Genomic DNA, 72089 nt, shown 5'->3' on the forward strand with positions numbered 1-72089 from the left:
CTCGGAATGATTTCGATTTTTTTGAATTTATCAAGTTTAGATTTATGGCCCAGGATGTGATCTATCCTGGAGAATGTTCCATGAGCACTTGAGAAAAAGGTGAAATTCATTGTTTTGGGATGAAATGTCCTATAGATATCAATTAGGTCTAACTGGTCTAATGTATCATTTAAAGTTTGCATTTCTTTGTTGATTTTCTGTTTAGTTGATCTGTCCTTAGGTGTGAGTGGGGTATTAAAGTCTCCCACTATTATTGTGTTATTGTTGATTTCCCCTTTCATGCTTGTTAGCATTTGTCTTACATATTGCGGTGTTCCTATATTGGGTGCATATATATTTATAATTGTTATATCTTCTTCTTGGATTGATCCTTTCATCATTATGTAGTGGCCTTCTTTGTCTCTTTTCACAGTCTTTGTTTTAAAGTCTATTTTATCGGATATGAGTATTGCCACTCCTGCTTTCTTTTGGTCTCTATTTGCATGGTATATCTTTTTCCAGGCCTTCACTTTCAGTCTGTATGTGTCCCTTGTTTTGAGGTGGGTCTCTTGTAAGCAGCATATAGAGGGGTCTTGTTTTTGCATCCATTCGGCCAGTCTTTGCCTTTTGGTTGGGGCATTCAACCCATTTACGTTTAAGGTAATTATTGATAAGTATGATCCTGTTACCATTTACTTTATTGTTTGGGGTTCGGGTTTATGCACCCTTTTTGTGTTTCCTGTCTAGAGAATATCCTTTAGAATTTGTTGGAGAGCTGGTTTGGTGGTGCTGAATTCTCTCAGCTTTTGCTTGTCTGTAAAGCTTTTGATTTCTCCTTCGTATTTGAATGAGATCCTTGCTGGGTACAGTAATCTGGGCTGTAGGTTATTTTCTTTCATCACTTTAAGTATGTCTTGCCATTCCCTCCTGGCCTGAAGAGTTTCTATTGAAAGATCAGCTGTTATCCTTATGGGAATCCCCTTGTGTGTTATTTGTTGTTTTTCCCTTGCTGCTTTTAATATTTGTTCTTTGTGTTTGATCTTTGTTAATTTGATTAATATGTGTCTTGGGGTGTTTCGCCTTGGGTTTATCCTATTTGGAACTCTCTGTGTTTCTTGGACTTGGGTGATTATTTCTTTCCCCATTTTAGGGAAGTTTTCAACTATTATCTCTTCAAGGATTTTCTCATGGTCTTTCTTTTTGTCTTCTTCTTCTGGGACTCCTATAATTCAAATGTTGGAGCATTTTATATCGTCCTGGAGGTCTCTGAGATTGTCCTCATTTCTTTTAATTCGTTTTTCTTGTTTCCTCTCTGATTCATTTATTTCTACCATTCTATCTTCTATTTCACTAATCCTATCTTCTGCCTCCATTATTCTGCTTTTGTTGCCTCCAGAGTGTTTCTGATCTCATTTATTGCATTATTCATTATATATTGACTCTTTTTTATTTCTTCTAGGTCCTTGTTAAACCTTTCTTGCATCTTCTCAATCCTTGTCTCTAGGCTATTTATCTGTGATTCCATTTTGATTTTAAGATTTTGGATCATTTTCACTATCAATATTCAGAATTCTTTTTCAGGTAGATTCCCTATGTCTTCCTCTTTTGGTGGGCAACTCTCCTGTTCCTTTACCTGCTGAGTATTCCTCTGTCTCTTCATCTTGATTATATTGCTGCGTTTGGGGTGGCCTTTTTATATTCTGGTAATTTGTGGAGTTCTCTTTATTATGGAGCTTCCTCACTGTGGGTGGGGTTGTATCAGTGGCTTGTCTAGGTTTCCTGGTTAGGGAGGCTTGTGTTGGAGTTCTGGTGGGTGGAGCTGGGTTTCTTCTCTCTGGAGTGCAGTGGAGTGACCAGTAATGGGTTATGAGACGTCAAAGGTTTTGGAGTAACTTGAACTACCTGTATATTGAAGCTCAGGGGTGTGTTCCTGTGTTGCTGGAGAATTTGCGTGGTATGTCTTGTTCTACAACTTGCTGGTCCTAGGGTGGAGCTTGGTTTCAGTGTAGGTATGGAGGCATTTGATGAGCTCCTATTGCTTAATGTTCCCTGAATTCAGGAGTTCTCTGATGTTTTCAGGATTTGGACTTAAGCCTCCTGCTTCTGGTTTTCAGTTTTATTTTTATAGTAGCCTCTAGACTTCTCCATCTATACAGCACCAATGACAAAACATCTAGGTTAGAGATGAAAAGTTTCTCCACATTGAGGGACACTCAGAGAGGTTCACTGAGTTACAAGGAGAAGAGAAGGGGGGGGGAAGTTAGAGGTGACTGGAATGAGATGCGGTGAGATCAAAAGAGGAGAGAGCAAACTAGCCAGTAGTCACTTCCTTATGTGCGTTCCATAGTCTGGACCGCTCAGAGGTATTCACGGAGTTATACAGGGAAGAGTAGAGGGAGGAAGTAGACAGAGGTGGCCAGGAGGATAAGAGAGAGGAATGAGAAGGAGAGAGACAAATCCTGTCAGTAACCAGTTCCTTAGGTGTTCTCCACCATCTGGAACACACAGAGATTCACAGAGTTGGATAGAGAAGAGATGGGGGAGAAAAGAGACAGAGGCCACCTGGTGGAGAAAAAGGAGAGTCCAAAGGAGGAGAGAGTGGTCAAGCCAGTAATCTCGCTCTCAGGTAAAATTGGGTAGTGAAGTTTGGGTTTTTCAATGTACAAAATTGACAACAAAAACCAAAGAGCAAAGATTAAAAATCTAGAGTAGAGGTTGGATTTTCAAAAATACAATATTAAAGAAAAGAAGCAGAAGGAAAAAGGAAAAAAGAAAAAAAAAAGCCACAAGAATTATCAAAAAAAAAAAAGCAAAAAAAAAAAAAAAAAAACCCACCAATAACCACCCAAAGACTATATATGGTGTTTGCCTTAAAAAAAAAAAAAAAAAAAAAAAGAGTCGGTTTTTTTTTTTTTGAATAGTAATAATAGGTTATAGAAATAAAAATTAGAGGAGAAATAGAAGACTTAACTATTTAAAAAAAAGTTAGGAAAAAAAAAAACAAGGAATGATTTTAAAAATAGTAAAAATATATCTGGCCCTTCTCTGATGTTGTGGGCAGTGTGGGGTCACTTTCAAGGTGGTTCCCTCTGTTTAACTTCTTCCGTTTGCTGGTTTTTTAGGCTCACTAGTTCAGTCGCGCTGTGGGGAGGGGGGATGCTGCAAACAAATAGCACTGTAGTGTACACACAGTGTCTCAGCCCCGCTGGACCTGTCCCTTCCCGCGGCGTACAAACCGCTCTGGCTCTAGGATGCTCAGCCAGGAACCGTCTGGGGCCAGCCCTAGTCTGCGTGCACTTCCCTGATCTAAGTCGCTCAGGTTCAGCGCTCAGGTAGCCCTCAGAGGCTCAGATTCGCTTGGGACTGAGTTTTGTGCCCTTCCCAGGTCCGAGTAGCTCAGGAGTTTGGCGAGCGCGATAGCTGCGACTTGTCGCCTTTTCTGCCTCTGCTGCTCAGTTTTCTGGGTGGACCGCTGGCACCCCTTGAAAAGCAGATGGTGACTGTCCAGCACCCCCAGAAGTCTTAGCAAAGAAGCCTGCTTGCAGTTTGGTAAGTAAAGTCTCTCCGGATCTGCAATTGCCCCTGTCCAGCCCTTACGGCTCTGGCTACCTGTCCCCGGCGGGGGATGGTCTGCAGCCGGCTTTTTCCATTCTGTCCTTTGTTCTGTGCTCGGTCCTGGCGGTGTCTTATGTTCAAGCTTTTCACATGGTAGCTATCCCACAATCTGGTTTGCTAGCCCAAGTTAGATCATTCTGGTTGCGCGTGGGGCGTTCCTGCCCAATTCTTACAAAGCACTGCAGCCCGCGCCTCCCGCGCGTCCCTGCCCTGCCCCCACTTCCTAGTGGCGGATGCAGGCATCTGTGCTGCTTTTCCGCTGGGGGAGTTACTGTTGGGCTTGTAATCTCTTGGTTTTAATTATTTATTTATTTTTCCCTTCCTGTTATGTTGCCCTCTGTTTCCAAGGCTCGCCACAGACTCGGCAGGGAGAGTGTTTCCTGGTGTTTGGAAACCTCTCTTCTTAAAATTCCCTTCCTGGGACGGGCTTCCCTTCCCGGGACGGAGCTCCCTCCCCACCTCCTTTGTCTCCTTTTTCGCCTTTTATATTTTTCCCTACCTGTTTTTGAAGATAATGGTCTGCTTTTCTGGTTGCCTGATGTCCTCTGCCAGCCTACAGAAGTTGTTTTGTGGAGTTTTCTCAGCGTTGAAATGTTCTTTTGAGGAATTTGTGAGGGAGAAAGTGGTCTTCCCATCCTATTCCTCCGCCATCTTAGGACCGCCCCTGCACTTCATTTTAGAATAATGCATTTTCATCTAGACTGAATGTGATGTCCTCCCTAATTTTGTATTGTGTTGAAACCTAATCCCCAATGTCAGGGTATATATGGAAGGGGGACTTTTGAGAGGTCATTAGCTCATGAAGACAGAGCCCTCATAAGTGGGACAGATTGTCATTATTAAAAAGACCCCAGAGTGATACCTTCTACCATGTGAGGACACAAAGAAAAGGCAAAACTGACTATAAGCCAAGAAGAATAGGCCCTCATTAGACACCAAATCTGCCAGAAACTTGATTTTGTATTTCCCAGCCTCCATAACCATGAGAGATAAAATTACGTTTTTTGTAAGCCACCCAGTCTATGGTATTTTTGTAGTAGCCTAAATAGTCTAAAACACATTTCAATGAAATATTACATAAACAAATAGAACTTGGTGTGCAAAAACTTGGAGTTTTAAAGGAAAATCAAATTGAGAGCTTTTTTTAAAGCAGGATACATTTACATCACTGAAAGTGCCATCAAATTAGGTAAAAAATGAGCTTGATTAACCTGAGAAGGATGTATATATCTAAAAAATATCCTGCACAGATTTTTAAAAATGTCTTTACATATTTTCTCCATTCTGAAGGAACTGAAGTTGAAAGATGATAGGCAATAAACAATAGGTGTGGTTTATACTAGAAGGAGGACACATTTACACATCAAAGGGGGACTAACTGACCACTGAACAACAGATTCATTAATATGATTTCATGTTTAAAGTTGAAATAACCTTACCTTTAATGTGTCTATTTTCCTTTTATTTATTTATTTAAATCAATATTTGCTTCAGTGGTCTATTATAGGTTTTGATTGTATTAACAAGATTTTTTTATTTTTTAAAGCTGAAAAAATAATTCTTGTTCTGCTGTTCTTTGGTTTACACTGTTAGAGAAATTTTATTTTCTATCAAAGTTTGCTAGCTTTCTTGTCTCAAAAGAATGCAGCTTATACTTAAGAATTGGTTTCTATTACATCAATATGATTATAAGTCTCCATGTGACAAGATGGTGGCAAGTCTGTGGGAATGATCATCGCATCACTGTGGATTCTGATACTTTCTTTGCCAAATTGCCATGAGATTCAACTTTTATTCCTTTGCTTTCTGCCAAAGTAACTCTAATTTTACTTAATTATTTTGGCTCCCATCAAAAATAAATTTATTAGGAAGAATTAAGTTTAATCAGAAAATGAAACTATAGAATTCATAATTCAATTTGTACATAAATTGGATAACCATATGATTTTTCCTTACAATGGAATAAATAATTTTATTGGATATATCAAAAACAGAAACTAAAAGGACATTTATAGTAGAAGTGGAGGCTCATATATACTGAGTTTATAAGGAGTGACTTGTATAAATAGAGTTTACTTGGTCAGCATAAAGTTTTGTACAAATTACTCTTTGATAGTATAGAGGTACAACCTTTAGTTTAATGGTAATTTTAGAGTCCCCTTCTATAGATACACTCTTACTTGTGTACAAGTTTTTAAGGACATTTTGCTGTAGAAAGAACCCATGACTTTTTTATATCTTGCTGTTAATTGTCAGATCTCTGAGCTAAAATAAGATGCAGCCTTAAAACTATATTTAAGGAAGAGATGTTCTCTTTTGTTAGATGGGGATAAATTTAGTGCAAACTTCACCTTCTTTTAGCTAAAGTGGAGTAGGTAAGGCCAATTTTAGAAATCTGGCTTGAGAATATCAGAATGTCTAAGAAAACCAAGATTTCAGGGCTAAGTCTGAAAGAGGGCATAAGACTTCATTCAAGTGAACCCTTCTTTTGCCCCTAGGGCTTTTGATGATTTTTGACACAGGGCAAGAAGTCAAGACTCAAGAAAAATAATTTTGGCTGAACAAAAAAATTCTACATTACTTTTAGTAAACTGATGGGCTTAACAAGGAAAAAAAAAATGGAATTTGAACTCCCAAGTCTATCAGGAGAGAAGAGATTAGGTTATAGAGAAGTTTAAGTTAAATAATATAGTGGATCACAGATTTAAGAAATGTTGTTTCTTTAGAAATACACTTTTAAAAGTATGTTTCTTCTGGAGGCTTCTAATATAAAAATGCATCTGGGTTTGAAACCTTGGAGAATCTGGGAAATTGGAAATGGTAACTCTATATATATATTGCTTTGAAATTTTGAACAAATCTGGGTCCTGACAGAGAGAATAAGAGTTTACATGGATGAGTGCAAGGTATGATGAGTACTATACTAGGCTTCTTGTCCTTTAGCTTACAGTTTTAGAGAATATTATGTAAGTTTAAGAAGTTAGTTAGGCTCAACCCTAATAATTCTGCCTATACGCATAGAAGCTGTTTACCACAGGAAATCTGACACATTTGTGATTTCACTTGGGCTTGATTTAAACCAGTTTTGGTAAATTATGGCTTAAGGGTCAAATTCAGGAGGCTGTCTTTTTTGGTTAATAGCTTTATTGGGGGGAAAAAAGTCTCTATAGTCAAAGCTATGATTATTCCTGTAGTCATGTACCAATGTGAGAGTTAGACCATAAAGAAGGCTGAGCGTGGAAGAATTGATGCTTTTGAACCATGATGTTGGAGAAGACTTAAAAGTCCCTTGGACAGCAAGAAGATCAAATCAGTCTGTCCTAAAATAAATCAACCCTGAATACTCATTGAAGGAGTGGTGCTAAAGGACTGAAACTTTGGCCAACTCATTGGAAAATACCCTGATGCTGGGAAAGATTGAAGGCAAAAGGAGAAGGCAGAGAATGAAATGGTTACATAGCCTCACCAACTCAATGGACATGAATTTGACCAATCTCCAGGAGATAGAGGACAGGGAACCCTGGCGTGCTGCAGTCCACAGGATTTCAAAGAGTCAGATACAACTTAAAACATTAAAAACATTTTTACTGGAAAACAACCATATTCATTCATACATTATTTGTGGCCTTGTCCACACTACAAAGTCCGAATTAAGTCATATTTACATAGATCTTATGGGGCTTCTTGGCAATGTCAAAGAATGCTCAAACTACCGCACAATTGCACTCATCTTACATACTAGTAAAGTAATGCTCAAAATTCTCCAAGCCAGGCTTCAGCAATACCTGAACTGTGAATTTCCTGATGTTAAAGCTGGTTTTAGAAAAGGCAGAGGAATCAGAGATCAAATTGCCAACATCTGTTTGACCATGGAAAAAGCAAGAGAGTTCCAGAAAAACATCTATTTCTGCTTTATTGACTCTGCCAAAGCCTTTGGCTGGTTGGATCACAATAAACTGTGGAAAATTCTGAAAGAGATGGGAATACCAGACCACCTGACCTGCCTCTTGAGAAATCTGTATGCAGGTCAGGAAGCAACAGTTAGAACTGGACATGGAACAACAGATTGGTTCCAAATAGGAAAAGGAGTACATCAAGGCTATATATTGTCACCCTGCTTATTTAACTTATATTCAGATTACATCATGAGGAATGATGGACTGGATGAAGCACAAGCTGGAACCAAGATTGCCGGGAGAAATATCAATAACTTCAGATATGCAGATGACACCACCCTTATGGCAGAAAATGAAGAGGAACTAAAAAGCCTCTTGATGAAAGTGAAAGAGGAGAGCGAAAAAGTTGGCTTAAAGCTCAACATTCAGAAAACCAAGATCATGGCATCTGGCCCCATCACTTCATGGGAAATAGATGGAGAAACAGTAGAAACAGTGTCAGACTTTATTTTTGGGGGCTCCAAAATCACTGCAGATGGTGATTGCAGCCATGAAATTAAAAGATGTTTACTCCTTGGAAGAAAAGTTATGACCAACCTAGATAGTATATTCAAAAGCAGAGACATTACTTTGCCAACAAATGTCCATCTAGTCAAGGCTATGGTTTTTCTGGTGGTCATGTATGGATGTGAGAGTTGGACTGTGGAGAAGGCTGAGAGCCAAAGAATTGGTGCTTTTGAACTGTGGTGTTGGAGAAGACTCTTGAGAGTCCCTTGGACTGCAAGGAGATCCAACCAGTCCATTCTGAAGGAGATCAGCCCTGGGATTTCTTTGGAAGGAATGATGCTAAAGCTGAAACTCCAGTACTTTGGCCACCTCATGTAAAGTGTTGACTCATTGGAAAAGACTCTGATGCTGGGAGGGATTGGGGGCAGGAGGAGAAGGGGACGACAGAGAATGAGATGGCTGGATGGCATCACGGACTCGATGAACGTGAGTCTGCGCGAACTCCGGGATTTGGTGATGGACAGGGAGGCCTGGCGTGCTGCAATTCATGGGGTCGCAAAGAGGCGGGCACGACTGAATGACTGAACTGAATTGAAATGAACTGAACCGAACTATGGGGCTTCTATAGTGGCTCAGTGGTAAAGAATTTGCCTGAAAAGCAGGAGCCGCAGGTAACAGGGACTCAATCCTTGGGTCAGGAAGATTCCCTGAAAGAGGAAATGGCAACCCATTACAGTATTCTTGCCAGGATAATCCATGGGTAAAGGAGTCTGTTGGGCTACTGTCTATGGAATCTCAAAGAGTCAGACAGGGCTGAAGTGATTAAGCATGCATGCACATAGATCTTACAGCCCACAGATTTTTTTTTGGGCCCTTTGCAGAAAAGTTGCTGATCCTTACAAGAATAATAGGAAGACTTTATTGACTCAAATTAACTACTGAATTTTTAAAGAACTGTGAGTTTGAAATGCTTTCCCACTTAAATATTTTCAAGTTTAAGAAAAATAAAAGGTAAAAACAAAACAATTGAAGAGTAAAAAGTAATTCTGATTTTTACAATTAATTGCCAGGGAGATTATAGCTGAATTTCTTTGAGAGAAGGGAAGATTTGCAAGATGACAGTCCTTCTTTAAAAAGGGAATTTTAGAGCTGATCTTTATTAGAAATACAAATTGAATTTATTTTCTTTACATTAAGATTGAATAGACAGAAGAACTGTTATCACATTTATTAATATTCTCTAACACTGTCTGGATGGATCATTTTGGTGGACTTCTGCATAATATTTGATAAACCTCGGAGTGTTAAGAGATTATCATTATTATAGGAAGCACTTATCATCCACTGACTTACTGTAAATACAGTTTTTTTCACTAAACTGATTTATGCCATTACTTAAAATTACATATATTTTTAATGTGAATATTTATTAGGTCCTATTAGTCACCTGTCAGGGGATGTTTGACTTTAAGGAATCCAATATGTTGCCATTTCTCAAGGATTCTCTGTTCCTTATCAGTTCCTATTCTGGGAATGAGTGAAACAGCAGGCTTTTCCCAGGACTGAGGTCATGGTATGAGACATGTATGAATCCCCTTCAGCTACTCTTTTCAGTGTCAGCAGCCTTGTATGTATTAGAATATCCATATTGTGGCTATTGATAAAATTTCATCTTGTGTAATAGCTGAGTAATCATCATACTAAAGATATATAAGCCTGCATTTCTGCTAATAAAGCACCCTTGCTCCATCAGGACTTGGGTCCCCATGTCTTTCTTTCTTTCTCTCTCTCTTTCTCTCTCTCTCTCCCCCTCCCTCCCTCCATCTCTCTCTTTCACTTTCTTATTGTCAACTCCGGACCACCAGGTTCCAGTCCATTAAAGTACCCTAACAAGTGGCACCCGAACAGGGACCTGGTATACGTGGCATTTCGGGCGAAATGACTCAGGGCCAACTGAGGTCAATAAGTACTAAAACAAGGGTTAAAAGGATGAAAAGCCCCATCATTTCTCTACTTTACTTCACCATTTGTTTAAAGCTCAGGGACTTTTGGTTTTGCACCAACGAATAGAAGCTTACCTTCAAACAGTAGTTGAGCATAATCCCTGGTTCCCTGATAAAGGCAGTTTTGACTTAGACATTTGGCACCAGGTCAAAGAAAATGTTGAATGAGCTGCCAGATTGGGGAAAAAAAAAATTCGAATTGATTTCTGGCCCCTATGGGCTCTCATCAAAGCTGTAATTCTGCCATTTCAAGGTAATTCTAGCCCTCCTGACATAGACAACAGACAAAACATGAATATAAATTAAATGATGAAACTTTACAAAAGGCCCAATTAAAATAAAATATTTCAAAATTTTCCTACTAATCCTACCCCAGCTTCTCCAAATACTCCTCTTCTTCCAGCAGGCACAAATCCAAAAGTCTCTCCTTTGCTAGACTTGCTCACTCTCCTTGGAATTTCCCCATTTTTTGTTATAAGAAAGAAATCTAACAAATGACATCTCTTAACAGACTTTAAAAAGGTTAATGAAAGGCAATCCTAATTTAAATATCCCTCATTCACTTTCTCAAGAAACACAAGAGAAGCTCTATTTAGTGCAAAATACATTACAAAAACAGTTTCTTACTTGCATCAGATTGGACTCACCTCTAAAATTATTTGTACTCCCCTCTCTTCATTCTCCCATGGGACTTCCTGACCCAACAGCTCCAATCTTGGTATAACAAAAACATGCCTAAGCAAAAGCCTATAATTAACTTATCACTTTATTGAAAGAGACAACCCACTTTGACTGAGATGTCATCCTTAGACAGATTAATACAACTTCAAGCCAAAAAAAAGGGGGGGCAGCAAAAAGACCTTTTAAATATTAAAGCAGAGAATCATGAGATCTCTGTCTGTCTGGATATATATGTATGTCTCAATGTATGTCTTTGTCTCTAGATAATATTGCTGAGGTTAATTTATGAATGAGCTAAAAAACAGTTCATGGTTTCTAAAAGAAAGTAAGATGCATGTTTTCTGTAAAAGGAGTATAAGAAATGGTATTACATTTTATTAAGAGAAAAAGGAAGTATGGCTTCTAGATGGCTATTCTATGAATAGACAAATAAAGTGATGAATACAGAAAGTGTAAAAAAGGTTTATGAAAAGTGAGACCCAAAAAGAAAGTTCTATGTGTAGTACATTTTGTTAAGAGAAAAAGAAGGAAATATGGCTTAATGATGACTATTCTATGAATGGACAAATAAAGTGATGAGTACAGAAAATGTAAAAAAAAAAAATTTATGGAAAGTGAAACCCAAGAAGAAAGTTCTGTATGTGGTTCATTTTATTAAGAGAAAAAGAAGTATGACTTACAGATGAGTACAGAAAGTATAAAAAAAGGTTGATGGCAAGTAGAAGAGAGTTTTATACATGAAACAAGTTTCTTAAGACTTATGACTTTACTAATAACTGCTAGCTATAGCTATATTATTTTCTATGTCACTTGTTTCAGAAGAATTTCTTACACTAACAAGTGTGTGGCTGAGCCTACTTTATAATGCTGATATACAGTTCCATATGAGATCAATGATTGTAATAATGTAACTCTATATATGGGAAGAAACAACAAGAGGAAACATTTTCCTGGACCAAGAGGCTAGTAAGCAGTGGTCGAGAGACTTTTGCTACTTGCAAGGCCTGGTCCAATAACAGCACACTGAGTGGCCTATCAATGGACTCTTCCCTAGAGCTGAGAATGAGCCTTCCCAGCACCATGAGACACAATGTCCATAAAATGTCTCCCAAATTTGGTCAATATGTGGCTATGAAGGGACCCTGCTGACTGGAAGTTAGCACTTACAAGCTGCCTCTACAAAGAGTACATCATGACCACTGCAAGCTGCTGACTTTCAACACCCCGTGAAAGGAGTTCAGGATGGAAATAAAAAATAAGGCACTCTGTGCTCTGGGAAAAACCCAGAAGAACCAGCCTTCAGACAGTCAGATGTTTTCAAGTAAAGATTTTATGAGCTCTAATTCTTGCATCTTATCATACCTAGAAAAACACTAATGTCATGAACCAATGTCTGTCCTAGTTCTCCTGGTAGCCCCTGAACAGCTTTTCTACTTCTATTAATCTTTGGGCCATATACCTTTAACTTTCTTGTTAAGTACATTTCTTCCAGAATACAACAAATCTCCAAATGGTAGTATGGCAAGAATATTCCCTGACCAACACTTAGACAATGCTGAAACAAGTCACCTTATCATTCCATGGACACTCATCTACCTCTGTTAATGCACCCTGACAGAGAGCAAAGGGAAGCCAAAACCCCACGATGCCCCTGTACAGCCTGAAGAAGCCAGAGCGGTCATCGCCCCTTATCCCCTGAGACTGGGTTCCCAAATGCCTGGGAAGGGAAATAGGTAAATAGTTAGACATGAACAGGGTATCAAAAGGGATCAAAATCCAAAATCAGGATTTCCAAAATCAGAAAAATTAATGTTTATGGCCAATCATACAATCGACAATTGGGGACCCCATGATATATGGTTATCTAACTGCCCAGATTATATTAATAGTTCTATATATAATTATATTACTCAAGTGGCATAAGAGATTACCAACAGTTCAATAAAACACTTCCATGAAAAGGACTCCTTGGCTTGCTTGACAGTGAAATGGCACCTTCTTGTCCTCAAATCTTCCTCAATAAATGACTTGAGCCTAAACAATGAAACATCTGTAAACTTGCTACAAATACTGGAAAGCTTGAAACTTGGACTGGATATTTCACAGAGACCAATTATAATCATAGTAACTATTCCTTTCATTATAATCAATCATATTTCATACAAGTTTGTGTTCCTTTTCCTTTTGTTACAATTATATGTGCTGTTTACCGTTGCCTTTATGCAAAAATTATTAAAACTAAACAAACCTATTTGGTCAGGACCTTTTTCACTAAAGTATCTACAGTCACCCCCAATTATGAAAAATAAAAAAAAAGGAGGAATGAGAAATGATGGGCTTTCAGCTGCTTAACCCATGTCTTAGTACTTATCAACCTCAGTTGGCCCTGAGTCATTCCGCCTGAAATGCCACATATACCAGGTCCCTGTTCTGGGCGCCACTTGTTGGGGTCCTTTAATGGACCAGAACCTGGTGGTCCAGAGTCGACAATAAGAAAGTGAAAGAGAGAGCCAGAGGTAGGGAGGGGGAGAAAGAGAGTGAGAGAAAGAGAGAGAGAAAGAAAGACGTTGGGACCCAAGCTTTGATGGAGCAAGGGTGCTTTATTAGCAGAAATGCAGGCTTATATATCTTTAGTATGATGATTACTCAGCTATTACACAGGATGAAATTTTATCAATAGCCACAATATGGATAATCTAATACATACAAGGCTGCTGACGCTGAAAAGAGTAGCTGAAGGGGATTCATACATGTCTCATACTATGACCTCAGTCCTGGGAAAAGCCTGCTGTTTCACTCATTCCCAGAATAGGAACTGATAAGGAACAGAGAATCCTTGAGAAATGGCAACATATTGGATTCCTTAAAGTCAAACATCCCCTGACAGTCACCATTGTATATTTTTAGCAACCACTGTACATTTTCAATTTAAAATTTATCAAGCTAAAATTAATTAAATTTTCTCTTCAATAAAATAAATAAATGACAACTAGCCAGATTTTTAAAAAAAAATCCATCTGTCTATAAATTGAGGGATTTTTATGTGCCAGGTACAAAACTATACATATGCCATATTTAATTATTAAGCATACATACAATCTAGTAGATGTTGTTTTGCTCTTTTACAGATGAAAAAATTGAGACTTAAAGAGATTATATGAGGTATACCAAGTTAAATAGTGGATCACTGGTAGGTCTGAGATTCAGATATAAGCAGCTCAACCCCAAAGGTCCTTAACAATCAGTTTTACTGTCTTCCAAGCAAATTTAGAATGAGGTAATCTTATTTAGGGAAGAAAAAATTAAAAGGTTTTAAAAAAATAATCCAAGGGTGCCAATGAACAAGTGTGAAATAAAAAGGATGATTTTACTGACAAAAATGAGAAGGGTAAAGAAAACAAAAACCAAAATAACCAGTTTATGCATTTGTAACATGACTAACAATTTTACCCTGAGATCCTCCTCTTTCTTAATGCTGAATCAGTGAAAGATTATGGGTAGAATCTTACTGTGTTAGGAATCATAAGCTGAACACAGTCCTACTCATTAAGGGTGGGTGGGTGAGTTGTGGGTGTGTGGGTATATGGGTGTGTGTGTAGGACACAGGGAAAGAAGAAAAGGCTGACAGGAGATTTCTATTTTCACTCTAGCATTCTAGAAATAGGAGTCAAGAATTCACACTTGATTAACAGGACACAGGTTAAATAAAATTGCAAACCAGAGTCTGATCATAACAAGTTTCTGTTTCAAAGATGCGGTTAGAATTTAGGGACATCTTGTACACAGACACCGTGGTCTTTTTTTTTTTTTTTTCCCAAAGAATATACACAATTTTCAATAAATAGCTATGTCACATTTACAAAAAAAGTATGACAGACTTATTTAGTTTAATGGACTTCCAGTTAATTAGCAGGACAAGTAGTATATGCATGCATGCTAAATCACTTCAGTCATATCCAACTCTTTGCGATCCTATGGACTGTAGCCCAACAGGCTTCTCTGTCTATGGGATTCTCCAGGCAAGAATACTAGAGTGGGTTGCCAAGCCCTCCTTCAGGGGATCTTCCCAACCCAAAAAATGAAACTGTGTCTCCTGCATTGGCAGCTAAGTTCTATAGCAGTAGCACCACCTGAGAAGTGACGAACTACCCTAAAAATCACTTTTCTAAAATAAAAACTAAAGTTTAGCAAAAGTCTGGCGGACAGAATAAAATTAATTCCCTTCTTACGTATCCTCAAAGTGGCTCCAGTCTGTCTCCTTGATTCTCAACAATGACAGAAAAATGGTATCTAAACATGTGATCTATCTAAACTAAAAGGCATGTGTTTATGCATGCAGTAATATAGGCATTTTTTTTTACTTCATTTTATCATACAAAAAAAAAAGTAGAACCATGTATAACTTCAGTCCTAGCCAAAATATTTTTGGAGTATTGAATTTGTGTGTGGATAGATTATTAGAGGGGTATGGATTAGAGTTGTGTGCCAAGGCTTCCCAGATGGGAATAGTGAGATGACCAGAAGTCAAATCTAATGTAGAAAAGAAAGGGACGATAGAGGTCAACTAGAAGGAATAGGAGGAGACCTGTGTTCAGCTGTGGATGATTTGTCAAAAGAAAAAGAGGTATTCTTTATCTTATAACACTAGATTATGGAGCTTTAAATAAAATAATTACAGAACAATGTATTTTGAAAATATAAAGCACACTGTTAAACAGAATTATGCTTTATTAACAGTTCAGTTCAGTTCAGTCGCTCAGTTGTGTCCAACTCTTTGCAACCCAATGAATTGCAGCACGCCAGGCCTCCCTGTTCACCACCATCTCCCGGAGTTCACTCAGATTCACGTTCATCGAGTCCATGATGCCATCCAGCCATCTCATCCTCTGTCGTCCCCTTCTCCTCTGCCCCCAATCCCTCCCAGCATCAGAGTGTCTTCCAGTGAGTAAACTCTTCTCATGAGGTGGCCAAAGTACTGGAGTTTCAGCTTTAGCCTCATTCCTTCCAAAGATATCCCAGGGTTGATCTTCAGAATGGACTGGTTGGATCTCCTTGCAGTCCAAGGGACTCTCAAGAGTCTTCTCCAACATCACAGTTCAAAAGCATCAATTCTTCGGCTCTCAGCCTTCTTCACAGTCAAACTCTCACATCCATACGTGACCACTGGAAAAACCATAGCCTTGACTAGATGGACCTTAGTCGCCAAAGTAATGTCTCTGCTTTTTTATATACTATCTAGGTTGGTCACAATTTTTCTTCCAAGGAGTAAGCATCTTTTAATTTCATGGCTGCAGTCACCATCTGCAGTGATTTTGGAGTCCCAAAAAATAAAGTCTGACACTGTTTCCACTGTTTCCCCATCTATTTCCCATGAAGTGATGGGACCAGATGCCATGATCTTCGTTTTCTGAATGTTGAGCTTTAAGCCAACTTTTTCACTCTCCTCTTTCACTTTCATCAAGAGGCTTTTTAGCTCCTCTTTACTTTTTGCCATAAGGGTGGTGTCATCTGCATATCTGAGGTTATTGATATTTCTCCTGGCAATCTTGATTCCAGCTTGTGTTTCTTCCAGTCCAGCATTTCTCATGATGTACTCTGCATATAAGTCAAATAAGCGGGGTGACAATATACAGTCTTGATGTACTCCTTCTCCTATTTGGAACCAGTCTGTTGTTCCATGTCCAGTTCTAACTGTTGCTTCCTGACCTGCATACACATTTCTCAAGAGGCAGGTCAGGTGGTCTGGTGTTCCCATCTCTTGAAGAATTTTCCACAGTTTATTGTGATCCAACCAGTCAAAGGCTTTAGCATAGTCAATAAAGCAGAAATAGATGTTTTTCTGGAACTCTTTTGCTTCAATATCACAATCATCCAAGTCTGTGCCCCAACCAGTAACACTGAAGAAGCTGAAGTGAACGGTTTTATGAAGACCTACAAGACCTTTTAGAACTAACACCCAAAAAAGATGTCCTTTTCATTATAGGGGACTGGAATGCAAAAGTAACAGGCAAATTTGGCCTTGGAATGCGGAATGAAGCAGGGCAAAGACTAATAGAGTTTTGCCAAGAAAATGCACTGGTCATAGCAAACACCCTCTCCCAACAACACAAGAGAAGACTCTACACATGGACATCACCAGATGGTCAACACCAAAATCAGATTGATTATATTCTTTGCAGCCAAAGACAGAGAAATTCTATACAGTCAGCATAAACAAGACCAGGAGCTGACTGTGGCTCAGATCATGAACTCCTTATTATCAAATTCAGACTTAAATTGAAGAAAGTAGGGAAAACCGCTAGACCATTCAGGTATGACCTAAATCAAATTCCTTATGATTATATAGTGGAAGTGAGAAATAGATTTAAGGGCCTAGATCTGATAGATAGAGTGCCTGATGAACTATGGAATGAGGTTCATGACATTGTACAGGAGACAGGGATCAAGACCATCCCCATGGAAAAGAAATGCAAAAAAGCAAAATGGCTATCTGGGGAGGCCTTACAAATAGCTGTGAAAAGAAGAGAGGCAAAAAGCAAAGGAGAAAAGGAAAGATATAAGCATCTGAATGCAGAGTTCCAAAGAATAGCAAGAAGAGATAAGAAAGCCTTCTTCAGTGATCAATGCAAAGAAATAGAGGAAAACAACAGAATGGGAAAGACTAGAGATCTCTCCAAGAAAATTAGAGATACCAAGGGAACATTTCACGCAAAGATGGGCTCGATAAAGGACAGAAATGGTATGGACCTAACAGAAGCAGATAATCTTAAGAAGAGGTGGCAAGAATACACGGAAGAACTGTACAAAAAAGATCCTCAGGACCCAGATAATCATGATGATGTGATCACTAATCTAGAGCCAGACATCTTGGAATGTGAAGTCAAGTGGGCCTTAGAAAGCATCACTATGAACAAAGCTAGTGGAGGTGATGGAATTCCAGTGGAGCTGTTTCAAATCCTGAAATATGATGCTGTGAAAGTGCTGCATTCAATATGCCAGCAAATTTGGAAAACTCAGCAGTGGCCACAGGACTGGAAAAGGTCAGTTTTCGTTCCAATCCCAAAGAAAGGCAATGCCAAAGAATGCTCAAACTACCACGCAATTGCACTCATCTCACATGCTAGTAAAGTAATGCTCAAAATTCTGCAAGCCAGGCTTCAGCAATATGTGAACTGTGAATTTCCTGATGTTCAAGCTGGTTTTAGAAAAGGCAGAGGAACCAGAGATCAAATGGCCAACATCCGCTGGATCATGGAAAAAGCAAGGGAGTTCCAGAAAAACATTTATTTCTGCTTTATTGACCATTAACAGTTAGTGAATGCCTTTTCACTAAACACATTTGCTGCTGCTAACTCACTTCAGTCGTGTCCGACTCTTAGCGACCCCATGAACTGCAGCCTATCAGGATCCTCCATCCATGGGATTTTCCAGGCAAGAGTACTAGAGTGGGTTGCCATTGCCTCCTCCGAGAAAAAACATCTACTTCTGCTTTATTGACTATGCCAAACCCTTTGACTGTGTGGATCACAACAAGCTGAAAATTCTTCAAGAGATGGGAATACCAGACCACCTTACCTGCCTTCTGAGACATCTGTATGCAGATCAAGAAGCAATAGTTAGAACTGGACATTGAAAAGAGTCATTTCCTAGGCAGGTTGATAAGAAGTCTAGGGGTCCCCAAGGAGAGAGGGGTCTGTAATTCTCAAGGAGGAAGAAAGGACAAAATTTTTTTCCCTCTACATTCCTTAGGATTATGTATCCTGCCTGAGGACAGTCCGTGGATTAAACCTTCTGGCTAAAGTTGTTACCTTAAAATGTAAATTATGGGAGTAGGTCTGGTCTTTACAAGGACTATATAACAATGTATCCTGCCTGAGAACAGTCTCTGGATTAAACCTTCTGGCTAATTCTGTTATCTTAAAATGTAAATTATGGGAGTAGGTCTGGTGAGGTTTTTAAAACCTTCAGACATTCTTTGGATTCATTGGAGAGTATATAACTCCATTGTTAACACTAGCAAGGGGGTACTTGTTTAGTTACATGTAAACACATGTTTACATAATGCTATGTTGTATGGTAACTTAGTTTGTACTCTTGAGTTTGAAAATTGGAGTACAGGAGTTGTTTTTCCTTCTAAGTTTAAGTATCTCAATAAATTAGGCTAAAATACTGTCCCTATGAATATACAGTAATTATGAACATGACATGGTAACTTGGAAATATTGCATTTTTTAAATTTAGATTTGGTAGTCAGTCTATTCTCCTAATCAATGAAGCTGTATCACACAGACATTAAGTGGACAAATTTTGTAGTCAGCCTCATCAGTGATTAAATGATAACTCATACAAGCTGTGTGTTCTTAGGAAAATTACAAAATTTTCCTGAACCTGTGTTGCCTACACTTTAACAATTTTAAAGGACTTTTGAGAATTAAAAATGATGGTGAATCAGAATCATGGCACAGAATAAAAGTGTAACAAATATAGCTACTTGGCCATATGCATTTAAGTGCATACTGCTAGCTGTTACATGATGATTCAGTAGCCAAGACACAGAAGTGGAGTAATTGTATATTCTGTCATATGCAAACACAAAAATGAGAGCACAGACTCATTTTGTTTCCAAGACACAAACTTATGGAGATTATATCCATCATAATATCATGGCAATAATGTTTAAACTACATTCTGACCTGAATATTTTTACTAGAAAAATCACAGAACCTAACTTTATTTTCCTCATTAATTCACAGTCTAACATGCCACAGATATTTACTTAGAAACTACTACCTATATTTGAAAACAAATACAAACAAATAAATTAGATAAGGATCTGAATTTATAATATAGTGTGTACTTCTTTTATTAAAATGAGTTAGTTATTAGAATCATATGTTATTTGCTTCAGTTTTCACTTTAAATCCTCAATGCAATTTTCCAAATGTAACACCAGTTTTTTGGAAGAAAAAATTCCAAGTTGCACATCCCAATTTTCCACTTTTAACAATATAGATATGAAAATATATAGGGATTTGAATGAAATAATTCTTTAAAAAACAACAGATGAAATACCTGAGTGATTATTAGATAGGGAAATATAAATCAATAAAAATATAATTTATACATTAAAAATCTTTAGATTGGGAATTATTTGGGGGCAGTGTGGCATTAGAAACCAACCTCAGAAACATCCTAGGTGGTTGTTAAATAGAAAATTTTTATGGCCAATTCTAGACTGTCATATCAGGATATCTTTTGTATGTATAAGACTTTATACTTAGAAGAAGAAACTAGAGAAGTTCTTACATGCTAATTCTGGAGTATTCATGTTTTATGGTAAGTGAGAAAAGTTTTCTCAATCTAACTTCAATTTCTTGGTTTTATTTGATTCTTTTAAAATTTAAGTATATTTGACTTGCAATATTGTGTTAGTTTTAGGTATATAGCATAGTGATTGTTATTTTTGTTATATTCCATTATAATTTATTGGAGACTTCTGAATATAATTCTCTAAACAGTTAATCCTTGTTACTTTTGTATTTATTTTATGTAATTTGTATCAGTCAATCTCATACTCCTAATTTGTTCCCCTTTCTCTCTCCTTTGGAAACTATAAATTTCTTTTCTATATCTGTATCTGTGAGTCTGTTTCTGTTTTTATATAGATTCATTACCATTATTTGTTAATTTCCACATATGACTGATATCATATGTGACTGATATCACCGTATTTGTCAGTTTTCATCTTACAAAGTATAATGTTGTCTAGGTCCATCTATGTTGCTGCAATGATAATATTTCATCCTTTCTATGCTGAGTAATATCCCATTGTGTGTATGTATATGTAGTGTATGTGTATATAACATCTTCTTAAGCCATATGTCTGTTGATGGGCACTAGGTTTTTTCCATGTCTTGGTTATGTGAGAAGTGTTGATGAACAATGGAACATATACATTTTTTCAAATAAGAATTTTTGTTTTCTCCTGAATATATATCTAGCAATGGGATTGCTGAATTATACGCTAGCTCTATTTTTAGGATACAGAGTTTTGTTTCCTCCACACCCTTACCAGTATCTATTAGTTGTAGACTTAGGTTATACCTCATTGTGGTTTTTATTTGGATATATCTAAAATAATTAGTGATATTGAGCATCTTTGCATGTACTTGGTGACCATCTGTATGTCTTCACGGAAAAATATCTGTTTAGGTCTTCTGTCCATTTTATTTGTATTGAGTCATTTGCTTATTTGATATTGAATTGTATGAGATCTTTGTGTATTTTGGATATTAATCCCTTGTTGGTGGTATTGTTTTCAAATATTTTCTTGCATTGCATAGGTTGTTTTTTCATTCTGTCAATGGTTCTCTTTCCCATACAAAAGCTATTATGTTTAATTAGGTCTGTCTTATTTCTTGTTATTGGGTTTTTTTTTTTTTTTTTTTTTTGCTTTAGGGGACTGATCCAGGCATATATAGCTATGATTTATGTCAAACAGTGTTCTTCTATGTTCTCCTCTGGAAGTTTTATGTTTTCTGTTCTTTCTGAGCCTTTATATGGTGTAGGGGACCATCTGCAAGACGGTCTTTACTGTGTTGTGTACTTCTGCCTCCTTTGTCATAAATTAATTGACCATGGGTGTGTGGATTTACTTCTAGCCTCGCTATATATTGTTTCATTGATCTATGGACCTGTTTTCGTGCTGTTATCATGCTCTTTTGATTATGTAACTTTGTAATACAATCTGAAGACTAGGAGGGTTATACTGTTCTTTTTTCTCAAGATTTGCTTTGGCAATTCTGGGTCTTTTGCAGTTTCATATGAATATAAGGATTATCATTTTAATTCTGTGAAAAATGTCCTGGGTATTTTGTTAGGGATTGCATTAAATCTGTAGATTGCTGAAATGAGTAGTATGACCACCTTAACAATATTAATTCTTTCAATCCAAGAGAATGGGATCTGTTTGTTTCTTTGTGTCATCTGCAATTTCCTTTATTGATATTTTTAGTTTTCAGAGTATAGGTTTTCACCTCCTTGTCAAAGTTTTATTTTTAGGTATTTTATTCTTTCAGATGTAATTTTAAATGAGATTTTTTTCTTTATAAGTTTCTCTTTAGATGTCATAATTAATACATAGAAACAACAGATTTCTGTATATTAATCTTGTATATTGCAACATTACTGAATTAATTTATCAGTTCTAACAGTTTTGGGGTAAAGACTTCAGGCTTCTCTATCATGTCATCTACAAATAGTGACAGTTCTACCTCTTCGTTTCCAATTTGGGTACTTTTACTTTATTTTCCTTGCCTGATTCCTGTTGCTAGGATAAACTTGTAACCATCACTATAGCTAGCTATTTCAGTATAATTTGGCTATTATAATTTTAGATTATAAATTTCCATCTGGTTCTTTTTCTATATATTTTATTTCTTTATAGATAGTCACTATTTTTCTGTTGAAAGAGTGTTCATAATAGCTTGTTGGAATAAAGCCTTTGTCAGGTAATATTCATGCCGTCTTAATGTGAGCTCTTATGATTGTATACTCTTATGTGAATGAAGATTTTTCTTGGATATGTATATGTTCAATATTTTGAATTATATTTGGAAGTTTTTAATACTATAAGATATTAGCATTTAAAACCTATGGAATAGCCTGTGATAAAACATAACAAAATATATATATATATATATATATGTATGTGTGTGTGTGTGTGTGTGTGTGTGTATACACATGACTTAGCTATTTATATAAGTAACTTTGTTGTACAGCAGAAATTAACAACATTGTAAGTCAACTATACCTGGTAAAATTTAAAAATCAATAAACAAGCCTGTGGAGGATGTTGATATTTTTTATATGTATCGGACAATTAACCTGGCTATCAATTCAGTTCAGTCACTCAGTCGTGTCCAACTCTTTGTGACCCCATGAATTGCAGCATGCCAGGCCTTCCTGTCCTGGAATGTGAAGTCAAGTGGGCCTTAGAAAGCATCACTATGAACAAAGCTAGTGAAAGTGATGGAATTCCAGTTGAGCTGTTTCAAATCCTGAAAGATGATTCTGTGAAAGTGCTGCACTCAATATGCCAGCAAATTTGGAAAACTCAGCAGTGGCCACAGGACTGGAAAAGGTCAGTTTTCATTCCAATGCCAAAGAAAGACAATGCCAAAGAATACTCAAACTATTGCACAATTGTACTCATCTCACACGCTAGTAAAATAATGCTCAAAATTCTCCAAGCCAGGCTTCAGCAATATGTGAATTGTGAACTTCCAGAAGTTTAAGCTGGTTTTAGAAAAGGCAGAGGACCCAGAGATCAAACGACCAACATCCGCTGGATCATGGAAAAAGCAAGAGAGTGCCAGAAAAACATCAATTTCTGCTTTATTGATTGCCAAAGACTTTGACTGTGTGGATCACAATTAACCTGGATATATCAAGATATTAAGTAACACTGACCTTCTGCGGGCTGTAGCCCCCATGACAGTTCAGTTTTCAGTGCTCCTTGGACATAGTGATTTTATAACAGCTTCTAAAAATATAAAAAATACAAATATCAAGCACAAACTTGCATTAAGTGATACTTGAACACATATAAGATCATTTCAATCAAGCCACAAGTGATGATATAGATATTGGCAATTAGAGTAATGAAGTAAAAAAAAAAAAAAAACAGAAAAAAGTAATAGTTTTTATCATGATACAAAACATGACAAAGGTAATAGTCCAGTTCAATAGAAAAATATTAATAATTTGACATAAAATGATAGGACAAATGGAAAAATTAACTTTGATAAAATAGAGACATTAAGAGAATTCAGATATCTAATTATTCATGGATATAAATATGTAATTCATATTTTTAGTAGAATGTGTGGTCACTTGTATAACACAATTCAAAATATTAGAGTAAAATCTCAACACTGAAATAATCATTGATAGAATTGTTAATAATTAAATGGTATTATGATTGAGTTAATAATTAGAAATATTGTGATACTCACTCAGTTCAGTTCAATCATTCAGTCGTGTCCTACTCTTTGTGACCCCAGGGACTGCAGCATACCAGGCTTCCCTGTCCATCACCAACGACCAAAGTTTATTCAAATTCGTATCCATTGAGTCAGTGATGCCATCCAAGCATCTCATCCTCTGTCGTCCCCTTCTCCTCCTGCCTTTAATCTTTCCCAGCATCAGGGTCTTTTCCAGTGAGTCAGTTCTTTGCATCAGGTGACCAAATTATTGTAGTTTCAGCTTCAGCATCAGTCCTTCCAATGAATATTCAGGACTGATTTTCTTTAGGATGGACTCTTTGGATCTCCTTTCAGTCCAAGGGCCTCTCAAGAGTCTTCTCCAACACCACAACTCAAAAGCATCAATTCTTTGTCACTCAGCTTTCTTTATAGTTCCACTCTCATATCCATATTTACACCTTAAAACAAAAATTCTCCATCAACTTAACATTGAAATACAATACTATATTTTATATACCATTAACTCAAATATCAACTCTAATATTTTGCATTAATATAATTTTAGCCTAGAAAATTAGCCAAGAATTCTTTTCCCTCTAAACTCTGTTTTGGATTTCCAAAATCACCACCTTACTCCACATTACTTTGCAGAGGAGGTGTAAACTGACAAAAAATTTTTGAAATAAAACTAATACTTTTATATTACCCTGAATGAGTATGAGATTGCAAAGTGGAAATAGGGTTATGGAAAATCAATAGTACCAGTGCAGTAATACAGGCAAGAAATGAAAATGGCTCCTATAAGGGTGATTTTGGAGGAGGTCATGAAAAGTCACATCCCTAACTTATTTTGAATAGGAGACATAGTCACAAATAAAAATTATATATGGGAATGGTCAGTTCATATGGGCATACAAAACTGTCCTGATTATTTGCCCTCAGCCAGTCATTTTTTATTGACTACCTCATAAATCATAAGATCAATCTGATAGGAACTGCCAAGGTGATAGAGGTGGAGACTCTTTCTGGGCCCAGCAGCTGAGAAGCACTTAAAATTGACCTCCCAGCAATGGACACCGATTTTGAACTATGGTTTGACCACTTGATGGTAACTACATGGAAACTCTTCCCTCCTAGGAACAATTTGTTCTCACAGAAGCAGACAGAAGCCTTTTTGCCTTCAGGGCTTCAAAAAATTCACTGAATAATAAGGCTGTGAGAATAAGTCTGAAGTCCTAAATGGAAAGTCTCTGAAAAGGAGTGCGGAAATTTTTAGCATCTTTGAAAAATAATAGTTAGGATTTACGGTGAGTCCCTTGGACTGCAAGGAGATCCAACCAGTCCCTTCTGAAGGAGATCAGCCCTGGGATTTCTTTGGAAGGAATGATGCTAAAGCTGAAACTCCAGTACTTTGGCCACCTCATGCAAGGAGTTGACTCATTGGAAAAGACTCTGATGCTGGGAGGGATTGGTGGCAGGAGGAGAAGGGGACGACAGAGGATGAGATGGCTGGATGGCATCACTACTCGATGAATGTGAAACTGACTGAACTCAGGGAGTTGGTGATGGACAGGGAGGCCTGGTGTGCTGTGATTCATGGGGTCTCAAAGAGTCAGATACCACTGAGCAACTGAACTGACCGAACTGAACTGAGAACCGGGTTTAACCATTTTTTTCTGTAAAAGATCAGATAAATATTATAGTCTTGGTGGGCCAAGAAGCAAAATAGGGGACATGATATAGAGACTTACAGAACATGAGAAGTAATAAATACCTAAAAATTAATATTGATGAAATTTAAAATATAATATTAATAATAGAGTTTTAAAAAATTATATTAAAATCAGAATCAAGTTTTTTTAAGGGTACAAAATTTTTCCAACTGGGGTTCAAAATCTGTTTTCTTATCTTCAAAACTGACTGCAAACACTAATCTGCTAATGCTGATCTGTAAAGAGATTTTACATATTTCATCTTGAAAAAAAGTCTTTCACACAGACAGATGACATAGGTGACACTCAGAATGTCATAAATCTGTATGCCATAAATCCTCATGACAACTTGTAATGCCATGAGCAGCAGCACAAGGAAAACACCGTATATGGTCTCTGTCTCAACTACTCATTTTTGTAGAGTGAGAAAACCCCTTAGGCAGTCTTAAATGAATAAATGTGTTTGAATTCCAATAAATTTATATTGATGGAACTTTTCATTTAATTTTCATATATCCTAAAACATTTTCTCATTTTGAGTTTTTTTTTTTTTCAATGTTATATAAGAACAATCCTAATGCTTAAGCCAACATAAACGTCTGGAGAAGTGAAAAAAGATGGCAGATCTGACCTGTATGGAGGATTTTGCCAAATCCAGCAGTAGGGGAAATATTAAAATAGGCACTTGTTGAAAGAGGGTAAAAAATGCCAGCAGATGGATGAGAGTCTTGTGCAAAGTGTAAAATATAGTCAGATGACAGAATGGTCCTGAAAGGAGACACATTTGCAGAATCTAATATGTTAATTATATGAGAACACTGGAAAGACACCAATGAACTGGAGGCTACCCGCTTCTTACTGGAGGTACATGTTGCTGTGTGTGCTCAGTCCTGTCTTACTCTTGCAACCCTATGGGCTGTTGGTTCCTCTGTCCATGAGATTTACAGGAAAGAATATTGGAATGTGTTGTTTCCTTCTCCTTGGGATCTTGCCGACTAAAGGGTCAAACCCACGTCCTCTGTCTGTGTCTGCTGCATTGACAGCAGACTTGAGCCACTTGGGATGCCCATATTGAAGGTACAACATAGCCTCAAATAAGAGTTCTTAACTAGGGTAGCTCTATTAGTAGGCTCTATTTGTGCCTTGTAAAGCATGAATCTTCTTTATAGGAAGATAACCTCATGAAGTCTCAAAAAGTCAGACATGACTGAAAACTGAGCAACAACAACAAACCTCATCTGAGGCTCCTATATATTTTATACATAATGTCAATCATTAAATAAAAATAGGTAGGGTGCAAAGCAATGTTATATTATTGAACATCAAGCAAAAAAACTGACAAAGGAGACAGACAAGTACTTCAAATACTGAAATTATGTGATTAGAAATTCGACTATGATATTTTCTAAAATACAGAAAAAAAAAGCCAAAAATAGCTGAAAAGATGGGAAATCTTATACAGTGAATGAATTTACATTAACAATTATATTAAGAATTGAGTTGTGGTAAGTTTTAGTGAAAAATACAACTTATCATTTCATAGGTCTTACACAGAGTAGCTATGCCAGAAAATAGCATTAGTGTACTTGAAGAAGTTTCAGAGAAAACATGAAAACTGCAGTATAGAGACAGAAAATAATAAAGAGAGTCAAAGAAAGTTGGAAAAATATCAGTTCAGTTCAGTCGCTCAGTCGTGTCCGACTCTTTGTGACCCCATGAATCACAGCACGCCAGGCCTCCCTGTTCATCATCAACTCCCGGAGATCACTCAGACTCACGTCCATCGAGTCAGTGATGTCATCCAGCCATCTCATCCTCTCTCGTCCCCTTCTCCTCTGACCCCAATCCCTCCCAGCATCAGAGTCTTTTCCAATGAGTCAACTCTTCGCACGAGGTGGCCAAAGTACTGGAGTTTCAGCTTTAGCATCATTCCTTCCAAAGAAATCCCAGGGTTGATCTCCTTCAGAAAGGACTGGTTGGATCTCCTTGCAGTCCAAGGGACTCTCAAGAGTTTTCTCCAACACCACAGTTCAAAAGCATTAATTCTTCGGCGCTCAGCCTTCTTCACAGTCCAACTCTCACATCCATACGTGACCACTGGAAAAACCATAGCCTTGACTAGATGGATTTAGTCGGCAAAGTAATGTCTCTGCTTTTGAATATGCTATCTAGGTTGGTCATAACTTTTATTTCCAAGGAGTAAGCATCTTTTAATTTCATGGCTGCAGTCACCATCTGCAGTGATTTTGGAGCCCCCCAAAATAAAGTCTGACACTGTTTCCACTGTTTCCCCATCTATTTCCCATGAAGTGATGGGACCAGATGCCATGATCTTTGTTTTCTGAATGTTGAGCTTTAAGCCAACTTTTTCACTCTCCTCTTTCACTTTCATCAAGAGGTTTTTTAGTTCCTCCTCACTTTCTGCCATAAGGGTGGTGTCATCTGCATATCTGAGGTTATTGATATTTCTCCCGGCAATCTTGGTTCCGGCTTGTGTTTCTTCCAGTCCAGCGTTTCTCATGATGTACTCTGCATAGAAGTTAAATAAGCAGGGTGACAATATACAGCCTTGATGTACTCCTTTTCCTATTTGAAACCAGTCTGTTGTTCCATGTCCAGTTCTAACTGTTGCTTCCTGACCTACATACAGATTTCTCAAAAGGCAGGTTAGGTGGTCTGGTATTCCCGTCTCTTTCAGAATTTTCCACAAATTTATTGTTATCCACACAGTCAAAGGCTTTGGCATAGTCAATAAAGCAGAAATAGATGCTTTTCTGGAACTCTCTTGCTTTTTCCATGATCCAGCAGATATTGGCAATTTGATCTCTGGTCCTCTGCCTTTTCTAAAACCAGCCTGTACCTCAGGAAGTTCACGGTTCACGTATTGCTGAACCCTGGCTTGGAGAATTTTGAGCATTATTTTACTAGTGTGTGAGATAAGTGCAATTGTGCAGTAGCTGAGCATTCTTTGGCATTGCCTTTTTTGGGAATGGAATTAAAACTGACCTTTTCCATTGTTGTGGCCACTGCTGAGTTTTCCAAATTTGCTGGCATATTGAGTGGATAGAAGTCAGTAAACAGGTTTAATTAGTTTGTTATTGCAAAGATATGACATAATTACAATTGGCATCCAAGAGAAAGAGAAAAAGAATGAGACAAACAATACTTAAAAAGATACCGGCCAAGAGTTATGCAATCCTGATGAAAGATATAATCCCACACATTCAAGAAGCTCTGTTGAAACCTAAACAACATTAACACAGTGAAACCATATGAGGAATATTATTGTAAGATTTATGAAAACCAAAGATTAAGAAAAAAATTGTAAACTAGATTGAAGTGAAAACATAAGATACATTATAAGATACTCTTAAAAGCAGCAACACAGGACTCACAACTTCTCAAAAGAATTGAAGGAAGTCAGAATATCAGAGAATAACAATTTAAAAATTATAAAGGGAATGTACTATCAATTTTAAATTTTGTATCTAGTAAAAAATAATGTTCAATGTGAATAAACTAAAGTTGTTTTTGGACATATAAAATTTTTCAATTCATATGTAGTAATAATGTAGTAATATATGTAATATATGTAGATAATTATATAGTAAAAGAAATATTTAAATGACTATTAAAAGCAGTGAAAGTGACTCTAGAGGAGGAAAATTTAGCAGTGAATCTTAGAAAATGATCAATTATAAATGAAATTCACTATATAACGACTAAGCAAAATTAGTAATGTATTTAAGATGGATACATAATTGAAATATATGGCAACATAAAACGTTGCCATGATACCTTTGCAAATAATAAGGTTGTAAAGATTGAATTAGGGTGATGAGGAGTAAATTAAGTTGATTATGAATTAATGACTCAGTTTAATTCAAATCAAAACCCCAGCAGACTTATTCTGTGTGTGTGAAACAGACAAGCTGATTTTAAAATTCATGTGAAAATGAAGCCAAGAAAGAGCCAAGAAAATTTTGAGAAAGACTCAAAATAGGAGGACTTAATTTCAAATAGGATGTCATATTTTGATGCTCTCGTAAGATAGTGTCATATTAGCACCAAGAAACAAAAAGAGCTCAGTGGAATAGAATAATTTTTTAGACAGACATGTGTAAAGTTACTTTATTTATAAGGTGAAACTGCAGTACAGAAAAAAGATGCCCATTTCAATAATCACTTTGGGTCAGTTGAATAACATATAGAAAAATAAGAATCTTAAGCAATGCTATTTGAATAGGTATATATATAGTCACATATATATTTATTTATATAAATATATTTTTCTATATATAGTATATATAGAATATATTCTTTATGATTATGGATTGAAACTTTCAAAGTAAAGCAACTCAATTTTTTTTTTTAGTAGAAAATAGGGTTCAAGTTTCACAACCATATTATATGCAAAGATTTCTACTTTAGGGCGTAAAAATTGACAATGAAGTGAAAAATATTGAAAATTGGGCTACACAAACATTAACAAATTTTCTTTAAAAGACATGTTTTAGTATCATGAGAATAAATAACTTGGGTATGGAACTTCCTGAACAGCAATAATTAACATCATACTCATTCATGAAAACCAGTTTTTTCCCCCAAGATAAGGAATAAAGTATGGATGATTGTTTTTTAACCACTACCATATTGGAAGTCCTAGCCGGAGTGATTAGATAAGAAAAAGACATAAAACACATTTGGAAAGGAAGAAGGAAACTATCTCTTATTTGCAAATGATATGATTTGGTACAAGTTTAACATAAAAAAATAAGTTTTGATGTTACACAGTTGCAGTGAGAAGTCCAAAAAGAAAAGTAATAAAAATAAATGTAATTACAACACCATTCAAAAAATAAAATATTTTGGAATAAATTTAGCCAAGGAAGTGAAAGACTTTCAAATGGAAAACTACAAAACATTACTGAGAAAAAATTGCTTAAAATGTACCAGGTGTCCTAGGATGATGAAAAAATTTTAAACTAGACAGAAATAGTATTTACAAAACATTTTGAATGCTCTAAATTCCACTTACGTGTATATGTTAAAAGACTTAATTGCTAAATTGTATGTTATGTGAATTCCACCTCAATTATAAAAAAAGAAATAAAATCAGGATAGTATATAACAGGGAGTGGGGAGCCAGATGGCAGGATAATAGTGGTACTTTTGGATACCATTACTGTTTCCATTTCTTGATTTGTGCACTGATTTCAAACGTGGTTCACTATTTGAAAATCATTGGGCTATACGCTTTTTATTTCAAATATATACCTGTACACACATATATTTTACACTTGAAAACATTTAATAATGCAATTGAATTCTCAAACAACTGAAACAATTTCAAATGTGATTGCATCAAATATCATTCACAATTTCAATAAAAAGAAAAATAAGTTACTTAGGAATAAATAAAACATGCTCAAGGCCAGGAGAGAGAAAATATCTGAAAAAATACATAAATGAATCCTAAGATGAGTAGAGTCATATGTCACATTTATAAGTGGGAGTGCTACGCTACTGCAGTTGTGTCCAACTCTTTGTGACCCAGTGGAATGTAGCCAGCCTAGCTCCTTTGTCCATAATATTTTCCATGCAAGAATACTGGAGTGAATTGCCATTTCCTTCTTCAAGGGATCTTCCTGACCCAGGGATCAAACCTGCACCTCTTATGTCTCCTGCATTAGCAGGTGTGTTCTTTACCACCAACGCCACCTTAAAAGTGGGGGAATACCATAAATGGTTGATTTGTCCTGTACCAATGCATTAAGTGTAAATCCAGTGAAAATAATAATCTTTTATAAATTTTGTAATACAGTTCCAAAGTTTCTACAAAAAACATAGATGACAAATAGCCAAGGGACACTTTAATTAGAAGAGTGTGGTAGGCAGAATTCTAAAATGGTCCTTAAAGCCTCCTCCTGAGGAAGTACATGTACTATATATATGTACATGTACTATGTATATAATTTTTTCATCATCCTAGAACACCTGGTACTTTTTAAGCAATTTTTTCTCAGTAATGTTTTGTAATTTTCCATTTGTAAGTCTTTCACTTCCTTGGCTAAATTTATTCCAAAATATTTTATTTTTTGAATGCTGTTGTAATTACATTTATTTTTATTACTTTTCTTTTTGGACTTTTCACTGCAACTGTATAACATCAAAACTTATTTTTTTATGTTAAACTTGTACCAAATCCATGGAATTTGTGACCTGATTATCTAGTCATTTCTGTGTTTAGGCTGTTGTAATGTTATATGGCCCAGTTTCCTCAGAGAAAGGGCAATTATCTGAAGTGGACTGACATAATCAGAAGAAGAGATTTAAAGCATGAGAAGGATTCACTGCAAGGGAGATACATTGCTATTTTTGAAGATGGAGAGAGTCATGTGACAGAAAAGCAGCTGTCCTCCGGGAGTTGAGAATGAATGGAATATGATGGCTAGCAAGGAATCAGGGGTCTGAGTCCTACAAATTCAAGGAATTGATTCCTGACATGGCATCATGAGTATGGAGGAGGAAACAAGCTCTGAATGGAAAGGCAGTCCAGTCTACATCTGGATTTTAGCTTGGAAGACCTTGAAAGGATAATGAAATGATGCAATGTCCAGACATCTAATCCATCAGACTCTAAGATAATAAATGGGTGCTTAAGCTGTGAAAATTGTAGCTTTTTTAAATGCAGAAATAGGAAACCAACAAAAGCAAGATAGAGGAATTTGTTCTAATAGGTACCAAATTATAAACCTATTAAAGTTAAACAAAATGAAATTTGAGTCAGAAAAGAAAAGGAGTCTACTGGAACAAAATAAAGATCCTTAAGGAAACCTTTACATACCGGTAAGCTTGATGTTTGACTGAAGTAGAAAGTAAGATCACTGGTGAAATAATGAATTATTCAGTAAATGGTTGTGAACTAATCAGTAATGAGTAAAAAAGAAAAAGTACTTCATTCCTCTCTCACATCACTCCTATAAATATTCTGGGTTAACAACTTAAATATAAAAAGCAAATCTTAAAATTTTAGTAGTATAGAAAGGATAGTTTTATGTCCTGAGGAATGAATAGATATCTAAAGATAGGAAAAACATAATCAATAAAGAACACAATTATAAAGTGGAAAAGCCAGATATTTGAACCAATTATTTTCAAGGCAGCAGATTAAAAACTCCAATTAACATGAATTAGAGATCATTTTGCTGTGGTCTAGAAAAGTAGAAAATATGAGCATATATCATCCAGCAATCTACTCCTAGATATATCTTAAAGAGTACATCTCTGACAGGTACACTTGGATATGCATAAAAATTTAGAGCAGCATTGTTTACTATAATAAAAAATTAAAAATAAATTGACCATGACTCAGCAAAAATAAAGGTCAGTTTCTGTATTAAAATACTAATAAACTCTGAAAGTAAGTGAATTTCAATTCTGTATATCAACAGGATGGGGCTCACAGTACAACGTCAAATAATATATCAAGTTATAGAAGAATTCATGTAATATACTTTGTTCCATTTAACAAAATTAAAGACAGGCAAGATAATATTTATGGGGAAATACATATGTGCTAAAAGTATAGAGAAATTCATTAAAACAATGAAAATCAATATAGGCCAGTAGTTATTTGTATAGGAATGATGGGGGTTTTAGCCATGAAATTATAAGACACTTACTCCTTGGAAGAAAAGTTATGACCAACCTAGATAGTATATTCAAAAGCAGAGACATTACTTTGCCGACTAAATCCGTCTAGTCAAGGCTATGATTTTTCCTGTGGTCATGAATGGATGTGAGAGTTGGACTGTGAAGAAAGCTGAGCGCCGAAGAATTGGTGCGTTTGAACTGTGGTGTTGGAGAAAACTCTTGAGAGTCCCTTGGACTGCAAGGAGATCCAACCAGTCCATTCTGAAGGAGATCAGCCCTGGGATTTCTTTGGAAGGAATGATGCTAAAGCTGAAACTCCAGTACTTTGGCCACCTCGTGCGAAGAGCTGACTCATTGGAAAAGACTCTGATGCTGGAAGGGCTTGGGGGCAGGAGGAGAAGGGGACGACAGAGGATGAGATGGCTGGATGGCATCACGGACTTGATGGACGTGAGTCTGAGTGAACTCCGGGAGATGGTGATGGACAGGGAGGCCGGGTGTGCTGCGATTCATGGGGTCGCAAAGAGTCGGACACAACTGAGCGACTGAACTGAACTGAACTGACGGGGGGTTTGTGAGTAATTTTGGTGGGGACAGGAAAGATACCCATGTGGCTAGTTCTCATTACAGTAAATATTGTTTTTAATTTCTGGAGGTGAATTATTGGCACATAGATACTTTACATTGTATAAGACGGTCTGCCTTACATATTTCATATCTGCAAAATACCATTATTTTAATAAAAATTTGCATTGTTTTTATCCTATATATCTTTTGAAAAACTGTAAAATTCATTATCTTATTTAACCATCATAAACTTGGCATGATCCAGTCAGATTTTTTATACTTATTTTTAGATAGAGAAAACATACTTTAAAATGGCAGTAACCAGAAAAAATCTTCTGATATCAAAGTATACATAAAATTCAACATACTTAATTGCTTCTTTTAAAAGGAAGAAAAATGATTATTGAATGTCTTCAAAATGCCAGTATACTTAAATATTATGTCAGTAAATCATGGCAGCAATTCAGTGAACTATTAATAATTATCACTAATCCACTATAAAAGTAAAGAAACTAAGATTCGGAAAAGTTGAATCTCTTGCCCCAGAAGTCTTCCCTAGCAGCAAAGCTGCATTTGTTCTCTACATTTTTTGTATGACTACAAACTTTGCATTCATTTTACATATTACTAACTCTCTAAAGCATTTGGCTTCTTGGTTAGTAACTGAATTATTGTATTTCATAAAATAAGTCAATAATTTACTTTTCTGCAAAGAGAATCTCTGAATTCATTTGTGATTTTTCAAAATTGTCTGTTCTCTATATGAAAACAAAATCATCTGAAATGACCAAATATACTTTTATATCCTCAAAAATAACACACTTAGTGAATTTTTTTTCCTTCCAATTTTGCTATTTCTTATAGTAACAGTACTTTAACTTTGAAAATTTCCACAGTGAAAGTCATTTCCTCACAGACCATAAATCCATAGGGCTAGAGACTGATTCAATTTTCTGATTTATGCAACATCACGCTTCATGCTGAGCACTGGCTACTCTCTTGGTTCCATAACTGCATACAAGCCCTAAGCTTCAGTTCCTTGAAAGTTACACCTTTCATGTCATATTTAGTAATTGACCAAACTATTATAAAAAAAATGTTTTAAATCATTTGCATTCTAGTTAAATTAAGGCCATCCAAAACCTCAGTCTGCTGACCTTCATTCTTGCTCCCTGAATAGCTCTCTTTGCTTTTGGAAGGAATGGAGCAGAGAAAAATCAGTCATTATTTCAACTTCAGCTATTCAACTCTGTGCCCTAATCCTTCTAAGCCTGCATTCACAGCTCCCTGGAAATTAAAAAAAAAAGTCTTCTGAACTAAAGAATTCAAGTTCTAACATCACAGCCTCCTTGAAATACTGGAGAAACAAGACCTCCCTCGAATTATTGCCTACTGTTCCAGATATTCAAAGATTATAGTAATAAGAAAAATGCTTCTAAATGGTTACCAAGATTTTGAATTGGTGGTATTTTTCACAAGATATACATTTTTCCTAGTTCATTATCTATGTTCCTTAATGAATTCTGTCATTTTGTTCCTCTATATGGAACATTTATTCAAATTGTAAGAGAACATTCTGCTAACTTAGCTTTTTGCAATGTATTTTTACAAAGCAACTACAATGAATATGAAGCAACTGTGTGATACTGTAAATCATGATACATCCCCTATCATTTCTATATGTGTGTAAGGGGCAAAATGTGAATATACTGTTTTCTCTAACCTCTGTGAAAAGTCAAAGGTTAATTTATTACTTTCAAACATTTAACACTATCCTGCAATTAGATACTAAGAATAAACTATATAATTTATAGTTCTGTTCCTCTACACAAAAATGCCCACTTCACACAACTGCTTAATATACACTACTATTGTTTTGTAAGAATACATGACAACCTCTCAGTTTACATCATCATAACCATAACTTTCAGTTCAGAATACACTGGATAAAGAGGGATGGGGCTCAGTATCACAAATAGGCAAATTCCACTCAGTTTTCCTGTTCCTCAAGATAAAATCCCAACAATTTGAGATTGACCATAAAGTATCCCTCTCTTTTTCATTTTCTTCTATGTCTTATTTTCTTCTGTTTTGCCTTTTCTTCCAATGGCTCCCTACAATCTCCCAAATTAGCAGCCAACAGTAAGTATAGGCTCATTAACTATATATTTTAAGACATTTGTTCATGTGAGAGTCTAGTAATATAATGACAAAGAATTAAAAAAAAAAAATCTTCTTCTCTCTACTAACTGAGAAAGTTTAAACTGTATAAAATCTAGGGTAACATTAAAAATATCTTACTGAGGATTCAAACAAATTAACTTTTTTCAAAACAATGTGAGCTGTATTCTGAAAGGAAAAACAAACCACTTAAAGTCATTAGTATTATCAAAAATAACTAATGAATCAAGTTTATGGGATAATGGGAAAGCTAATATTCTAAATATTGATATTTTATAACTAAGCTATATATTGATTACTTTCTGTACATTTTTAAAATCATAACTATGACTACTAGGACAGTTCAATTGAAAACATAAGGACAAAGTTCTACCTGCTATGAAAAAAAGTTATGAATATCTATCAAATGCCTATTCAGATTAACCTGGCATTTATAAAGGTGAACTGCAGAGTTTTTACTATGTCTCTAAATGAGAGCCTTGGGCTTAAACTCTCTTTTCAGAATAATCTCCTATTCCTAAATTTGCTGCTGCTGCTGCTAAGTCGCTTCAGTTGTGTCCGACTCTGTGCGACCCCAGAGAAGGCAGCCCACCAGGCTCCCCCATCCCTGGGATTCTCCAGGCAAGAACACTGGGGTGGGTTGCCATTTCCTTCTCCTATGTATGAAAGTAAAGTCGCTCAGTAGTGTCTGACTCTTAGCGACCCTATGGACTGCAGCCCACCAGGCTCCTCCATCCATGGGAGTTTCCAGGCAAGAGTACTGGAGTGGGGTGCCATTGCCTTCTCTGATTGCCTTCTTTAAGCCACCATTAATGATCCTTGTTTCCTCCATGGAAAACAGTGAATGACTGGATTGCATAGAAACATAGTGACTAAATAACATTTTGTATAACTCTGTTAATGTTACACAGAGGTGTAGGAAAGGGAGACATATACCATGGAAGGAGAGCCTATTCTTACAACCCATAATAGAAATTTATGTCTTTATGATAAAAGCAATATTGCTTCTTGACTAGCTGAAAAATTAGAAGAGTAAATTTTCCTTAGTTTAATTATGAAATGATTTGAAATATTTTCAATATTATCCCTATATTAAAATACTTTCTAAAATATAAAAGAACATAACTGAAAAAAGCAATCTTGAATTTGTGCATTATCATAGTTTAGTTAAATAACATCAACCTTCCAACAATACTATTTAAATTTCAGTCACTCAGCTATGTTAATTGTAAGTAATTACACTAAGACAAACTTTTCCACTAGCTTTTTTGGCCACAGATAACTAGGAATCTAACAGATGTGTGTCATGTTCAGTGATCAGTTACAGCTGTTCTTTAGAAGTCTGTCAGTGACTCTTCACTGTTTAGTTATTTGAAGTCTTCTCAGCAAAATACTAAGAGGAAATTTGCTAGAATTTAGAAAGTGATGGTCAGATGATAATGAGGCTACTGAAATGGGTATTTCAATACTTCAATTGTAAGTAATGGCATATTCTGGAGCATGACAAGACAAGAGGTAGGTGGAGTGGGTGGAAAATAAGTTATTAGACAAAAGTTTAGAGAAGTAAGGGACTTTACCAGGTCTAGATGAGTTATCTCTAGAGATATTGAATACACTCTGACTAATAACTAGAAATGTGGTGAAGGGAACTGCATTCAGTTGAATGCTAAAATAGAAAAATTAAAAGGCATGATCCAGTAAAGTTAAAGAAGTATGTGTATTGAATTTATTAATAAGATGATCAGCTACATTGATAATCTAATTTCTACTATTTTCTTCTTAAACTAATCTTTTTTATCTCCTTGTACAGTAAATTACTGGTTTTTCCAGTAATCATGTATGGACGTTAGAACTGGACCATAAAGAAGGCTGAGCAGCAAAAAATTGATGCCTTTGAACTGTGGTGCTAGAGAAGACTCTAGAGAATCCCTTGGACAGCAAACCAGTCAATCCTAAAGGAAATCAACTCTGAATTGACTGGAAGGACTGATGATGAAGCTCTAATACTTTGGACACCTGACACTAAGAGCCAACCCATTGGAAAAGACCCTGATGCTGGTAAAAATAGACTGGAGGAGGAGAAGGGGGTGAGAGAGGATGAAATGGTTGAATGGTATCACTGACTCAATGGGCAGGAGTTTGAGCAAACTCCAGGAGATAGCAAAGAATAGTGAAACCTGGTGTACTCGACTGAACAACAACAATAACAATATTTAATTATGCAAAGTTGTGTCAGGAAGTTGTAGAGTGTTATCTTTGCAGGTATAACTGAGGTCAGTGGACCACCATTACATTTTTTGTTCAGTGTTCAAGTAAGACAAAAACCATGTTGGGAAAAAATGAGAGCTGTTTTATAAGAAAATACTATATGAAATAGAGGTCTATTTCAACTGAAATAAATCCTTCACATTTACTGTTTGGTTTTTAACAAAGCTTAAAAATTTCCCTATGAAATAGGATCATAATAATTTATAAAGAACAAATAACATTGCAATGAATTTTTAGGAGCAATCAGAAAATTCTAGGTTGAAACTATCATGAGTAAGAAGCATTAATTCAAAAGAAGAGAGAAAATGGAAAAAATGTCAAAAAATATAAAATGCAATCTTAATTCACGTAACCTAGTGAAAGGCATTTGAAGAATAAACACAATTTCTCTTGTGAATAACTGATCTCCAGGAAATTCAAAGGAGTTTCATTGCATTTTCACAGTATTATTTTTTTAAACCATTTTCTAAGTAAGAGCAGGGTACCTAGTAAACATATGCTTGAAGTCAAAGCTTATTTGAATATAATTTACTCTCTTATGTTCCAGATACATTTGAGGACTTGCATGCTCAGTTGCTCAGTCATGTCCAACTATTTGTGACCCCAATAGCTGTAGCCCACCAGCCTCCTCTGTCCATGGGATTTTCCAGGCAAGACTACTAGAGTCGGTTGCCATATCCTACCCCAGGGGATTTTCCTGACCCAGGGATCAAACCTGAGTCTCCTGAATCTCCTGCATTGACAGGCAGATTCTTCACTACTTGCCACCTGAAGACTTAGACATAACTAAAAACCTTTTTAAATGTATCATTTACCACTGTGTCAGGAATAGGAAGGGCTATGTGGGCTCTGCTCTATCTATTCCCTTCTGTAGAGAACCTAGGTTGTAAGATTCTTATAAAAACCTTTATTGTAGGAAACTGGTCAAAGGACTGAGCAGTAGCTGCCAGAATCAAATGTTTTATTTGTCCTTTTGATTTTTTTTTCTCTTTTTCAATCAGTTATTTTGTGTCATATACTAACCAATGGAAAATATCAATCTAGTGATTTTAAAGGCTATTTCTTTGTCATTTGTTATGTGATGGATTTTATCTGCACACTAGTTAATAAGGTAGAAAGTGCAAAATCTAAATATTAAAATCCTTAGTTCTTAGTTATTAAAATGTACATATGTTTATTTGAACAAAATATATCAAAGGATGAAACTGGAACAGAATGAAGTTGCAGTTCTGTGAGATTTTACAGAACACACAAGTCCCATTTTATTTTGGATATTTTATTTATATTTCAGTTTAACATATAGAGTTTAAGAGCTAAAACCCTGGGGATTTAAATACAAAAACCATTGCTTTGAATTTTATTTTGGGAGAAAATTGGTAGTAAGTAAAGTTCCTGAGTGGAGAATAGCAAATTGAACATTCATTCTCTTCATTAGAATAAGATCAATAATAAAATAGCACAACTATAGCTTTTTATTATACTTCACATTTTAAAGGATTCCTTATGAAAGAAATTTTATGAAGAAAATATATTTGTTTTGGCATAAGACATGGCCATTGACTTAACTCAGTGGAGTACTTTGTCTAGCTGTTCTTTTTAAATTGTTTTTGTATCAAATCAAAGAATGCAATCACAACCCAATCCAGTACTCTTGCCTGGAAAATCCCATGGATGGAAGAGCCTGGTGGGCTGCAGTCCATGGGGTTGCTAACAGTCAGACACGACTGAGTGACTTCCCTTCCACTTTTCACTTCATGCATTGGAGAAGGAAATGGCAACCCACTCCAGTGTTCTTGCCTGGAGAATCCCAGGGATGGGGGAGCCTGGTGGGCTGCCTTCTCTGGGGTCACACAGAATCAGACATGACTGAAGCTACTTAGCAGCAGCAGCATGTAGCAGATGTAACATTTAGTAATACTACAAAATGCATTTGTGTCACATATATGCAAATTTACTGAAATAACAATATTCACTGCCTTTATTGAACATTTATCTATTTTAAATTAAAGCCAAACTTTAATACTCCAGTGTAATAAAAATACTTTTAATTAACGTGAAAACACCAACATATTAGATCAGGGTTCCCCCTTATCCAATATGACCTCACTCAACTAATTGCATTTACAATGACCCTATTTCCAGATAAGACCATGTTCCATATTCAGTGTTTCTGATATTCATTTCAATATTCTTTCTACTGATGACTATTTTTGCTTTTATCAAGGTAGCTGAGGGTTTCATAAGATGTATGTTATACATATATTAATACATAAGTATATAAGTGGTTAGAATATATACAGATACATGTTGTGTATATATATATATATATATAGTCATGTTTATGTACACATAACACAAATGTGCATATGATTTGTTTAGGAATTTTAGTTAGAAGAGAATAAGACAAGCCTGCTCTATTGCCTTACTTTTCTGTCTTGTCAGTATTAGTGCCTCATATATCTTTCATTTTACTTATTTAACAAATAAAATACACTTAGTTGTTTAATAGTAGTAACTATAAAATAGAGATTTAATGATCAAAAAATGAATATAAGATCAAAACAGACTTCTCCAAATAAGACATATAGATTAAAAAAAAAAAACACAAAAACAAAACAGGAAAAGACACTCAGCATCACTATTTATCAGAGTAATGCAAATCAAAACTATAGTTAAGTAACACCTCACACTGGTAAGAATGGCCATGATCAAAATAAATCTACAAACAATAAATGTTTGAGAGACTGTGGAGAAAAAGGTAGCCTCCTACACTGTTTGTGGGAATGTAAATTGGTACAACCACTATGGAGAACAGTATGGGGTTTCCTTAAAAAACTGGAAATAGAACTAGTATATGATACAGTAATTCCACTCCTTGGCATATATCCAGAGAAAATCATAATTTTAAAAGATATATGTACCCCAAAATTCATTGCAGCATTATTTACAATAGCCAGGACATGGAACCTAAATGTCAATTGGCAGAGGAATGGATAAAGATGTGGTACATATATACGATGGAATATTACTCAGTCATGAAAATTTAATAATGCCATGTGGCAACATGGAGGGACTTAGAGACTATCATACTAAGTGAAATAAGTTGGACAAGACAATACAAATATCATATGGTATCACTCATGTGGAATCTAATTTTTTTAATGATATAAATGAACTTATTTACAAAATAGAAATAGACTGCCAGATTTTGAAAACAAACTTACAGTTACCAAAGGGGAAACACAGTGGAGAAGGATAAATAAGGAGTTTGTGATTAGTATGCATACACTACTACATATAAAATAGAGAACCAACAAAGACCTACTGTATAGCACTGGGGACTGACTCTTCTCAATCTTCTATAATAACCTATATGGGTAAAGAATCTGAGAAATAATGAATAAACATATACATATATATATGATATATACATTTTTTAAAAAATTTTAATTTTTTTAAAAAAGAAATTTTAAAACTTTCAAATGATTAATAAATATCCAGCTGTATCAATGTCTACCAAAGTGGAAGACAAGTAGCAGACAATGCAGAGGATTTTTGAAACATATTTAATAACAAAATTAATCAGGTAATTTTGAATTAGTTCAACTATACTTTAATAAGTATTAGTTCAGTATCTACAGTAGAAATCTCGATTTCTTAAAGGGAATTTGATTCATAGCTCAATTCTTACAGTCTATTATAGTTCTACCCAATATATATGCATCAAATCTCAATATTAATGTAAAACAATTCAATAGATGTTAGTTGATCAATCAGTTAAAGCATTTGAAAAAATAATAGCTTATTCCAAATATACACTGAAATAATTACTCCTGTTTGAATTTTATAAGCTGTAATTTCCATGTTAGCTTTTGAATATTACAGAAAGTTTATTTTAATAAACACAAAAAACAAGACTCTTGTATAAGTAATCAATATTAGATTTAAAATACTTCAGCTTTTGCTTGATTCATATATTTAAGGGTATTTAGAAAAAGGGTAAAGCATCAATTAACAGAGGGCTGCACAGCTTGTAAAATATTTTTTAAAAGCTACTGAGAGTTCCAACCTCCATAAAGAAAGCCAATTCAATGTTAATGAAGCCATTTCTAAGGCAGGCCTAGGGAATACAGCAGAGAAGAAAGCACAGAAAAAAGAATATGACTTGCCAAATTAGTAGCTTAATCACTGGAATAGGTAACTAATCTCTTACGGGACTAGAAATACCACTGGATGGGGACAAGCTCATGAAAAAATAGCTTTCTGCAATCTTTTTTTTTTTTTTTCCTCCTTAAAAGAATAGACAACCAAAATAAAAGCCTAACTGGAATTCACCTAAGATACTTTATCATCCTTCATGCTGCATTTAATAGCAAGCACTGTCTGCAAAATCTCCAGGCTGCATCATCTGTGTATACATCTATGTCAGGCCTTGATGCCAAAGGAAACAGCTGAGGCAATTTTGGAGGCATTTTAGCAAGCATGCAGCTAACCTAGAATTATGCCATAGACTTGAGTCCAAAGAGATAATAACTTGTTACTTTAAAAGCCAGAAGTCATTTTGATCAGATTGTTTAAATCTTGTATACGATTTTGGAAAGAGGGCAGTGCTAGTCTTCAGACAACAGAGTAAAGAAGTCAATTAAAATAGAAAATCTTGACAATAATTATCTCCATTATAGTTAAAGATTTGAAACACTGATGTAGGCTTGGGCTTTACATTTCTACTGTCATTCTTTAAAAAGATAACTTGCTAATCGTCTGCTTTCTCAGGGCAATGGTCTACTATCTCTGCTCCTTGAAGCACTGTTGGGTCACTTAAGGAAGAAGTAAGATGTGGATATAGTGCCAGGCCCCAAGCAAATCCACTCCCATTCAATAAGAATAACTTCAAGTTTATCACACATTGAGTTACTTCATCTGATAATAGAGTTTATAGGTATAAGGAAATTTGAGGGTTGGCTGCTGTTGCTAAGTCACTTCAGTCGTGTCCGACTCTGTGCGACCCCAGAGATGGCAGCCCACCAGGCTCCCCCATCCCTGGGATTCTCCAGGCAAGAACACTGGAGTGGGTTACCATTTCCTTCTCCAATGCATGAAAGTGAAAAGTGAAAGTGAAGTCGCTCAGTCATGTCCAACTCTTTGTGACTCCATGGACTGCAGCCTACCAGGCTCCCCCATCCATGGGATTTTCCAGGCCAGAGTACTGAGGTGGGGTGCCATTGCCTTCTCCGGGAGGTTGGCTAGGGTATGCTATTATTAATAGTACATACTATTAATAATATTAATTGATAATAGTGTATACTATTATTAATGACTAAGGTTTATATATATTTATAAATCTAGGAAATCGATTTAAGGGACTAGATCTGATAGACAGAGTGCCTGATGGACTATGGACGGAGGTTTGTGACACTGTACAGGAAACAGGGTTCAAGACCATGCCTGTGGAAAAGAAATGCAAAAAAGCAAAATGGCTGTCTGAGGAGGCCTTACAAATAGCTGTGAAAAAAAGAGAAGTGAAAAGCAAAAGAGAAAAGGAAAGATATAAGCATCTGAACGCAGAGTTTCAAAGAATAGCAAGGAGAGATAAGAAAGCCTGCCTTAACAATCAATGCAAAGAAATAGAGGAAATCAATAAAATGGGAAAAACTAGAGATCTCTTCAAGAAAGTTAGAGATACCAAGGGAATATTTCATGCAAAGATGGGCTCGATAAAGGACAGAAATGATATGGACCTAACAGAAGCAGATAATATTAAGAAGAGGTGGCAAGGATACACAGATTAACTATACAAAAAAGAGCTTCACTATCCAGATAATCACGATGGTGTGATCACTCACCTAGAGCCAGGCATTCTGGAATGTGAAGTCAAGTGAGCCTTAGAAAGCATTACTATGAACAAAGCTAGTAGAGGTGATAGAATTTCAGTTGAGCTATTTGAAATCCTGAAAGATGATGCTATGAAAGTGCTGCACTCAATATGCCAACAGATTTGGAAAACTCAGCAGTGGCCACAACAATGGAAAAGGTCCGTTTTCATTCCAATCCCAAAGAAAGGCAATGCTAAAGAATGCTCAAACTACCGCACAATTGCACTCATCTCACATACTAGCAAAGTAATGCTCAAAATCCTCTAAGCCAGGCTTCAACAGTACATGAACCGTGAACTTCCAGATGTTCAAGCTGGATTTTAAAAAGGCAGAGGAACCAGAGATCAAATTGCCAACATCTGTTTGATCATCAAAAAAGCAAGAGAGTCCCAGAAAAACATCTATTTCTGCTTTACTATGCCAAAGCCTTTGACTGTGTCATTCACAACAAACTGTGGAAAATTCTTCAAGAGATGTGAATACCAGAGCACCTGACCTGCCTCTTAAGAAACCTATATGCAAGTCAGGAAGCAACAGTTAGAACTGGACATGGAACAACAGACTGGTTCCAAATAGGAAAAGGAATATATCAAGGCTGTATATTGTCACCATGCTTATTTAACTTGTATGCAGAGTACATCATGAGAAACGCTGGACTGGAAGAAACACAAGCTGAAATCAAGATGCCCAAGAGAAATATCAATAACCTCAGATATGCAGATGACACCACCCTTATGGCAGAAAATGAAGAGGAACTAAAAAGCCTCTTGATAAAAGTGAAAGAGGAGAGTGAAAAGTTGGCTTAAAGTTCAACATTCTGAAAACTAAGTTCGTGGCATTTGGTCCCATCACTTCATGGGAAATAAATTGGGAAACAGTGTCAGACTTTATTTTTTTGGGCTCCAAAATCACTGGAGATGGTGACTGCAGCCATGAAATTAAAAGATGCTTACTCCTTGGAAGGAAAGTATGACCAACCTAGATAGCATATTCAAAAGCAGAGACATTACTTTGCCAACAAAGGTCCGTCTAGTCAAGGCTATGGTTTTTCCAGTGGTCATGTATGGATGTGAGGGTTGGACTGTGAAGAAAGCTGAGCGCCCAAGAATTGATGCTTTTGAACTGTGGTGTTGGAGAAGACTCTGGAGAGTCCCTTGGACTGCAAGGAGATCCAACCAGTCCATCCTAAAGGAGATCAGCCCTGGCTGTTCACTGGAAGGACTGATGCTGAAGCTGAAACTCCAATACTTTGACCACCTCATGAGAAGAGTTGACTCACTGGAAGACTCTGATGCTGGGAGGGATTGGGGGCAGGAGGAGAAGGGGACAACAGAGGATGAGATGGCTACATGGCATCACCGACTGAATGGACAGTAGTTTGAGTGAACTCTGGGAGTTGGTGATGGACAGGAAGGCCTGGCTTGCTGGGATTCATGGGGTCCCAAGGAGTTGGACACGACTGAGCGACTGAACTGAACTGAACTGAAGATTTATATACCCATACTGTGTATTAGGTTAAGTGCTTTCTAAACACTGAATGTTTGAATCTTTCTTGCAAATCTTAATATTAATATGCCCAGTTAGCAAATCAGGACACTTTATATAGAAAGTTAAATAACTTGGCCAAAATCATAAAGCTACCAAGTTTAATAGAGTGATTATATTTAGATATATATTACTTTAACAAGTTGTCTCATAAAAATGCAGACTTTATGTGAGGCTGCAATAACAAACCATTAAGAGACTGAGTGACTTGTGAACAACAGAAATTCACCCCTCACATTTCTGGGAATCTGAGATGAGGTGTCAGTGCGGTTGGGTTCCAATGAGAACCTCTTCTGATTTGCAAGGGGCCAGCCTCTCCTGGTATCCTCACAAGACAGAAAGAGGATTAGAGAGCTCTCTGGATTCTCTTTTCAAAGGGTACTATAGGGGCTCTACCCTCATGATCTAATTAATTCCAAAGGTCCCTGCTTCCTGAAACCATTACATGGGAGGTTAGGAAATCGACATCAGAATTTGGGGAAGGAACTGCACATTCAGTCCAAAAAACTGTAAAATCAACTGTGATATTTGTTCTTCTAGTTTTGTTGTTGTTGTTTATGTATACTACACTTCAATGTCTTTCCCTTAGTAGTTACTTTTCTGTGTTGTAATCATAAAGTCCTGGGTCACTTTTATTTCTCTATTAATGCTCTACCAACCTTCAATGAGATTATTTAACACTTGCTGAGTATTTGGTTATTTCAGACATATCATTAATTACAATGAATAAATCTGTTATAACCCTAGGTCCTGTGACATAATTATCCAATAAGCTACTAAATTCAGAACATCTTTCTTGGTAGTTTTCAATTTGAATTTTATATTTAAAGTCAGAGTTCATTTGTTTTTAATTTTTCTTTATGAACTCTTAGTACATTCAGAATCCCTTTTCATGCTTCTGGTAAGCCGCAGGTTTTTGCTACCTCCTTGAAATGTTTCTACATATATACATGGAGGCATGTACTCTATGCCTACACACACAGCTCTAAAAATGAAACCTGAAGATAGCATATATGATTCATTATAAGTTAGGCTGTTCTAAACATGTCATCCAAATTGGGGAAGAGCTACATTGCTTGCTACTTCCTTGCTGGGTAATAAAAGGGACAATCAGACAAGCAGAGGAAATAATATGAAACTAAGATTAACTGCCTTCAAATGACATTATCAAACTGGTTGTCTGGGTTCAACATTGTTGATCACTTCAGCATTCTTGAAATCATTCTCCCTTGAATTCACGTGTTTTTCCATCCCCTTCTCTGTCTGCCTTCAATCTTTCCCATAATCAGGGTCTTTTCCAGTGAATCAGTTCTTTTCATCAGGTGGTCAAAGTATTGGAGCTTCAGTTTCAGCATCAATCACATCAATGAATATTCAGGATTGACTTCCTTTGGGTTGACTGGTTGGATCTCCTTACATCCCAAGGGACTCTGAAAGAGTCTTCTCTAACACCACAATTCAGCACCATCAGTCTTTTGAAGCTCTGCTGTCTTTATGGTCCAACTCTCACATCCACACATGACTACTGGAAAAAACATAGCTTTGGCTACATGGACCTTTGTCAGCAAAGTAAGGTCTCTGTTTTTTAATATGCTATCTCGATGGGTCATAGTTTTTCTCCCAAGGAGCAAGTGTCTTAATTTCAAGGCTGCAATCACCATCCTCAGTGATGTTGGAGCCAAAGAAAATAAAACCTGTCATTGTTTCTTCCTTCGCCCATCTATTTGCCATGAAATGATGAGACCAGATGCTAAAATCTTCCTTTTTGAATGTTGAGTTCTGAGCCAGCTTTTTCACTCTCCTCTTTTACATTCATCAAGAGGCTCTTTAGTTCCTCTTTGCTTTCTGCCATTAGGGTGGTGTCATCTGGCTATCTGAGGTTATTGAGATTTCTCCCAGAAATCTTGATTCCAGCTTGTGCTTCATCCAGCCTGGCATTTCACATGATGCACTCTGCATACAAGTTAAATAAGCAGGGTCACAACTGACAGCCTTTACATACTCCTTTCTCAATTTGGATCCAGTCTGTTGTTCCATGTCCAACTGTCACTGTTGCTTCTTGACCTACATACAGGTTTCTCAGGAGGTAAGTAAGGCGGTCTGGTATTCTCATCTCTTTAAGGATTTTCTACAGTTTGTTTTTATCCACAAAGTAAAAGGCTTTGGCATAGTCAAAGAAATAGAAGTAGATGTTTTTCTGGAATTCTCTTGCTGTGGCTATGATCCAGCATATGTTGGCAATTTGATTTCTGGTTCCTCTGCCTTCTCAAAATTCAGCTTGTACATCTGGAATTTCTTGGTTAACATACTGCTGAAACCTAGCTTGGAGGATTTTGTGCATTACCTTGCCAGCATGTGAAATAAGTGCAATGGTGGGGTAGTTTGGACATTCTTTGGTATTGTCCTTCTTTGGGATTGGAATGAAAACTAACATTTTCCACTTTTGTGGCCACTGCTGCATTTTCTAAATTTCCTGGCATATTGAGTGCAGCACTTTCACAGTATCATGTTTTAGAATTTGAAGTAGCTCAGTTGGAATTCCATCACTGCCACTAACTTTGTTCCTAGTAATTCTTCCTAAGGACCACCTGACTTCACATTCCAAGATGTCAGGCACTAGGTGAGTGATCACCTCATCAAGGTTTTCCAGGTCATTACGATCTTTTTGTATAGTTCTGTGTGTTTTTGCTACGTCTTCTTAATCTGTTCTGCTTCTATTAGGTCCATACCATTTCTGTCTTTTATTGTCCCCATATTACCATGAATTGTTCCCTTGGTAGCTCTAATTTTTTTCGAGATCTCTAGTCTTTTCTTTTCTACTGTTTGTCTCTATTTCTTTGCATTGTTCATTTAAGAAGGCTTTCTTATCTCTCCTTGCTATTCTTTGGAACTCTGCATTCAGATGGGTATATCTTTCCTTTTCTCCTTTGCCTTTAGCTTCTCTTCTTTTGGTAAGCTATTTTAAGGCCTCCTCAGACAACCTTTTTGCCTTTTACCATTTCTTTTTCTTGGCGATGATTTTGACCACTGCCTCCTGTACTATCTCTGTCCATAGTTCTTCAGGCACTCTGTAAGATCTAATCCCTTGAATCTGTTTGCCACTTCCACTGTATAATTTAAGGGATTTGATTTAGGTCATATCATGGCCTACTGTTTTTCCCTACTTTCTGCAATTTAAGTCTGAATCTTCCAATAAAAAGTTCATGATCTGAGCCCCAGTCAGCTGCAGGTCTTGTTTTGCTTGTTGTTTTTTTTGTTTTGTTTTGTTTTGTTTTTTTGCCTTTTTTTTTTTTTTTTTTTTTTTGCTGACTGTATAGAGTTTCTCCATCACTGACTGCAAAAAACATAATCAGTCTGATTTTGGTATTGACCGTCTGGTGATGTCCATGTGTAGAGTCTCTTGCATTGTTGGAAGAGGGTGTTTGATATGACCAGCACGTTCTCTTGGCAAAACAGTTAGCCTTTGCCCTGCTTCATTTTTTATGCCAAGGCCAAACTTGCCTGTTACTCTAGGTATCTATTGACTTCCTATTTTTGCATTCCAGCCCCCTTTGATGAAAAGGACATATGAAATGAACAGAGATCATTTTGTAATTTTTGAAATTTTACTCAAGTGCTTCATTTCAGACTCTTTTTGACTATGAGGGCTATTCCATTTCTTCCAAGGGATTGTTGCCTGCAGCAGTAGATATAATAGTCATCTGAATTAAATTCGCCTATTCCAGTCCACTTAAGTTCACTGATTTCTAAAATGTCAATATTCACTCTTGCTATCTCTTGGTTGTCCACTTTCAGTTTACCTTGATTCATGGTCTTAATGTTTCAGGTTCCTATGCAGTATTGTTCTTTACAACATCAAGACTTTACTTTCATCACCAGAGATATCCACAATTGGTCACTGTTTCTGCTTTGGCTCAGGCTCTTCATTCCTTCTGGAGTTGTTGCTCTGCTCTTCTCCAGTAACATATTGGACACCTACCAACCTGGGGAGTTCATCTTTCAGTGTCATATCTTTTTGCCTTTTCATACTGTTCATGGGGTTCAGAAGGCAAGAATACTGAAGTGGTTTGCCATTCCCTCCTCCCATGTTTTATCAGAACTCTCCATCATGACTTGACTGTCTTGGGTGGCCCTACATAGCATGGCTCATAGTTTCATTGAGTTAGATAAGGCTGTGATCCATGTGATCAGTTTGGTTAGCTTCTACAGTACAGTAGTCCCTTGGTATCTGGGGTTGATTGCTTCCAGTACCTACTATTGACACCCAAATACCTGGTTGCTCAAGTCCTATAGTCAGCTTAATATATTCAAGATTCTGCATCTGTGGATTCATACAGCTGTCATTCATATAGTACTGTATTTAGTGAAAAAATTTTCTGCATGCAAGTGGACCCAAGCAGTTCAAACTTGGGTTGTTCAAGGGTCAGATCAATAGCTTTTATAATTTTACTTTAAAATTTCCTTCTATAGATTAATTTTTCAATAAATACTGTAATATATGATCCATAGTTGTTTGAATCCACAGATGCAGAAACTTGGATACATAGGGTTAACTATGAGACTTGAGCATCCAGGGATTTGAGTATCCAAAGGTGCTTACTCCTTGGAAGAAAAGCTATGACCAACCTAGACAGCATTTTAAAAATCAGACATTACTTTGCCAACAAAAGTCTGTATAGTCAAAGATTTTTTTTTTTTCTACTGGTCATGTATGGTTGTGCGAGTTGGACCATAAAGAAGTCTGAGCACCGAAGAATTGATGCTTTTGAACTGTGGTGTCTTGAGAGTCTCCTTGGAATGCAAGGTGATCAAACCAGTCAGTTCTAAAGGAAATCAACCCTGAACAGGCTGAGGCTGAAGTTACAGTCCTGAACAGACTGAGGCTGAAGTTACAACACTTAGCCACCTAATGTAAAGAGCTGACTCACTAGAAAAGACTGATTATGGGAAAGATTCAAGGCAAGAGGAGAAGGGATAACAGAGGATGAGGTGTTTGTATAGCATCACTGACTTAATGGACATGAGTTTGTGCAAGCTCTGGGAGATGGTGAAAGACAGGGAAGCCTCGTGTGCTGCAGTAGATGGGGTCGCAAAGATTCAGACACGACTGAGCGACTGAACAACTAGTGGGTCCTGGAATCAATCCACCCCAGATACCAAGGGACTACTATAGTGTACTTGATACTTTTAATATTCAGGACAAAAGTCACAAATTTTACAAGTGAAAAGTAATTTCCTTCAATATGATTAAAACTGGGTTCTCAACAACATACAAATTACTTCTAATAAAATAAAATATACTACATCCAAATACAGAAATATAATAGGTATAAATATAGATATCTATTTATAGTAGATGTGTGGTCTTATTTTGAGGCACAGTTGTTTTTATATATTTGATATTTTAGAAATTCACAACATGGAATTTAAATTTCTTTCAAATTTAACAAGGTTAAATGCCTATTTAAATGGATAATAAAATGAGTCTAAAAAGTTATTAATTAGCTGGAATCCTACCATCAAATGCTTCATTTCCTTCCTTTCTTCCCTGTTTCTCTTCATTTCATTTGGATTTTTGCATTACAGTTTTTTATATTAATTTTGGCACCACTCTTACTGAAGATCTTTGTAATTCCATAGTTTATTGGCCATGCACAACTTCTGAAGGATAATAGTAAAATATTTCAAAAGAAAAAAGCACAACACAATGGCATGCTCCTGAGCACATGATTCAGTTTTTAGATTGCAGCTCAAATATAAATTTATGCTTGACATTTCTTTCTACATAACCTGAAAAAGTAATTTCTCATTGCTAATCTTTATACATAGCCATGCATCAATGATTGCTTCTCTATCCCAGAGTAAAGGTAGATATTAACTTTTCTTATTATTTGTGGCAAGACATAATAATCATAGTTAACATCTTAAACTTAGGATCCCAGAATCATCTTTAATTCTATTGTCTGAATATTATCTCCCTACGTATGTGTCAAAACCTCCTATTTATTCTAAAAGGAGCTTGGTCCACAAGTTATATGGGTTACATAGTGGAAATAACACTATAGAGAAGCATATGTTTTAGTCCTGATAAACAATTTCATCACTTACCACATTTTGAGCTGTTCCACAAAAACTTTTTATGACTTGTTCTAAGTCTATTGTATGTGAATACACTAAACAACAATCCGAAACTGGAATGATGTTCATAAGTTATTCTAGAATTACACAAGGATGTGGAAAGCAAAGAAATTCACCTTTGTTGGTTTCTATATGTAGGTAAAAATTGGAGCAGCACTAGTTTATTTACCTTACAGTGAGAGTACAAAGTGATAGGATTTGGGTATACATGGTCTCATGGATAAGTTCATAGTTTTTTTCTTTGCAGCATCATTTGAACAGATCAAATTGAAGACCCTCATTTATAAGAAATCTCACTTCTTCAAACTCGGGAAATTCCATCCAGTAAGGATGGAATTCTTAGGATCACTCATTTGGGTTTAAGAATTATATCTGTTCGGTGTGTATGCCCAGCAGGAGTTGAAAGAGACACGTGTACCCCAATGTTCATTGCAGCACTGTTTATAATAGCCAGGACATGGAAGCAACCTAGATGTCCATCAGCAGATGAATGGGTAAGAAAGCTGTGGTACATATACACAATGGAGTATTACTCAGCCATTAAAAAGAATACATTTGAATCAGTTCTAATGAGGTGGATGAAACTGGAGCCTATTATACAGAGTGAAGTAAGCCAGAAAGAAAAACACCAATACACTATACTAACGCATATATATGGAATTTAGAAAGATGGTAACGATAACCCTGTATGCAAGACAGCAAAAGAGACACAGATGTATAGAACAGTCTTTTGGACTCTGTGGGAGAGGGAGAGGGTGGGATGATTTGGGAGAATGGCACTGAAAACATGTATAATATATGAAACAAATCGCCATTCCAGGTTTGATGCATGATACTGGATGCTTGGGACTGGTGTACAGAGACGACCCAGAGGGATGGAACGGGGAGGGAGGAGGGAGGGGGGTTCAGGATGGGGAACACGTGTATACCTGTGGCAGATTCATGTTGATGTATGGCAAAACCAATACAATATTGTAAAGTAATTAACCTCCAGTTAAAATAAATAAATTTATATTAAAAAAAGAATTTTATCTCTCATTGTTTCCTGTTAAATTTTAATCAAATCCTTCAATGTGATTATTAGATCATACTTCAGGACTCTGAGGGATTAATATGGTAGGAGTTTCCAAATGAAGAGCTAGATCCAAACCAATCCATCCACTGAGAACAGGGTATCACAGCGGGGTCTGCCAGGCAGCCAGGAAACAGTATTGCTGTGCTGTGTGCAGGTAGCATGCAGTCTCTGTTCTTGATTGTGAGGACAAAACATGTGACAAAGAGTCAAAAGAATGTGTGTTAATCACTCAGTCGTGTCCAACTCTTTGTGACCCCATGGACTGTAGCCTACCAGGCTCCTCTGTCCATAGAATTCTCCAGGCCAGAATACTGGAGTGGGTAGCCATTCCCTTCTTCAGGGATCTTCTCATCCTAGATTTCGAACCCAGGTTTTCTGCATTGCAGGCGGATTCTTTACTGTCTAAACTACCAAGGAAGTCCACCAAAAGAATATATATACTTAATAGTTCTACTTAGCAGTGGGTTGGCAAGACCCATCCTCACAACTCAGGCAGTGTGGTGAACAGATTAGAAGCCAAAAAGAAAATTCTGCCTAGTGTTTTTTTTTCTTTCCATATTTTATTTTATTATTATTATTTTTTTACTTTACAATATTGTATTGGTTTTGCCATACATCATTGGTTTTGCCACATGAATCTGCAACAGGTATACATGTGTTCCCAATCCTGAACCCCGCTTCCACCTCCCTCCTCATACCATCCCTCTGGGTTGTCTCAGTGCACCAGCCCCAAGCATCCAGCATCATGCATCAAACCTAGACTGGTAATTTGTTTCTTATATGATATTATACATGTTTCAATTCCATTCTCCCAAATCATCCCACCCTCTCCCTCTCCCACAGAGTCCAAAAGACTGTTCTATACATCTGTGTCTCTTTTGCTGTCTTGCATACAGGGTTATCATTACCATCTTTCTAAAATTTATATATATGTGTTAGTATAGTGTATTGGTGTTTTTCTTTCTGGCTTACTTCACTCTGTATAATAGGCTCCAGTTTCATCCACCTCATTAGAACTGATTCAAATGTATTCTTTTTATGGCTGAGTAATACTCCATTGTGTATATGTACCACAGCTTTCTGCTTAGTGTTTTAAAATGTACAAATCTTTCTAATAAATATCATCACATTTGAGGCAGCATAAAATGAAGCTATACAAACACTGAAGCCTATGTTAAAATTCTAGTATCAACATTATTATATATCTAACCTTTGCTAAATAACTATATTTCTTTTATATATAACATATAAAAGGGCATATGAGAATAATGACAATAACATGTGCATACCAAATAAAAACAAATTTGGACTAAGAGAAGGAGAGCTTTTTGAAAAAAAAAAAAACTATAATAGGGAGAAAGTTGTACCATAAGTCCTGGAAGCATCTCAAAAATTAAACAGAGAAAAAAATCTTATTTATGTGTTAATTATTGGGAGAGGTAAGTAGGACTAACAGAAACTTTGTGAGGGAAGTAGTAACTAGGGGAGGTGAACAGAAAATAGGACTGGGTATACTAGTTGAAGACACTCTCTCTTTGGTCAGCTAGTTCTTGGGATGAGTTGTTAAGGGGCATACTATATAACTTAGTGCTTACTGAAGCTTAGGGGAAAGCTAAGGGGAGATAAGAAAGCCTGATTTAAGTTTGCTCAAAATAAGATAGTAAGTAATGGACAATTATAACCATCTGGTCAGGTAGCTGAAAAGATTAAATGAGATATTTTGCTGAATTAGCTCAGTTGGCTACTGTTACCTGATACTAATGGATACCATGGGAGTATAAAGATGTCTTTGATCCAATATAAAAAGTAAAAACTTTAAATATAGGATTAAAATAGACAACTAATAAGAACCTACAGTATACCACAGGGAACTCTACTCAATACTCTGTAATGACCTATATGGGAACAGAATCTTAAAAAGAGTATTATATGTATATGGATAACTGATTCACTTTGCTGTACAACAGAAACTAACAACATTGTAAATCAACTATACTCCAATAAAGTGAATATTTTTAGAAAAGAGGCTATTAGTTTATCATTTTTGTTTGTTCTAGTATGCACAATATCTCATTTTTCTATGGCACAAAGACAATAATTCAGTTGAGTGCAAACCAAAAGAAAATGTTATCAAAATCCTTTTAAATACTTTGTTTAACTGCAGCATAGACCCCACTTAAGAGACACAGATGTTTAGAATGGACTTTTGGACTCTGTGGGAGAGGGAGAGGGTGGGATGATTTGGGAGAATGGCATTGAAACGTGCATCCTATCATGTAAGAAACGAATCGCCAGTCTATGTTCGATACAGGATACAGGATGCTTGGGGCTGGTGCACGGGGATGATCCAGAGAGATGATATGGGGTGGGAGGTGGGAGGGGGGTTCAGGATCGGGAACTCATGTACACCCGTGGCTGATTCATGTCAATGTATGGCAAAACCAATTGTACAGCAAAATAAAGTAAAAATAAAAATTAAAAAAAAAATAAATTTTACAAGTCTTTTGAAAGCTGAGGTTTTATTAAATCCATAAACTATTTTTATGGCAACACATGAGATATTTTAAGCACCTTCATTTCCAAACATGTTTTCCTCAACTTTTAAGTATAAAATATCTTTATGTTGAAAATGAAGCTATCACAACTTTCTAATTTGGAGGAATGTTTCACATTTTCTTTTCTCTATAAATGTTATCCTTCTATATGTCCATGGTATGTTAAAGAGAAAGCAATTTTTGTCTTCTAAGTAAAACATCTGCTAATTATTTTGTTTATGTAATTATAGCCCTCTAAATGAAACACTACAGATACAGGAAGACATTATTCATTTTAAAATTTCAAGGACATAAGTTGCTTGTATATTTTTGAGATTAGTTGTTTGTCAGTTGCTTCATTTGCTATTATTTTCTCCCATTCAGAAGGCTGTCTTTTCACCTTGCTTATAGTTTCCTTTGTTGTGCAGAAGCTTTTAATTTTAATTAGATCCCATTTGTTTATTTTTGCTTTTATTTCCAGAATTCTGGGAGGTGGATCATAGAGGATCCTGCTGTGATTTATGTCTGAGAGTGTTTTGCCTATATTCTCCTCTAGGAGTTTTATAGTTTCTGGTCTTACATTTAGATCTTTAATCCATTTTGAGTTTATTTTTGTGTGCGGTGTTAGAAAGTGATCTAGTTTCATTCTTTTACAAGTGGTTGACCAGTTTTCCCAGCACCACTTGTTAAAGAGATTGTCTTTACTCCATTGTATATTCTTGCCTCCTTTGTCAAAGATAAGGTGTCCATATGTGTGTGGATTTATTTCTGGGCTTTCTATTTTGTTCCATTGATCTATATGTCTGTCTTTGTGCCAGTACCATACTGTTTTGATGACTGTGGCTTTGTAGTAGAGCCTGAAGTCAGGCAAGTTGATTCCTCCAGTTCCATTCTTCTTTCTCAAGATTGCTTTGGCTATTCGAGGTTTTTTGTATTTCCATACAAATCTTGAAATTATTTGTTCTAGTTCTGTGAAAAATATGGCTGGTAGCTTGATAGGGATTGCGTTGAATTTGTAAATTGCTTTGGGTAGTATACTCATTTTCACTATATTGATTCTTCCAATCCATGAACATGGTATATTTCTCCATCTATTAGTGTCCTCTTTGATTTCTTTCATCAGTGTTTTATAGTTTTCTATATATAGGTCTTTAGTTTCTTTGGGTAGATATATTCCTAAGTATTTTATTCTTTTCATTGCAATGGTGAATGGAATTGTTTCCTTAATTTCTTTTTCTACTTTCTCATTATTAGTGTATAGGAATGCAAGGGATTTCTGCGTGTTGATTTTATATCCTGCAACTTTACTATATTCATTGATGAGCTCTAGTAATTTTCTGGTGGAGTCTTTAGGGTTTTCCATGTAGAGGATCATGTCATCTGCAAACAGTGAGAGTTTTACTTCTTCTTTTCCAATTTGGATTCCTTTTATTTCTTTTTCTGCTCTGATTGCTGTGGCCAAAACTTCCAGAACTATGTTGAACAGTAGCGGTGAAAGTGGACACCCTTGCCTTGTTCCTGACTTTAGGGGAAATGCTTTCAATTTTTCACCATTAAGGATAATGTTTGCTGTGGGTTTGTCATATATAGCTTTTATTATGTTGAGGTATGTTCCTTCTATTCCTGCTTTCTGGAGAGTTTTTATCATAAATGGATGTTGAATTTTGTCAAAGGCCTTCTCTGCATCTATTGAGATAATCATATGGTTTTTATTTTTCAATTTGTTAATGTGGTGAATTACATTGACTAATCTCAAAAATATACAAGCAACTTATGCAGCTCAATTCCAGAAAAATAAACGACCCAATCAAAAAATGGGCCAAAGAACTAAATAGACATTTCTCCAAAGAAGACATACGGATGGCTAACAAACACATGAAAAGATGCTCAACATCACTCATTATCAGAGAAATGCAAATCAAAACCACAATGAGGTACCACTTCACACCAGTCAGAATGGCTGCGATCCAAAAATCTGCAAGCAACAAATGCTGGAGAGGGTGTGGAGAAAAGGGAACCCTCCTACACTGTTGGTGGGAATGCAAACTAGTACAGCCACTATGGAGAACAGTGTGGAGATTCCTTAAAAAATTGCAAATAGAACTACCTTATGACCCAGCAATCCCACTGCTGGGTATACACACCGAGGAAACCAGAATTGAAAGAGACACATGTACCCCAATGTTCATCGCAGCACTGTTTATAATAGCCAGGACATGGAAACAACCCAGATGTCCATCAGCAGATGAATGGATAAGGAAGCTTTGGTACATATACACGATGGAGTATTACTCAGCCGTTAAAAAGAATTCATTTGAATCAGTTCTGATGAGATGGATGAAACTGGAGCCGATTATACAGAGTGAAGTAAGCCAGAAAGAAAAACACCAATACAGTATACTAACACATATATATGGAATTTAGAAAGATGGCAATGACGACCCTGTATGCAAGACAGGAAAAAAGACACAGCTGTGTATAACGGACTTTTGGACTCAGAGAGAGAGGGAGAGGGCGGGATGATTTGGGAGAATGGCATTCTATCATGTATACTATCATGTAAGAATTGAATCGCCAGTCTATGTCTGACGCAGGATACAGCATGATTGGGGCTGGTGCATGGGGATCACCCACAGAGATGTTATGGGGAGGGAGGTGGGAGGGGGTTTCATGTTTGGGAACACATGTAAGAATTAAAGATTTTAAAATTTAATAAAAAAAAAAATAAAAAAAAAATAAAAAAAGAAATAAAAAAAAATAAAATTTCAAGGACAATATTGAAAGTAGAAACTAAATACATATAGCAAATACAGTAAAGGAAAAACAGCAATAGAAAAAAAAACAGTGTGAAAAAGTTTATAGTGGAAATATACTTGATTCTTAGGCAAAATATCAGTTCTGAAACAATCATAAGCATTATATAACAAATTCAATATTTTGAGAAAGAGTGGTCTTTGAGTATCATCATTTCAGCACTAAAACTGTTCAAAATATATTTGGTATACATTTATGAGATTTCCACTTAAAATAAGCTTATGAACTCACTGGTATCAAAATAGTGCCCTTCTATGTGAAGAAGAATTATACAATTTATTGAATTGAGATGAGGCTGTATGGTGTTAAACTCAAACTACTAAGGCAAAGGAGCTCATTTAACTTGTTTCTTAGAAAGGTTTTTGGTTTCCACGATTCAATCAGACATAAGGCAAATTTTTAGCAAAAGCCATTCTCTAAAATCAGTGAGGGGGAAAAAAAAATAGCTCTTTCATCATCAAATCACCAGGAAACATTCAGAGGAGGGAGAATTCAAAAGACATACCACACAAGGTTTTACTAAAAAGAAAAGAAGCCATTACTAGTTGATAATTGGTGGAAAATATTTTGCTTTGAATTGGGGAAAGACAAATATCCCCCTGGAGATATTTTGATGAAAACAGTATCACTTAAAATCTAATTTTTAAGCCTATAGATTGATGCTGAAAATATCTTCTTTTAGAAGTAATTTATTCCTTTAAATTTTTAAATAAATCTCTGATTAATTTAGTTCAGGCATAAAAGAATAAAGTCACAAATAGAGTGAAAAGTATCAACAGACATCCAAAAGAATTATATAAGTTATAGAATCATAATAGATCACAAATTTTGCTATGCTTGAAGTTTTACATTAAAGGTAACTTTAAAGTGCCAAGATGTTTAATTGTGTACTACTAAATAATTCCAAAACATTTCAATGACTTTAATATCCAACCTAGTGAGCTGGTTAAGTAAAATTTCTCTAGCATGTAATGTATAATTTTTATATATAATATCTCACCAACTTTGAATTTGTAAAAATGCTAAATAATGGGTGAAAACTACAGGATACAAATTAGTAATTTTCTTAACTATTTATTAGGATTTACGTATGAAATATATACAAATAATACTTTCATCTGTTGATATCAGTAGTCGTTAGTGATTTGCTTTCTTTCTTCTAGATTTTTTCCTATATCTTTAACAATTTTAAGTTACTATATGAGAGTTAGAGAGAGAGTGAGTGAAAGTCACTCAGTCGTGTCTGACTCTTTGTGACCCCATAGACTGTATAATCCATGGAATTTTCTAGGCCAGAATACTGGAATAGGTAGCCTATTCTTTCTCCTGTGGATCTTCCCAACCCAGGGATCAAACCCAGGTCTCCAGCATTGCAGGCTGATTCTTTACCAGCTGAGCCACAAAGGAAGCCCAAGAATACTGGAGTGGGTAGCCTATCCCTTCTCCAGCAGATTCTTCCGACCCAGGAATTGAACCGGGGTCTCCAGCATTGCAGGCGGTTTCTTTACAAACTGAGCTATCAGGGAAGCCTGAAGTTACTATATAGTTTTGTTAAATATGTTTATTAGAACTGAAAAGAGAAGCAATGTCTGGGTGCTTCTGGTCATGGTTTTTAAAGTCAGAGACCTGTGCTTTTTAGAAGTGCTGTTACATTACTACTGGTCACCAGTACCTGGTTGTCATATCTTCCATACCTACAAATGACTATACTTTCTAGTGCTCTTTAGGTAAAGCTATTTGATTAACCCAAGCCAACAGGTTGTGATGAAAATGGCAGATGACACTTATGGAACAAAATATAAAACCACAAATATAAGCTATCCATGCTCCCTCCTTTCCTTCAGGGGTGAATCATGTGTTAGGAATAAAATGTTCTTTTAAAGCATTTATATTTGGGGGGCTGTATGTTACCTCAGTAAAAGCTTAATCTCTACTACCTTATATAAAAAAAATTATACTGGAAGTACGATCCTTTTGTTAATAAAATCAAAACTAGGTAGCATTGATGTAGCATCCTTGTTAAATGAGTAACATTTACATGAAGCCTATGTTTTCTTATACACAAAATGATGCTAAAATTATTATTTAAATCATAGTATTTTGAGTGCCTAAATATGCCATGCAAAGTATTTAGCACAGTTACTGACATTATAAGCATTCTATTAAATTTAACTATATTTGATATATAGTAAGTGCAGCTACTTCATATATTTTAGTTTTGCTAAAGTTCAGTGCCTGGGAAATTAGATGATGGGGTTTCAATAAAGGAACAATAAAATGAGTATTGTAGAGTATAAGACAAAGACTAAAAAGTACCTACAAACTACTATAAACAGAACCCGGGATATAGATATATTTGGAAACCTATTCATTTTGAGTTTTGTTATCTGAATTTGCTTCTTACATTGAGTGGAAGAGGGTCAAGTCAAGAATATGTCCTATAAATCAGGGCCATAGATTATCTAATTTGGTCAACATGGAGACAAGTAAAAATGTTTAAATAGTAGGAGGCAGAGGGATTAGTTGACACAAAGTCTTTCTTGGGATCTCTGGATCAAGATAAATAAAATACAAACACAATTCCCAAAAGACAAGAGTACCAACACAAATGAAAGACAGATACAAGATTCAGGAAATAGCTAGAATCCAGGGCTGAATGAAAAGGTATCCATGGAAAATCAAAGAGGACCCATGTTTAATCTTCCCTAGCAAGGAAAACTGAGATGAATAGAAAATTTATAATAACTATATCTGAAAATAATTTACAATAAGATGAATTTATATTAGCTTACAACAATAGCAAAATAGCTAAGTTTTACAAGAAAACAGGAAAAAAGCCAACATTCTTCAAATTAAAAGAGGGAAGAGAACAAGCAAGGAATGGAAAGAGACTGATTAATGATAAGTGTTACAAAAGACCAGATTATTAACATTTCCAAAAGATGGAGAAGGATAAGACAGAATAGAGCTTGTTACAAATTTGAAACTGTTATGAAATTTAAAAAATAAATGCAGTCTAAGATTTAGTAGTGTGTCTTGAAGTGCATGAGAAATTAGGAAACAGATTAATTAAATGATCTATCACACCTAGATGAGGGCTTCCTAGGTTGTGCTAGTGATAAAGAACCTGCCTGCCAATGCAGGAGACATGAGACATGGGTTTGATCCCTGGGTCGGGAAGATCCCCTTGAGGAGGGCATGGCAACCCACTCCAGTATTCTTGCCTAGAGAATCCGATGGAGAGAGGAGCCTGGCAGGCACAGAGTCGGACACATCTGAAGTGAATTAGCACACATTCACATCACACTTAGATGAAACAACAAGCTGAAGTCACCAAAACAGACTATTACATAGTAAAATATGTTCTAGATCTGACATAGCCTCTTAATATCTGCTGAAATTTCATTTGTACAACCCATCTCTATCTTACCTGATGTAATAAAACCAGTCATTCACTTGGCCTGTTTCCTCATATTCTGCCCTGCTCCAAACTACCTTCCACATGTTGACTATAGATTCCTTTATTAAAGTTAACTTCTGATTCAAGTTCAAGGTAATGGACTGGGCACACATATATTTATATTTAAATCCTAGTAACACTGTGTTAAATATTAGCTAAATATTTTTAATTCCATATTAAAAAAGAATAAAGACATTCAGGACACATAATATTTTTAAAAAATTAAGAACTGAAAACACAGTATACTGGTCAGCTCATTAGAGAAAAATAACCAATAAAATATGTGTGTGTGTATATATATACACACACATATATACAGACACACATATATATATGTATGCGTATGTATATAAATACATACAGAGAGATTTACTATAAGGAATTGGCTCATGTGATTAGGATTTGGAGTGTGGGCTGGTAAGTTTTAGGCACAGGAAAGCTAAAGATGCAGCTCCAGTCTGAAGAATGACAAGCTGGAGACCTAGGAAAGCTGATGGTTCAGATGTAATCCGAAAGCAGTCAGCCACAGAATTCCCTCTTGCTTGCAGAAGCTTGACATTTTCCTCTAACCAGGACTTCGCCTGATTTGATAAGGCCTGTCCACAATATTGGAGAAGGAAATGGCAACCCAATCCAGTATTCTTGCCTGGAGAATCCCATGGACAGAGGAGCCTGATGAGCCACAATCCATAGGGTCACAAAGAGTCAGACACGACTGAAGTGACATCAACAATATGGAGAGCAAACTGCTTAATCAGGGTTCATCAATTTAAATGCTTTTCCCATCCAAAAAATTTTCAGGTTGACACATAAAATTAACTATCACCCTTTGGCCACTTCATGCGAAGTGTTGACTCGTTGGAAAAGACTCTGATGCTGGGAGGGATTGGGGGCAGGAGGAAAAGGGGACTACAGAGAATGAGATGGCTGGATGGCATCACCAACTCGATGCATGTGAGTCTGAGTGAACTCCAGGAGTTGGTGCTGGACAGGGAGGTCTGGCGTGCTACAACTCATGGGGTCACAAAGAGTCGGACACTACTGAGCAACTGAACTGAACTGATAATAAAAACAATTACAATAAATATAAGTAAGTACATTGTTAGATGAATCAAAGAAGAGAATCCCACAATCCATTCATCATGGTAAGCTTTACAATTTCTGAAGAAACTCAAAATATGTACCTAAATTAATAGGTGAACATCAGAAAAACCTGTATGTACAAAGTGTATGAGGGAATGGTCATGTTGCTATTATGTGTACCAGTTCAGTTCAGTCGCTCAGTCGTGTCCGACTCTTTGAGACCTCATGAACTGCAGCTTGCCAGACTTCCCTGTCCATCACCAACTCCCGAAGTTTACCCTAACTCATGTTCATTGCGTCAGCAATGCCATGCAACCATCTCATCCTCTGTGATCCTCTTCTTCTCCCACCTTCAATATTTTGCAACATCAGGGACTTTTCAAATGGGTCAGTTCTTCAAATCAGGTGGCCAAAGTATTGGAGTTTCAGCTTCAGCATCAGTCCTTCCAATGAACACTCAAGACTGATCTTTAGGATGGACTGGTTGGATCTCCTTGCTGTCAAAGGGACTCTCAAGAGTCTTCTCCAACACCACAGTTCAAAAGCATCAATTCTTTGGCATTCATTTTTCTTTATAGTCCAAATCTCACATCCATACATGACTACTAGAAAAACCATAGCCTCGACTAGATGGACCTTTGTTGACAATGTAAAGTCTCTGCTTTTTAATATGCTGTCTAGGTTGGTCATAACTCTCCCACCAAGGAGTAAGCATCTTTTAATTTCATGGCTGCAGTCACCATCTGCAGTGACTTTGGAGGACAAAAAAATAAAGTCTGACACTGTTTCCCCATCTATTTGTCATGAAGTGATGGAACCGAATGCCACGATCTTTGTTTTCTGAATGTTGAGCTCTAAGGCAACTTTTTAACTCTCCTCTTTTACTTTCACCAAGATGCTCTTTAGTTCCTCTTCACTTTCTGCCATAAGGATGGTGTCATCTGCATATCTGAGGTTATTGATATTTCTCCTGGCAAACTTGATTCAAGCTTGTGCTTCATCCAGCCCAGCATTTCTCATGATGTACTTGGTGTATAAGTTAAATAAGCAGGGTGACAATATACAGCCTTGACATACTCCTTTTCCTATTTGGAACCAGTCTGTTGTCCCATGTCCAGTTCTAACTGTTGCTTCCTGACCTGCATATAGGTTTTTCAAGAGGCAAGTTAAGTGGTCTGGTATTCCCATCTCTTTCAGAATTGTCCACAGTTTATTGTGATCCACACAGTCAAAGGCTTTGGCATAGTCAATAAAACAGAAATAGATGTTTTTCTGGAACTCTCTTGCTTTTTTGATGATCTAGTGGATGTTGGCAATTTGACCTCTGATTCCTCTGCCTTTTCTAAATCCAGCTTGAACATCTGGAAGTTCACAGTCCACATATTGTTGAAGCCTGGCTTGGAGAATTTTGAGCATTACTTTACTAGTGTGTGAAATGAGTGCAACTGGGCAGTAGTTTGAGCATTCTTTGGCATTGCCTTTCATTGGGATTGGAACGAAAACTGACCTTTTCCAGTTCTGTGGCCACTGCTGAGTTTTCCAAATCTGCTGGCATATAGAGTGCAGCACTTTCACAGCATCATCTTTCAGGCTTTGAAGTAGCTCAACTGGAATTCCATCACCTACACTAGCTTTGTTTGTCATGGTGCTTCCTATGGCCCAGTTGACTTTGCATTACAGGATGTCTTGCTTTAGGTGAGTGATCACACCATCATGATTATCTGGGTCATGAGGATCTTTTTTGTACAGTTCTTCTGTGTATTCTTGCCACCTCTTCTTAATATCTTCTGCTTTTGTTAGGTTCATACCATTTCTGTCCTTTATTGAGCTCATCTTTGCAAGAAATGTTCCCTTGGTATCTCTAATTTTCTTGAATATATCTCTAGTCTTTCCCATTCTATTGTTTTCCTCTCTTTCTTTGCATTGATGACTGAGGAAGGCTTTTTTATCTCTCCTTGCTATTCTTTGGAACTCTGTATTCAAATAGGTATATCTTTCTTTTCTCCTTTGCTTTTCACTTCTCATCTTTTCACAGCTATTTGTAAGGCCTCCTCAGACAGCCATTTTGCATTTCTTTTTCTTGGGGATGGTCTTGATCCCTGTCTCCTGTATGATGTCACAAACCTCTGTCCATAGTTCATCAGGCGTTCTGTCTATCATATCTAGTCCCTTAAAGCTATTTCTCATGTCTACTGTATAGTTGTTAGGGATTTGATTTAGGTATTACCTGAATGGTCTAATGGTTTTCCCTATTTTCTTGAATTTCATCCTGAATTTGGCAATAAGGAATTCATGATCTGAGCCACAGTCAGCTCCCAGTCTTGGTATTGCTGACTGTATAAAACTTCTCCATCTTTCGTTTCAAAGAATATAATCAATCTGATTTTGCTGTTGTGTATATTATGCTATTATCTCTGCTATTATGTGTATAGCAGAGACTAAATCACCATGAGCTCTTGATCATAAAAGCAGTATTTATCTCAGGTTCATCTATGACCTAGGCAACATCAAATACAAAGCTTCAATACAAAGTTTGAATAAAAAATAGAGAGGAAAATAGAAATATTTAATATTTTTAATGAAAAAACAACTTTGATTAGGGTCTCTTGTATTCAATTACACCAAAACTTATGAAATATTATGCAAGGTCTATAGTGTTCAAAACTGAATTAAGTTATATCTTCAGAGAGATTCTTTTTGGTAATATATTTCTCCTTGTGATTCTACAGAATAAGTTATATAGTCAAAGACTAATAACATTTTCTAGCCTCAAACCCAGGGATATTCAGTGAATGCCATTACTTGGGTTATTTAGACTCAGTAAGTTGCATTTTAGTGCTTAAAATAATGCTGATCTCACTACTATCATGTGCTTCCCATTCCCCTAAGTTCTTACCCTGATAGAATTATACCACAGGGAGACTCATAATTGTCTCTTTAATGTAATTACCATAAGAACTGCCTTACTTGGAACACTGAGAGGATAGTTTCAGAACATGTTGGCCTCAATGTAAAAGGTCTGTGTAGTTCATTACTTTGATATGCTTCACTATATATTTTGACTCAGGACTAAAACTATACTGAGAGAAAAAAAAAAAAAAACTATACTGAGGTCAGTAGAAGATGGCTAAAATTTACTGGACAAGCATTAGCAAAAAAATATCCAATTTAAGATATTAGCATCAATTAAATTTGTATGCAAGACAATGCATTAAATGAGACCAAAAAAAGTTAAAATGATGAATAATACAACCCACATTGAGAATTGAAATGCCATTGATCCCTAAAAACTAAATTGCTATTATAAAAGATAGGAAATATTAGGACAAATTCCACAGGAACATAATGGAAATTAAGAAAACAAAACAAAACTAACTTGCCTCTATTAGTTTGTTAGACAACATATATTAAAGAAAGGATATTCTATTTAAATAATAATGTAGGTTCAAAAAATATTGAATTTTATGTCATGTAAAATAAATCTCCTTTTTGTACATTATAAACAATAATGCAGTAAAATATGAAAGGAGAAAAAGAATATCAAAACAAAAATACTAACCAAGCTATTAAAAATCAATAATAATGTTGGTACCAAAAATGAAAATTACTACCAAAATTTCTAAGTATATAAAATATGTTTTAATATAAAGATTACATAGCTAAACTTACCGACATTTAAATTTTTTCCTAAGAGAAAAAGTCAGTTTTAGTTTATTTCAAGGCTACATGAGAGAATAAAATTGAATTAATCATCTACTTTAAGATTTAGACATAATATTAGAAGGAAAAAACTGGTTTGAGAGGTAGAGAATAATAATAAAAATACAAAAGACAATCCTATATAAAAAGAATATATCCTAAGAAAAATAAATGACGTGGAGAAGCCACACAAAACACTGAAATAATAAAAATCAAAACATATGCAGAGTAAATTAAAACAGCCAATTAATGCTTTGTAAAACTTGTGCAAATAATTTGAAACATTAGATAAAATGTAAAGTACAATTTTTAAATGTCATTATGTGAAAATCTAAACAGTTAAATACTTTGGGAGAAACTGGTAAAAAAAAAAAAAAGAGATTGTCTTTACTCCATTGTATATTCTTGCCTCCTTTGTCAAAGATAAGGTGTCCATATGTGTGTGGGTTTATCTCTGGGCTTTCTATTTTGTTCCATTGATCTATATTTCTGTCTTTGTGCCAGTACCATACTGTTTTGATGACTGTGGCTTTGTAGTAGAGCCTGAAGTCAGGCAAGTTGATTCCTCCAGTTCCATTCTTCTTTCTCAAGATTGCTTTGGCAATTCGAGGTTTTTTGTATTTCCATACAAATCTGGAAATTATTTGTTCTAGTTCTGTGAAAAATATGGCTGGTAGCTTGATAGGGATTGCATTGAATTTGTAGATTGCTTTGGGTAGTATACTCATTTTCACTATATTGATTCTTCCGATCCATGAACATGGTATATTTCTCCATCTATTAGTGTCCTCTTTGATTTCTTTCATCAGTGTTTTATAGTTTTCTATATATAGGTCTTTAGTTTCTTTGGGTAGATATATTCCTAAGTATTTTATTCTTTTCATTGCAATGGTGAATGGAATTGTTTCCTTAATTTCTTTTTCTACTTTCTCATTATTAGTGTATAGGAATGCAAGGGATTTCTGCGTGTTGATTTTATATCCTGCAACTTTATTATATTCATTGATGAGCTCTAGTAATTTTCTGGTGGAGTCTTTAGGGTTTTCCATGTAGAGGATCATGTCATCTGCAAACAGTGAGAGTTTTACTTCTTCTTTTCCAATTTGGATTCCTTTTATTTCTTTTTCTGCTCTGATTGCTGTGCCCAAAACTTCCAGAACTATGTTGAATAGTAGCGGTGAAATAGACATTTCTCCAAAGAAGACATACGGATGGCTAACAAACACATGAAAAGATGCTCAACATCACTCATTATCAGAGAAATGCAAATCAAGACCACAATGAGGTACCACTTCACACCAGTCAGAATGGCTGAGATCCAAAAATCTGCAAACAATAAATGCTGGAGAGGGTGTGGAGAAAAGGGAACCCTCCTACACTGTTGGTGGGAATGCAAACTAGTACAGCTACTATGGAGAACAGTGTGGAGATTCCTTAAAAAATTGCAAATAGAACTACCTTATGACCCAGCAATCCCACTGATGGGCATACACACCGAGGAAACCAGAATTGAAAGAGACACATGTACCCCAATGTTCATCCCAGCACTGTTTATAATAGCCAGGACATGGAAACAACCTAGATGTCCATCAGCAGATGAATGGATAAGAAAGCTTTGGTACATGTACACAATGGAGTATTACTCAGCCGTTAAAAAGAATTCATTTGAATCAGTTCTGATGAGATGGATGAAACTGGAGCCGATTATACAGAGTGAAGTAAGCCAGAAAGAAAAACACCAATACAGTATACTAACACATATATATGGAATTTAGAAAGATAGCAATGACGACCCTGTATGCAAGACAGGAAAAAAGACACAGCGGTGTATAACGGACTTTTGGACTCAGAGGGAGAGGGAGAGGGTGGGATGATTTGGGAGAATGGCATTCTATCATGTATACTATCATGTAAGAATTGAATCGCCAGTCTATGTCTGACGCAGGATACAGCATGCTTGGGGCTGGTGCATGGGGATGGCCCACAGAGATGTTATGGGGAGGGAGGTGGGAGGGGGGGTTCATGTTTGGGAACACATGTAAGAATTAAAGATTTTAAAATTAAATTAAAAAAATTAATTAAAAAAAAAAAGCCAGAGTAGTATCTTTCAGTTCAGTTCGTTCAGTTCAGTTGCTCAGTAGTGTGCAACTCTTCGCGACCGCATGAATCGCACATGCCAGGCCTCCCTGTCCATCACCGTCTTCCGGAGTTCACTCAAACCCACGTCCATCGAGTTAGTGATGCCATCCAGCCATCTCATCCTCTGTCGTCCCCTTTTCCTCCCGCCCCTCAAAACTCCCAGCATCAGAGTCTTTTCCAATGAGTTAACTCTTCGTATGAGGTGGCCAAAGTACTGGAGCTTCAGCTTCAGCATCAGTCCTTCCAGTGAACACCCAGGACTGATCTCCTTTAGGATGGACTGGTTGGATCTCCTTGAAGTTCAAGGGACTCTCAAGAGTCTTCTCCAACATCACAGTTCAAAGGCAATTCTTCGGCGCTCAGCTTTATTCACAGTCCAACTTTCACATCCATACATGACCACAGGAAAAACCGTTATAGCCTTGACTAGATGGACCTTTGTTGGCAAAGTAATGTCTCTGCTTTTGAATATGCTATCTAGGTTGGTCATAACTTTTCTTCCAAGGAGTAAGCGTCTTTTCATTTCATGGCTGCAGTCACTATCTGCAGTGATTTTGGAGCAATATCAAACATTTCAAACTCTGATTAAAGAGATTTGCAGGGCTTGTCACATTTGTTTCTAAGAGTGTTTCTATGAGAAGCTGCAAGATTTTTTCAAGTTGTACTGAAGAAAATAATAGTGTAACTTTTTAAGATTATAAAAAAATTGATATTTAATTTGTAAATTAGTAAATTGAGCATTAGCATCAAATTTGTGAAAGATGGAAGAGTGAAAATTGCCAATTAATTTAACTGGAAATTGTCCATGCAAAAACTGAAAGTACTAGCTTATTAAATTCATAAGTGTGTACCAATCTCTATGTTGCACGTAAATGAGGTTTCTCTCTGGGTTAAAGTATCATCTCAAGACTTGACTGGTGTAAGATCTTTTTGAAGATCGCATGGTATTGGCAGAATTTATTTCTTTGGGCTGCTTTTTTTTTTCTCCCTTTGGTATCAGTTTTCCCCTGGCTATCAGCTAGAGATCACATCCAGTTCCTTGCTATATAAGTCTCTAAAATGAATACTGCACATAACAATTGATTTTATCAAAGCAGGGAAGGGAAAGGGTCTTCTAATGTGGTAGAAATTACAATCTTATGAAGCATAACCTTGAAAATGTCATTCCACTATCTGAAATATTCTGTCCATTAAGACCAAGCTGCAGCTCCCACCCACACTAAAGGAGAGAGAATTACAAAAGAATGTAAATGTCAGAAAATGGAAGGGGCATTTTATCACTTCCCAAGAGCTATAAAACAATATCTAAACAATGTTTATGGGCTAAAATACTAAATATTTAAAAGTATGAATTCTCCCCAAAATATCAATATTTTAGACTTAATGACAAAATTTACTAAAGTTATCTGAAAAATAAGCATGTAAAAAGAATCAGAACCTGGTGAAGAAAAGAGCAAATAACACAGTAATAAAGGATCTGCCAGTTACTAAAATATTATTTTAAAAAATGTTTGTCACTAGAGAAAAATGAAGACTATAAACAGTCCCATATATGCACTGAGTTTTTGATTAAGAGGACATTTTAATACCAACATAAATTCCAAGTGGCTAAAAAATCTATACTGAAAATATGAGGGAAATATAAGCTATTAGAAAATCTGGTTAAATAATTTTATACATTTGTATTATAGAAGGTCTTTCTATGCTTGACCTACAACCAGAAAATCATAAGGCAAAGCCTCACAAATTAGATTATATAAAATTTTTATAAACTTATTCTATAAAAATTTTTATAAAAAATACCAGTATCAAAGACAAATCTAATAAACAGAGGAAAAGTTTGCAAAACATGTAGTAAATGATGGACTCATTTCCTCAAATAACAATGACTTTATTTAAAAATATCAAAAACAAGGAACAAATGACTTGAGAGAAAAGATTGCTTAAATGTTTGAAAAGATTCTAAAATTCAAACATAAAGACATGCAAACTAATCAAGCACAAAAAGAAAACCAGCTAAATTTGAATAAACCATTAAAATAAGCTGACACCCACTATATGTAAAGAAATCCAAAAGGAAAAATCTTACCTTATTCAAACTATACAATTTGCTATTCCTAACTTATAATTAGATATGTCCACTGTGTCACATTTATCACCTTGGAGGGTCCTAAAAGTGCCCAGGGAGCTATCGGTTCAGTTAAGTTACTTAGTTGTGTCTGACGCTTTCTGATCCCATGGACTGCAGCACGGCAGACCTCCCTGCCCAGCACCAACTCCCAGAGTTTACTCAAACTCATGTCCTTTGAGTTGATGATGCCATCGAATCATCTCATCCGCTGTCATCCCCTTTTCCTCCTGTCCCCAATCCCTCCCAGCATCAGGGTCAAATGAGTCAGTTCTTCCCATCAGGTGGCCAAAGTATTGGAGTTGCAGCTTCAGCATCAGTCCTTCCAATTATCAACCAGGACTGATCTCCTTTAGGATGGGCTGGTTGGATCTCCTTGCAGTCCAAGGGACTCTCAAGAGTCTTCTCCAACACTATCCTTCAAAACCATCAATTCTGTGGCACTCAGCTTCCTTTATAGTCCAACTTTCACATCCATACATGACTATTGGAAAAACCATAGCTTTGGTTAGATAGACCTTTGTTGGCAATGTAAAGTCTCTAGTTTTTAATATGGTGTCTAGGTTGGTTATATATAATCTTTCTTCCAAGGAATAAGCGTCTTTTAATTTCATGGCTGCAGTCACCATCTGCAGTGATTTTGGAGCACAAAAAAATAAAGTCTGACACTGTTTCCACTGTTTCCCCATCTATTTTCCATGAAGTGATGGGACTGGATGCCACGATCTTTGTTTTCTGAATGTTGAGCTTTAAGCCAACTTTTTCACTCTCCTCTTTGACTTTCATCAAGATGCTCTTTAGTTCTTCTTCACTTTCTGCCATAAGGGTGCTGTCACCTGGATACCTGAGGTTATTGATATTTCTCCCAGCAATCTTGATTCCAGCTTGTGCTTCATCCAGCCCAGCATTTCTCATGATGTACTCTGCATATAATTTAAATAAGCAGGGTGACAATATACAGCCTTGACATACTCTTTTTTCTATTTGGAACCAGTCTGTTGTTCCATGTCCAGTTCTAACTGTTGCTTCCTGACCTGCATACAGATTTTTCAAGAGACAGGTCAGGCAGTCTAGTATTCCCATCTCTTTCAGAATTTTCCAGCGTATTGTGATCCACACAGTCAAAGGCTTTGTAGTCAATAAAGCAAAAATAGATGTTTTTCTGGATCTCTCTCGCTTTTTTGATGATCTAGTGAATGTTGGCAATTTGATTTCTGGTTCCTCTGCCTTTTCTAAAACAGATGTAAAAGCTTATAATTGGCAGTTAGATCAAATCAATAAAAGGCAAGTTCACCAAATCCTTCTATTTGGAATACTCTCAAAGGCAGAAGTAAACGAGTTCTTAAAGAAAAAGCTTGCTTCAGTTTAGTTCAGCCGCATTGTCGTGTCCGATTCTTTGCGATGCAATGGGTTGCAGCATGCCAAGCTTTCCTGTCCATTACCAACTCCCAGTGTTTGGTCAAACTCATGTTCATCAAGTCAGTGATGCCATCCAAACATCTCATCCTCTGTTGGTCCTTCTCCTATTGCCTTCAATTTTTCCCAGCATC

Source organism: Capricornis sumatraensis, chromosome 11 (genome assembly GCF_032405125.1).
Source record: "Capricornis sumatraensis isolate serow.1 chromosome 11, serow.2, whole genome shotgun sequence".
Classification (NCBI taxonomy): Eukaryota; Metazoa; Chordata; class Mammalia; order Artiodactyla; family Bovidae; genus Capricornis; species Capricornis sumatraensis.